The sequence below is a fragment of the Bos taurus genome, chromosome 14 (genome assembly GCF_002263795.3).
Source record: "Bos taurus isolate L1 Dominette 01449 registration number 42190680 breed Hereford chromosome 14, ARS-UCD2.0, whole genome shotgun sequence".
Taxonomy (NCBI): Eukaryota; Metazoa; Chordata; class Mammalia; order Artiodactyla; family Bovidae; genus Bos; species Bos taurus.
Window position 1 is genome coordinate 54,177,421 of NC_037341.1, and position 72,089 is coordinate 54,249,509.

The window sequence follows — 72,089 nt, forward strand, 5'->3', positions numbered from 1 at the left end:
TTTATAATTTTAGGTTTTACATTTAAGTGTGTTTATGTTTACATTTTAAAGAATGTAGTCTGTTTCCCCAACTTTGTTCTCCTATTTCAAATTTGTTTGGCTTTTCTATGTGCTTTGTATTTCAGATGAATTTTAAAATCTGTTTGACAATTTCAATAAAAAATTGGATAGGATTCTGGATGGCATTGTTTTGAATCTATATGTCAATTTTGGATGATTTGATATATTAAAAATATTGAAAATTTTGACCCATGAGCACAGTACATCTTTGTATTTATTTAGATCTTTAACTTCTTTCAGCAGTGTTGTTTTAGTTTTAATTGTTCAGTTCCAACACATCTTTTGTCAAATGTATTTCTAAATATTTTGTATTTTCAATGCTATTGTAAATGGTTACCATTTTTACAATACCAGTTTATGATTGTTCATTTATAATATATAAAAATAAACTTCAGTTATTTTATTTATCTTATATTCATCAACCTTCCTAAAATCATTTTTCAATTTCAATACCTTTTTTCAGGATTCAGTTAAAATTTTCACATAGGTAATCATGTATTTGTTGAATAAATAGATTTTTAACTTTTTCCCTTTTTCCTTTCCAACCAGAATGTCTTTAATTTTTTTTTTCTTTAATGCACAGATAAAGCCTCCCGTTAAACAGAAGTGATGAGAAAGGTCATCCTTGTCTTGTATCTGATCTTAGGAAGAAGCATTCATTCTTTTCTAATAATAGTCATTTTCATCAAATGAAAAATGTAACATTCATCAATAAGGTTGATAGTTCCAGGTTTTTAAAAGAGTACCTTCAACAGGTTAAAGATGTTCCCTTTTATTTTTCCTAGATGTTATCTTCTAGGACTTTTACAAGTTTGTGTTTTACATGTAGGTATGTGATCAACTTTGAGTTAATTTTTCTGGAGGTTGTTAAGTCTGTGTCTAGCGTTATTATTTTCATGTTGATGTCCAGTTGTTCCAACACCATTTATTTAAGTGACCATCTTTGCTCCCTTGTATCACCTTTGCATTTTTGATCAGTGGATCAGTGATCAGATCAGTGGACTATATTTGTGTGAGTCTATTTGCACACTCTCTATACTGCTCCATTGCCAATACCACTTGATTACTATAACCTTATAGTAAGTCTTAAAGTCAGATAATGTCAGTCTTCCAACTTGTTATTCTCCTTTAAATGGTGTCTGATTTTTCTGGGTCTTTTGCTCTTGTTATTCATTTTAGAGTCATTTTGTTTATATCCACAAAACAATTTGGAATTTTGATGGAGAATACATGGACTGTCTAGGTCAAGTTGAAAAGAACTGACATCTTGACAATATTAAGTCTTCTTGTACATAAACATAGACTATCTATTTATTTAGTTCTCCTTTGATCTTATTCATCAGAGTTTTGTGTTGTTCTTGTTTAGTTTCTAAGTCATGTCCAAGTCTTTTGAGACCCCACGGACTGTAGCCACACCAGGCTTCTCTGTCCATGAGATTTCCCAGGCAGAATACCATAGTAGGTTGCCATTTCCTTCTCCAGAGAATCTACACCCCCGACCCAGGGATCGAACCCTTGTCACCTGCATTGGGAGGAAGATTCTTTACTATTGAGTCACCTGGAAGCCCCAAAGTTTTGTAGCTTTCCTCATATAACTATTGTGCATAATGTGTTTGATTTATATCTATTTTATTTCTGTGGATACTAATGTAAATAGTACCATGTTTATAACTTTTAATTCCACTTATTCATTGGTAGTATATAGGAAAACAATTGACTTTCACGGGTTAAGGCTTATATTCTCCAGCTTTGCTTATTAGTTTTAGGATTCTCTTATTGATTTCTTTGCATTTTCTACATAGATAATCATATCATCTATGAACAAAGACAGCTTTACATATTTTTTTTCAATGTCTTATCCTTTTATTTCCCTTTTGATTTTGTCTTATTGTGCTACCCAGAGATTCCAGTATATGATGTTAAAAAGGAGGGATGAAAGAGGACTTTCTTGCTTTATACCTAATCTTAGTGGGAAAGTCTCAGGCTTCTCACTAGTAAGTATTATATTAGGTGAAGGCTTTCACTTTTTTTCCTTATAGACAACCTTTATCAAATTGAGGATGTTTCCCTCTATAACAGGTAAATTTGTCCTTGGAGTACAGAATGAAGCAGGGCAAAGGCTAATAGAGTTTTGCCAAGAGAACACACTGGTCATAGCAAACACCCTCTTCCAACAACACAAGAGAAGACTCTACATATGGACATCACCAGATGGTCAACATCGAAATCATATTGATTATATTCTTTGCAGCCAAAGACGGAAAAGCTCTATACAGTCCACAAAAACAAGACCGGGAGCTAACTGTGGTTCAGATCATGAACTCTTTATTGCCAAATTCAGACTTAAATTGAAGAAAGTAGGGAAAACCACAGAGAAGGCAGTGGCACCCCACTCCAGTACTCTTGCCTAGAAAATCCCATGGACGGAGGAGCCTGGAAGGCTGCAGTCCATGGGGTCACTGACGGTTGGACACGACTGAGCAACTTCACTTTCACTTTTCACTTTCATGCATTGGAGAAGGAAATGGCAACCCACTCCAGTGTTCTTGTCTGGAGAATGCCAGGGACGGGAGAGCCTGGTGGGCTGCTGTCTATGGGGTCGCACAGAGTCGGACACGACTGAAGGGACTTAGCAGCAACAGTAGCAAGGAAAACCACTAGACCATTCAGCTATGACCTAAATCAAAACCCTTATGGTTATACAGTGGAAGTGAGAAATAGATTTAAGAGACTAGATCTGATAGACAGAGTGCCTGATGGACGGAGGTTTCTGGCATTGTACAGGAGACAGGCATCAAGACCATCCCCATGGAAAAGAAATGCAAAAGAGCAAAATAGCTGTCTGAGGAGGCCTTACAAATAGCTGTGAAAAGAAGAGAAGTGAAAAGCAAAGGAGAAAAGGAAAGATATTCCCATTTGAATGCAGAGTTCCAAAGAATAGCAAGGAGAGATAAGAAAGCCTTCCTCAGTGATCAATGCAAAGAAATAGAGGAAAACAACAGAATGGGAAAGACTAGAGGTCTATTCAAGAAAATTAGAGATACCAAGGAAACATTTCATGCAAAGATGGGCTTGATAAAGGGCAGAAATGGTATGGACCTAACAGAAGCAAAAGATATTAAGAAGAGGTGGCAAGAATACACAGAACTGTACAAAAAAGATCTTCACGACCAAGATAATCATGATGTTGTGATCACTGACCTAGAACCAGACATCCTGGAATGTGAAGTCAAGTGGGCCTTAGAAAGCATCACTACGAACAAAGCTAGTGGAGGTGATGGAATTCCAGTTGAGCTATTTCAAATCCTGAAAGATGATGCTGTGAAAGTACTGCACTCAATATGCCAGCAAATTTGGAAAACTCAGCAGTGGCCACAGGACTGGAAAAGGTCAGTTTTCATTCCAATCCCAAAGAAAGGCAATACCAAAGAACGCTCAAACTACCGCACAATCGCACTCATCTCACCCGCTAGTAAACTAATGCTCAAAATTCTCCAAGCCAGGCTTCAGCAATACATGAACCATGAACTTCCTGATGTTCAAGCTGGATTTAGATAAGGCAGAGGAACCAGAGATCAAATTGCCAACATCCACTGGATCATCGAAAAAGCAAGAGAGTTCCATAAAAACATCTATTTCTACTTTATTGACTATGCCAAAGCCTTTGACTGTGTGGATCACAATAAACTGTGGGAAATTCTGACAGTGATGAGAATACCAGACCACCTGACCTGCCTCTTGAGAAACCTGTATGCAGGTCAGGAAGCAACAGTTAGAACTGGACATGGAACAACAGACTGGTTCCAAATAGGAAAAGGAGTACGTCAAGGTTGTATATTGTCACCCTGCTTATTTAACTTATATGCAGAGTACATCATGAGAAACTTATATGCAGAGTACATCATGTGCTTCTTCGCTGGGCAAAGAAGCACAAGCTGGACTCAAGATTGCTGGGAGAAATATCAATAACAGATATCTAATAATATCACATATGCAGATGACACCACCCTTATGGCAGAAAGTGAAGATGAACTAAAGAGCCTCTTTATGAAAGTGAAAGAGGAGAGTGAAAAAGTTGGCTTAAAGCTCAGCATTCAGAAAACTAAGATCATGGCATCTGGTCCCATCTCTTCATGGCAAATAGATGGAGAAACTGTAAACAGTGAGACTTTATTTTTTGGGCTCCAAAATCAATTCAGGTGGTGATTGCAGCCATGAAATTAAAAGACGCTTACTCCTTGGAAGGAAAGTTACGACCAACCTAGATAGCATATTCAAAAGCAGAGACATTACTTTGCCAACAAAGGTCCTTCTAGTCAAGGCTATGGTTTTTCCAGTGGTCATGCATGGATGTGAGAGTTGGACTGTGAAGAACGCCAAGCACCGAAGAATTGATGCTTTTGAACTGTGGTGTTGGAGAGACTCTTGGGAGTCCCTTGGACTGCAAGGAGATCCAACCAGTCCATCCTAAAGCAGATCAGTCCTGGGTGTTCATTGGAAGGACTGATGCTAAAGCTGAAACTCCAATACTTTGGCCACCTCATGCAAAGAGTTGACTTATTAAAAAAGACCCTGATGCTGGGAGGGATTGGGGGCAGGAGGAGAAGAAGACGACAAAGAATGAGATGGCTGGATGGCATCACCGACTCATTGCACATGAGTTTGAGTGAACTCTGGGAGTTGGTGATGGACAGGGAGGCCTGGCATGCTGCTATTCATGGGGTCACAAAGAGTCTGACATGCCTATGTGACTGAACTGAACTAAAATGAATGAGTGTTGGATTTTTCAGGTAATTTTTCTAATATGATCATGTAATTTTGCTTTATCGGCCTGCTGCTATAATGAATTACATTAATTGCTTTTGTTTGTTGAACCTGCCTTGCACCCCTGGAATAAATCCCTCTTGGCCATGGTGTATAAATCTTCTTGCACATTGTTGAATCTAATTTACTATTATTTTATTGAGGAATTTTATCCTTATGTTCATAAGAGAGATTGGAGTGCAGTTGTCTTTTTGTATAAGACCTTCCTCTGATTTTGGTATTTAGAGTAATGCTGGCCTAATAGGATGAGATGGAGAAGGAAATGGCACCCCACTCCAGTACTCTTGCCTGGAAAATCCCATGGATGGAGGAGCCTGGTGGGCTGCAGTCCATGGGGTCGCTAAGAGTCAGACACAACTGAGCGTTGTGTCACTTTCATGTCACTTTCATGCATTGGAGAAGGAAATGGCAACCCACTCCAGTATTCTTGCCTGGAGAATCCTAGGGGCAGGAGAGCCTGGTGGGCCGACATCTATGGGGTCACACAGAGTTGGACATGACTGAAGTGACTTAGCAGCAGCAATAGGATGAGTTTGGAAGTACTCCCTTTGCTTCTATCTTCTGAAAGAGATTATAGAGAATTGGTATACTCCGTTCCTTAATATTTGATAGGATTCACAAATGAGGCCACCTGGAACTTTTTTCCTTAATGGTCATTAACATGACTTGGATCTCCTAAACAGATAAGCCTATTCAGATTATCTATCTCTTCTGTGAGTTCTCGCAGACTGTGTCTTTCAAACAATTGATCCATTTCATCTAGGTTATCAAATTTGTGTGCATAGAGTTATTCATTTTATTTCTTTATTATTATTTTAATTTCCATGGGATCTATAGTGATGACTCACTTTTATTTTTGATATAAATAATTTGTGTCCTGTCTCTTGATTCTGTAGTTAGTCCAAAAATATTTATTGATTTTATTGATCTTTTCAAAGAAGTTTCTTTTGATTTTATTGATTCTGTTGATTCCTATTTTCAATTTTATTGCTATTATAATTCTTATTATTTATTTTCTTCTCTTTATTCTGATTTAATTGTTCTTTTTCTAGTATTTTAAGGAGGAAATTTAGGTCATTGATTTTACGCGAAGAGTTGGTTCAGTTGCTCAGTTGCTCAGTCGTGTCCGACTCTTTGCGACCCCATGAATAGCAGCATGCCAGGCCTCCCTGTTCATCACCAGCTCCCCGAGTTCACCCAAACTCATGTGCATCGAGTCGGTGATGCCATCCAACCATCTCACCCTCTGTCATCCCCTTCTCCTCCTTTCTTCTTTTCTAATATATGCAGTCAATGCTATAAATTTTCCTCTCTTACTTTTGCTGCACCTGAGAAATTTTGATAAATTGTGCTTTCATTTTCTTTTAGTTCAGAATATTTTTAAATTTCACATTATATTTCTTCTTTGACTTATGTGATTTTCTTTTAGAAATGTGTTGTTTAATATCCACGTATTTGAGAGTTTTACAGTTTTCTTTCTGTATTGATTTCTAGTTTAATTCTATTGTGATCTTGGAGCAGACATTGTATGATTTTTATTCCCTTCAATTTTTAAGGACTAAATAAAATATATTTTATACTTGGAAGGTTTTTTTTTTTAATATCTGCATACTCTGAAGGTATTAAATATAAAACTATAAAATCTTTACCATTCATGGGCAACTGAAATAAACTTTTTTCTGGGAAACTAGAGTTTCTATAATCATGTTGAGCTTTCTTTATTCAAGTTGTACTTTTTCATATACACATTGCATATGTGTGTGAATATATAGATTCATTTTAGACTCTACCCTAGAGATCCTCTGAGTACAGAGGCCGAGCCAAGTATCTTGACTGTCATAGAACGTTTGAAGAAACAGTTATTCATTAACCATTGTTTTTGACCCCAACCCCAGGTCTTCCCTGTGGCTCAGATGGTAAAGCATCTGCCTTGCAATGCAGAAGACCCAGGTTCAATCCCTGAGTCAGGAAGAGCCCCTGGAGAAGGAAATGGCAACCCACTTCAGTACTCTTGCCTGGAGAATTCCATGAACTGTGGAGCCTGGTGGGCTACAGTCCATGGAGTCGCAAAAAGTCAGATACGGCTGAGCAACTTCACTTTCCAGGCCTTCTCTATAAAAGATGTTTATGCAATAGCCTAGGAGGGAAAGAGGTATCTAGAAAACTGAAGAATTGCTTCTCTAGAAATGTCAACCTCTCTGCTGGAGACCCTAATTTTTCCTTCCCCTACTTCTAAATAAAATATGCTTCTCCTCTTGCTAGGAGGTAGAATAAGCAATACCAATCATAGGAGGGAACAGCAAGTAAACTAGGGAAGGAAGTAGTAAAGGGATTAAAGTTTACCTAAGTATCAAAAACTAAAACAAATCAGTGGTCCCATTTTGGAGCCTCACCAAAAACAATGGCTACGTCAGTAAAAAAACTCAGAGATGCAGTGAATTTTCCTCCATCAGGCTCATAAATTTACTAGGTGTAAGGAATATCCAGGGCTTTCCAGGTGGCACTAATGGTAAAGAACTCAGCTGCAAATGCAGGTGACTTAAGAGACAAGGGTTTGATCCTGGGTGGGGAAGATCCTCTGGAGGAGGGCATGGCAGCCAAATCCAGTATTCTTGCTTAAAGAGTCTCGTGGACAGAAGAGCCTAGCAGGCTGCAGTCCATAGCGTTGCAAAGAGTCAGATAGGACTGAGCAACTGAGCATATACACACGTGGTTATCATCACTTTCACAGAATTTTTTTTTTAATCTGTGTTATTTAGGTGATCTACTTTCCAATTGTATTGTCCAATTGATTGGACAATTTATTTTCTCTTCCCTATAGATACTTCTTTTCTATTTAGAGAAGTCTTTTCAATATTTCTTTTAGATTAGGCTTAGTATTGCTGTATTCTTTTAGTTTTTTCTTATCTGAGAAATTCTTTATTTTAAATGATAATCTTGCTGGGTAGAGTATCCTAGGGTGCAGATTGTTCCCTTTCAGAATTTGATATATCTTGCCACTCCCTTCTGGCCTGCAATGCTTCTTAGAGAAAGCTGCTGATAGCCTTATCAGAGTTCAAAAATTTGGTAGGAGTATTGGGGGCTGGAATTTGGGTGTGGGGGTGAGAATGTGCCCATAGGAAGGTAATACAAGTTATGTGAGAGGAATTTGAGCCAACCAAAATAATTTGGAGACTTGCTGCCCCAAGTCCACCCCACATAAAGTTTCCTGCATTGAAGATAAGTGATAATTAGAAATATTGACACAAAACTGATATATAGATGCTATAAAAGAAACAACATGCAAGACAGAGAGGTAAAAAAGAAAAATGTGAAAAACACCTTGAGCATCAAAATCATTTTGTCATCAGATCTCTGTATGCAAATTTTTAATTTTAAAATCTTTCTTTTAATTTGCTTTACAATTTATAAGGCATTCTGATTTTTCTAAATACATATTACTTTAAGATACAAGAAGACATTTCTCAGGAATAGAGAGTGAATTTTAGCTTAGTTCTTAATATGAAGTCCAAGGGAAGAGACTAAATGCCAATCAGATTTCTAATTTCACAGATTTAACTATTTATCAAACAGGTTTCTCTGATATACAGTAACATTTTTCTGAACCACAGTCTCTTACTTTTCTTCTTCTTTTTTTGCTTTGTCTTATGCTCTCTACTTGACTCCACATTTACAGTAAGTATCTCAAGTCATAGGATATTTTATTGAAGATAGTGCCAGTTCTTTTAGGGTTCTTTCTGTACCAGGATAAAATATGCTCCATTAATGTCAGTGTCAGGAAAATAAGTTTTCTTGTTAGGCACCACTGGACTGTAGTGAGGCTTTTTTCTATGTTTTCATCTCTTCTGGATTGCGAAATCCAAAGACTGACACAATTTAATACACACACGGAGAGACACAACAATATGTCACTAGATTTAGTGCAGGATGTAGATATTTTCCAATAAATATAGAATCTGATTTCTTTCAAGTTAGCGTGTAAATATAACTGACAGCATCACTCTGATAGCTCCACATTTATTTCATACTACTCAAGCTGTATCCAAGAATACAGTAACACTTTTCAGGGCAAGGATCCTATCTTACTCATTTTTAAACTTCTGTGCTTTGCAAATTGAAGGACATAAAATAGGTGCTTGTCTTAGTCATCTCAGGTTGCCATAACAAAACATCATATACTGAGTGATTTAAACAGTAGACATTCATTTTTTCATCGTTCTGGAGGCTGGAAAGTATGACATCAGGGTGCCAGCACACTTGGATTCTGCTGGGGAACGTCTTCTTGGCTTTCAGAAAACTGCTTGCTACATCCTCATATGGAGGAGAGAGAGAGCGCTGGTGTCTCTTCTTCCCAGGATGGGGCCTCCACGCTCATAGCCTCATCTGAACTGAATCATCTCTCAAAGGCCCTACCTCCTAACACCATCACATACAAAGTGAAACCTTCAAGATGAATCTGGGGGAAAACACATGTAGCCCTTACAGTACTTAAATGTATTTGTCAAAGAAAAAGGAATTAAAGTATCAATGGCAGGAGTGATGAAACAGCATGTGCATATAGATAAGGCCAAGCAAATTGGTCAAATATGGGATCTCATTTGACTCAGCTTCATACTAGTGCAATTTATATATTGATCTCAAATCTAGTAATGTTATGTGTGAATCTTTTAATTCCCATATAAAGATGTTGACACTTTATTGTGCATATAATTTTAATGGAAGCTTTCATTAAAGATTTCATAAAGTATCTCCCACAAATATTCCAAGGATCTTCTCTCCATTTTTTTCACTTCATTTTTCTGTATGTTCTTAATCTTGCTAGAAATCTACAACTAAATATTTTTCATGGAGGAGAGACAATGCTTATTGAGTTTTAATTCTCAAATCTATTCATACTGTTTTCTTCCAAATACTGTATGAAGTGGACTTTGCAATCCTGTTTTATGGTTGACTATTCTAATTGTTCCAAAATATAAAAATGTCTTGCAACTCTTTAAATTCCCACTATATAGATGTTGGTACTAAATTGTGGATAGAATTTTAGTGGAAGGCAGAATTTATTCCTTACAGTTCACAAAATGGGGAGTTCCCAAATTACAATCTTTATTCTCTTCTTCACTTTTACTTTAAGACTCCTAACTTTCTCCAGTGATTTTTGCCATCTGATAATTTCATAACCACTTTGTTTCCCTTTCTGAGAAATTTTGAGAAGTGGACAATGATATATCGTAAAGTTGGAGAAGCAGTAGAATTTGGGTGTAATTATAGACTCTGATTGGCTTCCCTGGTGGCTCAGATGGTAAAGCGTCTGCCTGCAATGCGGGAGACCCGGGTTCAATTCCTGGGTCGGGAAGATGCCCTGGCGAAGGAAATGGCAATCCACTCCAGCACTCTTGCCTGGATAATCCCATGGATAGAGGAGCCTGATAGGCTACAGTCCATGGGGTCGCAAAGAGTAGGACACGACTGAGCGACTTCACTTTCATAGACTCTGATGCTGGGAGGGATTGGGGGCAGGAGGAGAAGGGGATGACAGAGGATGAGATGGCTGGATGGCATCACCGACTCGATGGACGTGAGTTTGAGTGAACTCTGGGAGTTGGTGATGGACAGGGAGGCCTGGCATGCTGCAAAGAGTCGGACATGACTGAGCGACTGAACTGAACTGAACTGAAGCAAGCCCTTGCAAATTTTTGCCAAATACCAAACTTGGACTCAGTAAAATCAAATAAAATAACTTATTCTTCCTCCTCTTTCTTCATCCAAAATACTTTCTTTATCCAAAATACTTTATCCAATACTTTGGCCACATAATGTGAAGAGCTAACTCATTGGAAAAGACCCTTATTCTGGGAAAACTTGAGGGCAGGAGGAGAAGGGGGCAACAAAGGATGAGATGGTTGAATGGCATCACTGACTCAGTTGACATGAGTTTGAGCAAGCTCTGGGACACAGTGACAGGGAGCCTGGTGTGCTGCATGCGGTCCATGAGGTTGCAGAGTCAGACACGACTTAGTGACTGAATTAACAACAGTTCTTTCTCCTCTTTCTTTATCCAACATATGATTTCCCTTTCAAGTTTACACAACTAGTAACATAGGTAGGCTACAGAATTTCTAATATACAGAATTTGTGGGAATTTATATACCCAATCAACAATTAGATACTTTTTTGGCTATAAGGAATATGTTCTAATATTGAAACAATCAGTGTTCAAATAACCTTTTAGAGGAGATAAAATACAAAGTCTGCTGGGAATGGAGTCTGAATTTATGGTAAGGAATAAATATAGCTATTTCCATGTCCTTTGCTCCCTGTTACACAAACAATAGAAAAAGCAGTAATTTATATATGCCTGCTTCCCTGGAAAGGCTATGGTGCAAGCTCAACATCTCCTAATATACAGATTAAAAAATGGTTTAGTCTGTAAAGCAGTTAGTAATGGTTGGACAGATCAAAAAGCAAACACAGATTTATTTGTTATTCACCAGATAAACTATCATCATGTCAGAAAATTTTCAGTAACTGTCTATGCACATAATGCTGACATTGTTCTAATGGAAAGTAAGGTGTAAATTGTGAAGGAAGTTTGTAGAAAATCTTAGGGTCACCTCTGTTTCCTTTCGAAATAATTGCAGGAATTCTGCACAGAAATACAATTGTCTGACTGCAGATATTTCTAACATTTTTTTTTTCATTTAGCAACCCTGCCCTAGTTTCTTTTAATAAAGAATAGCAAGTCCATATTATTTAAGGTGTCATATATTAATTGGTTATGAAAAATGCTCAGAGACTTCTTTGAGACTTGACAGTTGCCTAGCATAGCAAACACAGCCCTGTTTTACTTGCTGCAGTCAATTAAAATCTGGGTCTCCTGAGCAGTTTCTAGGTAGAGACCCAATCTGATAATCATTAGTTCATATTCTAATGACACAAAACATTCCTGGAGACATTTAATTTTTAGCACCAGGGGTTTTCTTGATGAAACATTTTTTTAAAAATATATAAAAAGTCTTATTTTAAAAATCAGAAATGGCATCACTGACTGGTAAAATAAAGGAACAACCACTGAAAGGATGAGAAAAATAATGGCCGTTGACATCACTTAACAATGTATTTTAAGTGCTGCTTGGAACAATAAGAATGTCTTCTACATTCAAGAAGGGAATAATATGGTGGGGCTAAAATTATTAGGCCAAATTATGCTTAGATTTTCAGCTTGTTTTAGAGGTGTGTCTGCATGTTTATTAAATAAAAGGGGTAACATCCTTTACCAAGACTTATTCCCAGATATATTAATTCAGAAAAAGCAAATGTTTTTACCATTCTTTAAAGAAAAAATTTAAAATATCTCTCATCATGAAAACAATGGCTCAAGGAAAAAGACCCATCCTTTAAATTTAGAAATCCTTTGAAAATAGTCCTAATTCCAAGCTGTTCTCATGTAATCTACCAGTGACTAAATTTCAACTCTGTACTTTATGTACCACGGAGCACTTCAGCTTTTGTCTGTCTTGTTCTACCATGAAATTAATGGGCTAAGAAATAATACTATTACCCACCCCTAAAACAATATGTCATTTTATCAATGAACTAAATTTTATCTTCTAATGAAAGTTGCTTAAATTCATTCACTCTGTAAATTCATGAGAAAATATAATTGGAAACATTTACAAATTTCTTTCCTGGCATCCCTAGATCCTGGCATCAGTACTACTTCTCTCTGTCCCTTGACAGCCAAGTTTTCTTTTAAAAATTATCTTGTGCTACCTCTATTTTTTTAAGCCATACATGCCTTCTTTCTTCAGTCTAACATTTGTTCCTTTACCTACTAAAACTACTCTCATTTATGTCACCAATTGCCTCCAGATAGCTAGATCCAAAGGACATTTTTATATCTTTATATTATGATATGCTATGGGTTTTGATAATGTTTACAACCTGCCCTTAAATTTTCTTTTCCCTTAGCTAATGTGACAAGATTAATTATCATATTGGAGGTCTGTGTCTAAATGTCACTTCAGAGGCTAACCACCCTATTTAAAATAATCTCTTGTCTAGATTCAAATCTGTTTTATTTTCTTCACATTACATCTCAATAACTGAAATCATGTTGTGTATTCATTTGTCTCCTTGATTATTGTATATTTCCTTCCTAGGTTCTAAGATTCACGAGAGCAAAGACTGTTCTCTTCACCTCCTGGACTGTAACCTTCAAACCTGTAACAGTGCCTTACACACAAAAAAAGGAAGCTAAATAAACAATGATTGATGAGTGTGCAGGAATGAATATTGAGTTTCAGACCTTAAATTAACTGGGAATTTTCACTTAGATATTTCACAAGTACCTCAAAGTCAAGATTTGGGAACTTAATTCTCTCCTCCCTATTATGATCTTTTAATGCTTCGAGTAAATCTGAATTCCTTCATTTCATCACCCTTTGCATCTAAAAAGGTATACATGGACATAGAGGTAATCATTCTGTAATTTCCTTGAATTTATTTTCTCTTATTTATTTCTGTTTCCTCTGCCTTGTTGAAACGCTCTTACTACTAAAATAGGTTTCTAATTGGTCTATTGTCCCCAGTCTTGATTCCATTTGATCTATTTTTCTTATGTCTAGCAATTATTAGCTTTTGTGCAAAAAGAAATGTGGAAGGATTATAAAAATATCTTCTTATTATGACAAAATATCATTGTAAATTTTAACCTGGAAGTAGAATTAGCCCTAAACATCGCTTTTACAAGCCCCATTTAGATATGATTTAACTGAACCATGAAAGTGTATCCATAAAAATTATCCCATCATCTATTTCATATTTATCTATTTCCTCACCACACACAAAAAATTGCCAATTCAGTTATCAGATACAAACCCAACTCTTTAATCAAATAGGGAATAGTTCCAGACCAACTTCACAACTTAACAAATAAGTCAGAAAAACTTAACAAGGAAAGGCCTTAATGAACATAGGTTGCTCTTGCAATTAAATAGAAAAAGTCAATCATCTATTATTAATGAAATAGAGAAAGATACATGGTAACAGTGATGTGTGTGTCTGTGTGTGTGTGTATGAGAGAGAGAACGTGTGACATGTAAGTATACACACACATGTGGAAATTCATAAAAATAGAAAATGTGGTAGACATCTTTTTTTACTTAGCTTCCCAAAACCATTTCACCATTTTTCTGTCAATAGTTCCCCCAATTTTGAAGAATTACACTTTTCAGTCAAGCCATGAGGGTTTCCCATTTTCTATACATAGCCCTGAATATGTGGCCCATGCTGAGCCAATAAAAGTCTCTCTTTCTCCAAACACAGTGCTCAGCTGAGAGTTTAGGAAATCGATATAGCGCCTTAAATATCTTTCCTGTAATTTTATGATTGAAGATTAGAGACTCACTATAGTATCCTGCTAAAATTATGCTAGATGCTTATGGAAATATTCTCTGATGATACATTTCTCTGTATATATGCATACAAAAATATAAGCTTTTTTAAAACTAAATAAGATAATGATATAACTATAGTTATCCAATTTCCATGTAAAAATGTATACTTTTTATTTGTAATTACATTCTGAGCTACCTTTAATAGTACCTTTTCATATGAGTACTCATTTCATATGAGTATTGTGTTGTATTTTATATGCACACACAAATTGTCCTTCTAAAGTAGTATAGCATGTTTCTCTCATATTTACATTTATAGCTGTATCCAATGAACTTTTTTTTGTGTGCCAGGCAATTTTTGTATATATTAGCTTGTTACTCCCCTGTCCCCAAAATTCCGGTCAGGTAGTTACTTATTATTGTTATTTTTATTTCTTTCCACATGAGAGAACAGAGGTTAAGAGGGATCAGGTAACTGGTCCCTGATTACATAGTAAGCAACACTACTGAGATTTGAACCCAGGCAGTCTAGCTTTAGGGGCCTAGCTTTTAACCACTGTTTTATCTCATTTATGTGTATACCTATTTCCTATGCTCTTATCATCATGCATGTCATCAGTCCTTCAAATTAATAATTTTCAAAAATCTCGTCAATTCATTTGATAAATAGTGAGTTTGAACATTTTTGTGGCAGACTATGGGCCATTTGCTTTTTTTTTTCCCCTTATGATTAATCATTCATATGTCTTTTCTATTTTCGGCTAGACTATATCTTTTCCTTACCAGTTTAAAGGATCACAGTCTGTTATGTGTTGCTAAATGTTTTCCTTTATACTGTAATTTGTTTTTTAATTGATTTATGATGTTTTTGTCTATAAAGACCTTTCAGACATTTTGTGTAGTCTAAAATGCCAATCATTCATTTATGATTTCTAGATTTTGCAACTGGATGAAAATGAACTACTGCAAGACAATACAAACATCTTTGCTTCTAGTGGTTTTTTTGTATTATAATGTTAAAATCTTTACAATTTTCAATGAAGGGGCCTTAATTTATGTTTACTAAAATTGGTAATCAATTGCCCATATCTCTCAAAAAACAAATATTTTCAACTGATTTGAAATGCTACATGTACCATTCAAAAATTTCCACATCCTTGGTCCTATCCTGAACTTATTATTTTGTTCCATTGATTTATATCTTTTTCTAAATCAGAATCTAATTTCTTTTATCTTTAGATATTTATAATGATTTTGACACCATTTAAAGCAGGTCCCATCTAATTGTATCTTGTTTTCAAAATCTTTTAGCTACACTAACAATTCTTCCATATGAACATTTTGGTTAGTGTGCTTAACATTCTTACAGTACTACTTTCTACTCAGAAAGTGTTCTTTCACACTGTACAGGGTTTTTACTTTTAAAACCCACGTTACATGTTTCTTCCTCATATACGACCTAAATAATGGTTTTCTTTCTGTTTTGATGCTTCTCTATGTGAGTGGTCTCTTTTTCCCAACTATATTTTCTTACTAGTTTACATCATCATTTTGCATGGAGGTCAGCCATCCTGCTAGACTATCATCTTAATTACAATAATTTGTAACTGAATCAATTGGGTTTTCCTGATATACAACCCTATTAACTATTAATAAAGATATTTGCTCTCCTTTCCAAATCATTGGTTCTTTATCTTATTTCTTTATCTCATCTAAAATAATTAACATAAATATTCAGAAAAGGAGTTGAATAATCTATATCCACTGCAATAATATCACACTGGGTTGCATGTGAAAGTGAAAGTGTGAGTTATTCAGTTGTGTCTGACTCTTTGCAACCTCATGCACTGTAGCCAGCCAGGCTCCTCTGTCCATGGGATTCTCCAGGTAAGAGTACTGGAGTGGGTAGTCATTCCCTCCTCCAGGGGATCTTCCTGACCTAGGGACTGAACCCAGGTCTCCTGCATTGCAGACAGATTCTTTACTCTCTGAACCACCAAGGAGGCCCCTGGTTGGAGGGTGTCCACATAAATTTGAGTCCTTCCCAGAACCTCAGAATGTGACTTCATTTGGAAATAGATTGCAGAGATAATTAGTTAAGATGAGGTCATACAGGAGTAGGATAGGGCCTTAATTCACATCACTGGTGTCTTTATAAGAAGAAGAGAAGGAGACACAAAGATAGAGGCTAAGGGGGAAATCCCTTGTGAAAACAGAGGCAGAGATTGAAGTTTTACAAGTCAGGGGATGACAGACAGTGTCAAATCTCCAGAAACTAGAAGAAAATCATGAAGCATTCTCCCTCAGAGGTTCCTGTAGAATCCAACCCTACTGACACCTTTATTTTAGACTTCTAGTTCCAGAACTGTGAGGAAATAAATTTTTGCTCTTTCAAGCCACCTAACTTGTGGTACTTTGTTGAGCTAAACCTAGGAAATTAATACAAATATTGACTACACCTTTTGCTAACCAAAAATGACACCTTTAGGTTTCTAAAGATTTTCTATATCAAGTTCAGGAGATGTCCTTCTTTTTCTCTTTTACATAAAATTTGTATCTTATTTCTTGAATATAATGATCTTGTAGCAGTTATAATTGATATGATTCTAGTTATGTTTCTCCTTTATTGTGTCAATATTTAACATTGTGTTAGTTGCTTAGTCGTGCCTGACTCTTTACGATCCCGTGGACTGTAGCCCGCCAGGCTCCTCTGTCTGTGGAATTCTCCAGAGGAGAATACTAGAGTGGGTTGCCATTTCACTAAACAAGTCTCCACCTCTCCCTGCATATACAGCTCTTTACAACATGCTTTTGAAGCTCCTGCCAGTAAGAAGATGAGTCAATTTCGCTCTACTTTGAATTTCTGCTGTATATATGCCTTACCTTGTCCAACAGAACAGAGAAAAGATAATATTTTTCAATTCTGAGCCTATGCCTCAAAAGAATTTGCCTTCTTCCATTCTTCCTCTTGAAACTTGGCCACCACAGTCTGAGCACATCTTGGCTAGGCTGGTGAATAATGGATTTTGTCTGAGCCAAAAAAAGCCAACTACCCATTGGGTAATGCCATTATCATCTGCTAGCTAACCACAGGGGTGTGAGTGAGTCTAATCAGAGTTAGGCAAGCCTGGCTCAGAGCTAGAGCAATGATCAGGTGACTCAAGGACTCAGGAGGAATAGTCAGGGGTTGTCGTTTGGGGCAACTAAGATTTGGAGTGATTTGTTATGCAGCAATGATATAAATAAAAATAAATACATATACTAAGCATATATATTAAATATATATCTATATAAACCATATTAGCAATATATAACAAATGATACAAATATAAAGTTTATCAATAGATTTTATAAAATTAAACCTCCTTGATTTCTTATTAAAGAAATAGTCATACGATAGAAGTGTAATTAAACAGTGCTAGATTCAGTTCAGTTAAGTTCAGTCACTCAGTTGTGTCTGACTCTTTGTGACCCCATGAACCACAGCACACCAGGCCTCCCTGTCCATCACCAACTCCTGGAGTTTACCCAAACTCATGTCCATTGAGTTGGTGATGCCATCTAACCATCTCATCCGCTGTCGTCCCCTTCTCCTCCTGCCTTCAATCTTTCCCAACATCACGGTCTTTTCAAATGAGTCAGCTCTTCATATCAGGTGGCCAAAGTATTGGAATTTCAGCTTCAACATCAGTCCTTCCAATGAATACCCAGGACTGATTTCCTTTAGGATGGACTGGTTGGATCTCCTTGCAGTCCAAGGGACTCTCAAGAGTCTTCTCCAACACCACAGTTCAAAAGCATCAATTCTTCTGCGCTCAACTTTCTTTATAGTCCAACTCTCACATCCATACATGACCACTGGAAAAACCATAGCCTTGACTAGATGGACCTTTGTTGACAAAGTCATGTCTCTGCTTTTCAATATGCTGTTTAGGTTGGTCATAACTTTCCTTCCAAGGAGTAAAAGTCTTTTAATTTCATGGTTGCAGTCACCATCTGCAGTGATTTTGGAGCCCAAAAAAATAAAGTCTGACACTGTTTCCTTTGTTTCCCCATCTATTTGCCAAGAAGTGATGGGACCAGATGCCATGATCTTAGTTTTCTGAATGTTGAGCTTTAAGCCAACTTTTTCACCCTCCTCTTTTACTTTCATCAAGAGGCTCTTTAGTTCTTCTTTACTTTCTGCCATAAGGGTGGTGTCCTCTGCATATCTGAGGTTATTGATATTTCTCCTGGTAATCTTGGTTCCAGCTTGTGCTTCTTCCAGTCCAGCGTTTCTCATGATGTACCCTGCATATAAGTTAAACAAGCAGGGTGACAATATACAGCCTTGACGTACTCCTTTTCCTATTTGGAACCAATCTGTTGTTCCATGTCCAGTTCTAACTGTTGCTTCCTGACCTGCATATAGGTTTCTCGAGAGGCAGGTCAGGTGGTCTGGTATTCCCATCTCTTTCAGAATTTTCCACAGTTTACTGTGATCCACACCGTCAAAGGCTTTGGCATAGTCAATTACTAATATTTTATTTAAAATTTTAAATTTCTGTTCCACAACAGAAGACCTTTTATTTCCAGTCATTAAAATATTTTATGATATTAAAACTCAAATAATACTTAAAGTGATAAATGCATCCCTTATAAATCAGTAAATGGTATTGTTACAACTGCCAAATATAACTTTTACTTTACCATTGCTGAATCCTTATTACATGAAAGGGACCTTATGTCATTTTTCCATTCTATAAAGACCAAAGCCCAAATAAATTAAGTAGATTGTTGAAGGTCAAGCTATTAGTAAATGTTGCAGCTGGGTTTAAACTCTTATGTGAGTAATCTCAACACTTTATCTCTGGACCACTTTGAGGAGGTCTGGAGAACAAAGGAAGATCAGAGAAGTAAAGTTGGATGGCTTTACATCCACATCATAATTTACTCTGAAAATCAAAAGCCTCCCTCTATATTTTCACTATTCTAGGGGTAAAATACCTGATTTTCTCTAACATGGGATCCATAATTACTTTTTTATAAACATGCTTAATATTTACTCTATTACTTAATTTAACTGGATTGTCACTGTTAGCAGAAAAATCTGGACTCATAAAAATGTACTGAATTTGTAAAACACAGTAGCCTTTTCTAAACCCATGTCTATGGTTTGAATAACACCCCATATAAAAATAAAGTTGGCGAGCAAAAGCTTTCTACTGAAGTCAGTAAATATCAGAATATTAACACTTGATGCCAATAAGGCCACGAATAATTAAGCCTTACTGGGATACAGTATATAAAATGATAAGATAATAAAAAAAAACTAAGCTATTGTTATGATTGATTAGTAAAAGTTATAATTGATCGATGCATGCAGAATTATCTGTTCTAGAAAAAGTCACAATATAGTTGACATCATGCAATCTTTAAGTTGAAGCCATGAGCAACCATATCAATAGCATATGTTAGTGCCAAGGAAGGGATTCACATTGTAAATCCTATGTGAAAAGGCAGTCATTATTCTGGACTAGGATAGATGGAATGGTGGGATAATTATAGAAGAGGTAGGATTTGAGCTGAGTCTCTGAAAAAGTTAGAACTTAGAGAAAGCCATGTAAGAATGTCTTATTAGGGGGAATGACACATGTCAGAAATGACAAATATCTCTGAGAGTCTGTGGCACTCCAGAGTCCATGGCACACATTACTGATCTGTGGCTGTTTCATCTTCCTGAATTAAGAGGCAATCTCACAACGCCCATCAATAGAGAGCTGTGAATCAGACAGGGCACACAGAGAAAACTTTCTGTCAGTCCATGGTGGGTAAAAAATTATGTGTGGAGTAAAATAGAGAAACAAAAGTATATTTGTTTGACTGAAATACAAAGAGTATGGGGAATCCTAATTGGAAAGTTTATAAGCACTAATTGGGGATGCTTGGAGTTTGTGTTTTTCTCATGTACAATGGAAAATGATTCAAAACTTCAACAAAAAAGTAAATTAGGGAGCAAATGAGGACAGGGAAATCAGAGGAGGACTGTCACATTAATCCTGTAATGAGAAAGTGAAGGAAAAAGGCATTAATGAAAAAAAAAATACAATGATAAAATGCATAGTAAAAAAGAATTGTCAGGGAAGTCTCTCAGTCATGTCCAACTTTTTGCGACCCCATGGACCATAACCTACCAGGCTCCCCTGTCCATGGGATTTTCCAGGCAGGAGTACTGGAGTGGGTGCCATTTCCTTCTCCAGGGGATTTTCCAGATCCAGCGATCGAACCCGGGTCTCCCACATTGCAGGCAGATGCTTTACCGTCTGAGCCACCAGGAAAGCCCAAGATTAATTTATATGAACAAAATAATATAAGGATCAGTTAAGATTTATTGAATTCTGACTATGTCCAGGATTCAAAATAAATAAATGTGTTATCTCATTTGACCCTTGTGATAACCAATGAGATAAGGTAAGTATCTTTCATATCTCCATTTCACAAATGGAGAAACAAAGGCTGTATACTAAGAATCTGACATATTTTGAAAACTAAATAATACACTGAATCTATGTAACTAGCTTTGGTTATAGAATAGCCTTTTATTTGACTTTAGTTCTCAGTTTAACCTTACACATAGCTCTGATCTCTCTGTCAGCATCTATAGACTCCTACTTTGTGAATGTTTACAACAGTTTCCTCTGAGAAAAGAATGTGGAATTTGTTCAATTTTAGATTTGATTTTCAACAGAAAGTCTATTACATTTTAAGTTTAAAAATACAACATATAGCTACAGCTGGGTATACTTATATTTTTGTCATCTACATTTTTTGATTCATTATATCTTTTTTGAAAGTGTTTTGTTTTTCCTTATTGGCTACAAACTTAAACAGTACCAAAATATTTTGTGTGCCTACTAAGTGCCAGGCATTGGGCTAAGCACTTGGCATATATAATCTCTCTGAAGCCTCAAAAACTTTAATTAAGTGAGCAGAGATACTTACTGCAATTACACAGATAAAGAACCTGAAGCCTAGAGTGTTTAAATAACTTACCTGATGTGAAATACCGAAGCCAGGGGTTGAATTTAGATTTCTATGGCTCTAAAGCACAAAGCCTATTTCAGGGAACTAAATTCTATCTTCTCAAAATTATACTGTGCCAAATACACATTTAGAGCACACTGAGTGCTTAATTCATTTTGACAAATTTACCTCTTCTTAGAACCAGAGGCACTAAGTAAATACCAAGAAATTCAGCTTTTAGTGGGTAATTGTTATACATTCTTGGCTCTGTGATAAGCACTTGAGGCATGTGATAACATTCATCCTTTCTTTTATTCCACATTATGCATTGAGCATTGTTCTGAGAGCTAGGAAAGCAACAGAGAATAAAACAGATGAAGTCCACCCTCTCTTATGGATATAAGGAAATAGGTGTACACATATACAACAGTCCTTGTTTCTCACTGATGTTGTTCAGTTGCCAAGTTGTGTCCAACTCTTTGCTACTCCATGGACTGCAGTAGGCCAGGCTTTCCTGTCCTTAGTATACATTAATTTTCAAAAGGCAAGGTTTACCTAAATAATACTGGTCTCACAATAAAGTGATTCAAATTTCAGGTGCCAAGGACAAGGTTAGGGTAGGGACACAGTGAGTAAATGCATAAAATAAAAACTTCATTGCTAACTCTTCAATAAACAAATTTCTATATGAATAAGAGTTGCACAATTGAGTGATAGATCACATTAGTTTTTCAGTATTTGTTGGTGATTGATCACAGTACATTTTACTTTAATTTCACATATTGGTAGCAAAACTTTGTTATTTACTGGTATTTGATAGGAAAGGTCTTGTTTCCTAGTGAGAGATTCAGGTAACATTGTACAACTATGGATAATCAAAAGAAAGAATTGGCCAACAATGCTGAAAGGGCAGCAAAGAAATATAAGTGTGGCTGGTCAGGAATCTCTATAAGGGTCATACAGTTACCCTTTGAGTTAAGTTACAAACCTCCTGCCCCATTTTATACATGTTTAAGACCAAGAAACAAGGAAGTACTAGGCATGGTCACACAGATGTCAAGTGCCAGGGCTTGAAATCAAGCTTCTGTTTATCTAAAATTGTAGTCCATATTCTTTTCAATATATTGAATATGACTCACACAGGATTTCTAAGTGTGTGGAGGTTGAATATGTACTTAATATGACATGTATCTTAAATGACTTCAGTTGATAGACTATAGTACAGCTACAGTCTTTACTTAATATAATCTGTATTTAGTACAGCTACCTGGTAGCTGAGTGTGAAGAATCTGCCTGCCAATGCAGGAGACACGGGTTCGACCCCTGGGTTAGGAAGATCCCCTGAAGAAGAAAATGAAGGAAACCCACTCCAGTATTCTTGCTTGGGAAATCCCATGGTCAGAGGAGCCTGGTGGGCTACAGTTGATGGGGTTGCAAAAGAGTCAGACACAACTTATCGACTAAACAACAACAACAAAATAATTCATATCTAATCTTTGCTGATTGAGAAAGCCACACTGCACAATAAACTTTTCTAGTCTCAGTAAACAAGTCTTCTGGAAGCTCACTGCTGACACTATTTCAGATTTTCCATAGTGTATTTTATTGGCCAAATATTGGCATGCTACCATAGGACAAGAAAGAGTATATACTTAAGCTAACACATGTCCCCAAGTTTTCCATTTAGAAAGAAAGGAAAATCATACAGCCACACATCTTCACAAAGGAGAGTGACTGTAGATAGTAGTATAAGAACCTCAAGAGATATAGATGGAGATGCATTGTGATTTCAGAATATTCCTTTGTCCAGATGGGAAAATCAAAATCTGGTAAAGATCTCTAACTTTAGAGAACAAAAATTGGTCTTTTATTTCTTTGCTTTTAATGGTCTTTAATTTCCTTGCATTTAAAAATCATTAGTAATCATGCAATCATCAGAACACTTCAGCAACTTCCTAACTGGGAAATGTAACACCTACTTTTGCTACTTTAGCTTCAGTAGTTCAAAGAAAGCAAAGTCAATAGCAATTAGAAAAGAAAACCTTTGAGAAAGGGAAAGATAGCTATAAAACACCTAATTGTTTCTCTTAATATCTACTCCCTCTGTACCTCCAAAAGCTAATGAAATGTCATTTCCGCATGACAAGTAGCCCACGGGTCTTTCTGTTCTTGGAGAGGAAAAAAAGGCATACTGTGACAACATATGTAATACCCTTCATTATTGAAACTTGCATTATTCTAATGTTTCTGGCTTACAATTAATGTGTAAGTGATTCTAGAAGCTTAACTTCTATCCCCTATTTGTTGCTTAGCAACAATCAAGCTAAGTGAAACACTGCTAGGGTACAGACTATGGGTCATGTTGGGGAAAGCTGCTTGGAAATTATTGTTGGGATTGCTCTCTCTGGAGTCCTTTAAGCCTTTGTCTCTATGTATAATTTAGTTGAAATGAACTTGCTTTGCTAATGGGAAATCCTGGATAAATAAATCTGGGCCCATGTGAAAATAACTCTTCTGTAGCCTCTTACTGTAATAAATATGACAATTATTTTTCAAGAGCACATTTAATTCCACTCTCTCTAAGGGTTTCTTGCTTAAAAATAAAAATCAGTCTTAATTGATCTCTTTGGTGCAAAGATTTTGTTCTTTCTTCAAGTCTCAGCAGAATCTACAGGTATAACTCTCTGGGCATTCTGTATGGTCACAGGAGCCTTCCTGTGTCTAGTCCACACATTCAAAGTGAAGTAAGGGATTCCTGTAAACAGTCTTCTGTTTCTTGAAAATTATCAACCTAAATTAATCTTCATGCCAAAGATAGACATTTTGAGGCAGCAAAATGTGCTTCTATACATGTCTTTACAATAGAGACCCCAGAGCACTTGCTTGTTCCTTCTGCTATGTGAAAAAATAGCAAAAAGGCTGTCATCTATGAACCAGAAACTGAACTCTTGCTAGACTCTAAATGTGTCAGCATCTAAATGTGCCAGCCTCTAGAATTATGAGAAATAAACTGCTTTTGTTTATAAGCCACCCAGTCTATGGGATTTTGTTATAGCTGTCCAAACTGACTAATACAGGGAGAAAGCAGTTATTCAAAAGAATTCAGGCCCAAATCTCTTCCAATAAATCACAAAGAAGATAAAGACAAATGTATGCGGTTTTGCTGTGCTAAAATTGTCCAAATAATTATATAAATGTGCACACTGACTTCATGACTATTTGAGACCTGACCAGCTCAAATACTGCCTTTGACAGCCTAAAGGCTAGAGAGAGAACTTGGACCTGAATGGAGACTAAAGTCAAATACCTGTAAGGTTACATGAATCTTTCTACCTTTCACTCCTGAGCTACCACTTTATATGGTAAATTGGTATTTATCATATATACTAGTTTACATGATCAAAATTGAAATATGCAAATACAAGTGATATTCTCAAGGCAAGGAGTCTGGACATGTGGATTCCCACTCTACATGGAACTATAAAAACAGAAATAGGGTATTCAACTGAGTTGACTCTGTTAAGACTTCATTTAAATATTTAAGTATGGTAAACAAGTTATTTTTTCATCTCTTTTATATTTGGAGTGTAATTTTTTAAATTCTATTTAAACAAAAATTATTTCCTTCATTATCTTGTTTATGATTTTTACTAATATTATTAATAATTATGTTAGTAAATTAAATGTTATGAATGTTAGATAATGCATAGCAAGTAGTTACCCAAATTTATAGTACCTTAAGTGTTCTCTTAGATATAAAACTGTAACATCAAAATGATTTTGATCCTTATCCAACATTGGAAAAAGCAATGTTTTATCTAAATTGTATCTAGAGTATTGCTAAAATTCAGTGATAAAGATGTTCTTTATTCTGGTATTAATATCATCTGATAGTATATCATCCTCTTAATTGTGAGTTTCCATATAGAAATAGCCTACAATAGAAGAGATTTTAAATACATACTATGAAAAGACTGTGTATATGAAAATCCAGTCATGCAATTACAACTAATTCCACACTTAAATTTATCTTGTTAATTAAAGATTTGAAGGAAATCTAGAGTAGGTGTAACTTAAAAGAAAGAACTGTCTATGTTTCTAATACTGTCTACTGAAGCATAACTGTTTGCCTTGGACATTTGAATTTACTATGGCAAGTGCAGTCATCCAAAGGAGGAGATACCAAGCTCTCATAACTAATCAGATTAACCATATGCTATCATTAGCTTTCTCTATCCTAATTATTTACTCATGCCAAACAACCTTTCCATTACAATTTGGCTTCACATGTAAATGTATCCAGAAGAGAGAGCATGCTAGATAACTGACATGATATTGTATTATTTATCATTTGAAAAATTATATCAGTATATATATGTATATTATATTTATATATATGTATGGGGCTTTTGTATTGATTCTACACCTAAATTACCTATTAAGCTTGATTATTTTATTTTAGAATATGAACATTTGTTTAATATAAGCTCAACTAAAGTCATAGAGCTGCCAAATACAATTGTATCTCAATCTTGGTGACCATCAGTTTCACCATGGGAATTTTACAAAGTAGACATTCAGTGGAATCCCCTCCAGGGATTCTGATTAATGAGGTCTAAAATGATGCATCTCTACTTTAACTAGATTTATTTCTGGCATAATGGAGTGAGTAAAGCAACATGCTCTCTCTCCAAAAATCCAGCTAAATCCAGAGCATGCAGAAATAATGAAATAATAAAACTTACAGGGGAGATAAATGAACCAGAATACATAAAACAAAAGAAAAAATAATGAATTAAAATTAAAAGTCTTTTCTTTGAAAATATCAACAAAATTGACAGACCGTCAAGAAAATAAAGGATACAAATTTTCAAAATCAGCAGTAAAGAATAAAATATTACTATTTAACTATAGATATTAAAATAATATTAAAAATATATTTTTTATTAACCCAGTTAACCTCTTAGATAGTCTAATAAAAAGTTTAGCATACTCTGTATTTGAAGATATACTATAGTGATTTCTTTACTGTCCAGCACTTTTGCACATAGTTTTATTTTTTAATGGTAAAAATAATAACTGCCAGATCTCTTTCCTCAAAGAAACTCAAGTGTTTTGCGGTTCATAGCTTCAAACCATGGATTCCAATACAGTTCGTCTATAACATATCTTGTTCTAATAAGATTAGCATCATTTTGGCCACTGGAAAGTGTATTAGTAAATAGTCTTATATTAATAACTTACAGGTAGGTTTTTTACATTTAGAAATATGGCAAATGAAAATTTTAATAGTATTTTACAGGCTTTTCCCCCTGTGTTCGACTTTCTTATTTTTCTCTAATTTCTTTTCTGAAAATTTATATTTGGATTTCAATTTGATGTTTTCTCTCTGATTTATTCTTTTGTTACAAACCTTGAAGGTGATTAACTTTCTTTGCCTGGCTGCATGTTTGGCCTCCAATACCAGCACTGGGAAACATCAGGAGAGCAATTTTTTGTGACTATTTTTTCAACTTACTCAGTTTTCTCCTTCCTGATGATTGCAGTCAAGAATTGCCACTCATTTCTGCGAGATTGCTCTCCTCGTCTTTTCAAGCTCCAGCTCACTTGCCAAGATAGTAATTCTATTTCCCTCCAGGGTAAATTCCTTATTAGAAGAAATTGTATGTAGCTCTGACATTACCAGTGGTTTTTAAAAACTTTCTAGCTGTTTATAGGCTAGCTTTTAATCAGTCGATAATGGGTCAGAGTGTTCACACTTCACAATTGGTGACATCAGGTGTCCAAGGCCAAGAGAGTTAAAAAAGAGAATGAACGCTTTTTGGTGAGGAATTGCAGATACCAAGCGTCCAATTCTGCTTAATCCATGTTATTTGAAGTTGGTTTAAAAGCAAAATTCTCTTCCACCCAGAATAGATAATTTAAAATCAGAGGGATCAGTTTTTCAGAATACAGATAGGACTGCCCTACAAAAGTCAGGAAGTATTGCTTCATTAAAAGACTTGTGACTCTGGTAATTACCTGAGTGGTAATATAAGCTGATGATGTGATGCGTTGTGTCTACATCACTAGGATTATTTTGACAGCACTTGAAGTACTTTAAGTAGGAATCAATACTTTAAAGAGTTTTATTTAAAATTTCAGATATCATTATGGAAATATACACCAAGATATTTCACCAAGGAAGTCAAAGTTTGGGGGGAAAGTGAAGTTGTTTCCACCCGGTTTCGAACCGGGGACCTTTCGCGTGTTAGGCGAACGTGATAACCTCTGTTAGTTAGCTGCTGCTGCTGCTGCTAAGTCACTTCAGTAGTGTCCGACTCTGTGCGACCCCATAGAGGGCAGCATAGAAGGCTGCCCCGTCCCTGGGATTCTCCAGGCAAGAACAGTGGAGTGGGTTGCCATTTCCTTCTAGCAAGAGGATATTAAAGCAACATTTTTATTGATGAAATAGTAATATTCCGAGAAAATTATTTGATTTGGATATATGTATAGGTCTCATTTTAAGATTAGGTAGAAGAAATTATACAAATGAACTTTTTTACAAAACAGAAACAGACTCACAAACATAGGGAACAAACTTATGGTTGCCAGGGGGGGAAAATGGAGGGAAGGTATATATAGGGAGCTTGGGATCAACACAAGGCTATATTTTAAATGGATTACCAAGAAGGTCCTACTGCATAGCACAGGGAACTCTACTTAGTTTTATGCAGCAGCCTGGATGGGATGGAAGTTTGGAGAAGAATGGATACATGTATATATGTGTGCATTGTGTCCAACTCTTTGCGACCCCATAGACTGTAAGCCCACGAGGCTTCTCTGTCCATGGGATTCTCCAGGCAAGAATACTGGACTAGGTTGCCATTTCCTCCTTCAGGGAATCTTCCCAACCCAGAGATTGAACCCATGTCCCCTGAATCTCTTTGCATTGGCAGGAGGATTCTTTACCACTGAGCTCTTTTGCTATCCTCCTGAAACTATCATAATATTGTTAATCAGCTATCAGATCAGATCAGTAGCTCAGTCGTGTCCGACTCTTTGTGACCCCATGAATCGCAGCACGCCAGGCCTCTCTGTCCATCACCAACTCCCGGAGTTCACTCAGACTCAGGTCCATCGAGTCAGTGATGCCATCCAGCCATCTCATCCTCTGTCGTCCCCTTCTCCTCCTGACCCCAATCCCTCCCAGCATCAGAGTCTTTTCCAATGAGTCAACTCTTCGCATGAGGTGGCCAAAGTACTGGAGTTTCAGCTTTAGCATCATTCCTTCCAAAGAAATCTCAGGGCTGATCTCCTTCAGAATGGACTGGTTGGATCTCCTTGCAGTCCAAGGGCCTCTCAAGAGTCTTCTCCAACACCACACTTCAAAAGCATCAATTCTTCAGTGCTCAGCTTTCTTCACAGTCCAACTCTCACATCCATACATGACCACTGGAAAAACCATAGCCTTGACTAGATGAACCTTTGTTGGCAAAGTAATGTCTCTGCTTTTGAATATGCTATCTAGGTTGGTCATAACTTTCTTCCCAAGGACCAAGCGTCTTTTAATTTCATGGTTGCAGTCACCATCTGCAGTGATTTTGGAGCCCAGAAAAATAAAGTCTGAGACTGTTTCCACCGTTTCCCCATCTATTTCCCATGAAGTGATGGGACCGGATGCCATGATCTTAGTTTTCTGAATGTTGAGCTTTAAGCCAACTTGTTCACTCTCCACTTTCACTTTCATCAAGAGGCTTTTTAGTTCCTCTACTCCAATATAAAATAAAAAGTTAAAAGACTAGGTAGAAGAATTTTTCAAGTGGGGTGTGCATCTCAAGTTCTTTAACTTTGTTAGTCCTTGTGCTAAATTGTTTTGATGGCCCCAATTTTTCATGTTTTCTTACATCCACATGTGGATATACATGGCACAGGACTTGCTTTAGCTTATAGCATGTTACTGCGAGCTATATAACTAAAGGTTTAAAAAGCACTTGTGCAGTTAATCTTGCCCTCTTCTGCCTCTGTTGTTCCATAACACGAGCTTCCCTCAGGTGGACACTTCATTTGCTTGGGCCCTAGATCAAGTCATATCCCAGCTAAGATCTACGCCCAGCAGAAGATAGCTTCAAGCAGGCACACCCACCCGAGCCCAGTATAGATCAGCCAAACCCCTCACCGCAACCTGCCAACAGAAACTTGAGCTAAACAGATATTTCTTTGCATCAGAATTGCCATTTTAAGTCGTGTCTATCATGTAGAGTTTTTGTAGTGATGCAAAATAATACAGTCCTACATCCAAATTCCCAGAGAATGTACTTGACGTCACTGTAAAGTTGGCCCGTTTTGTCCTCAAAGAGTCCGTGAGTCCACTTTGGTGTCAACTTTTCATGCAAATTGCCAGTGAAAAAGCCTAAGACCATGAGAGATATTGTCCAAAATACTGAATAGGTCATAAGACTGTTTTGAGCATTCTTGCTCTTAATATTTGTACATTAAACAATGTTTGTCTTCTTTGATACCTACCACCTGGTACTAAGGATACAAAGGAAAGGAAACATAGTTCCCCCTTCCCTCTAAACCCCAGAGACTATGAATATTTATCAGACGATCCCTGACATTTGCTGAATGGGAAAAAGGACTTAGGTCAGTTTGCAACTGTGAAAAAGAACCAAAATGTTCACTTTTAAAAACTATAAGCCTTTTATCAGAGAAAATGTCATCTCCGCATCATTTGGAAGACGTCCCACCATAATACAGCTATAATCTTCCTTCCCTCATGTACACAAGGACCCTACCTATATGGAAGGCTGTCTTTGTTGTTGTTATCCTCTTTCTCAAGTAAAAGAAATTTGCGGAATGTGTGGCCAACAGTCCTAAGAGTTTGAATTATACAGTAGTTTTAGTGTAAGCTATAGCCAGAATTGTTTGAACATTTATACTATCTTAATACTGTCCTAATTTATGATTTCTGAATTTCTATGATTTATGACAAGTTTTCTCAATGTCTTTTATATATAATGTTTTTCTCAACTCTGTAATATATTTGGCATTTGTTTATGTTCTTCCCTCCTCCATTTTTCACATATTGAATTTACATCAGCTGCTGCTTTTCAAACATCAGAACCATAATTCAAGTTAGAAATTACTACCTAGAGATGTCTTCAGTCATTCAATCCATTTTCTAAATCCTATAATTTCCAAAACATAATTTTAATTCATTTGAATACTAAGATAAATGTCATACAGCTTTTTTAAAAAGGAAAAGAAGATTTCTTTAAAAAGAGTCCCACACCTGAAAAAGACTAATAAGTACAAATATACCTTAAATATTTATTATAAATAAATATATTTGTGAAATGGAAGAAATGTTTACTGGCATTAACTTGGGTGTCATTTGATATAAGAGATAGTAAGAGAAACAAAGTTTAAAGTTATTTTCACATATCCTAAAATTAAAAGGAATCCTCATAAGAAGATCAAAGGGCTCCATAATCTGATTTAGGAAAGAGGAATATATATGTGTGAGGCAAAAATAAGTATCTTTCTATTACATGCACATTTCTTAAAATACATTGAATGTGTTAGAAACCCCTAATATTTGAAGCCATGAAATTAAAAGATGCTTACTCCTTGGAAGAAAAATTATGACCAAGCTAGACAGCATATTAAAAAGCAGAGACATTATTTTGCCAACAAAGGTCCATCTAGTCAGGGCTATGGTTTTCCCAGTAGTCCTGTATGGATGTGAGAGTTAGACTATAAAGAAAGCTGAGCACCAAAGAATTGATGCTTTTGGACTGTGGTGTTGGAGAAGATTCTTGAGAGTCCCTTGGACTGCAACAAGATCCAACAGTCCATCATCCTAAAGGAAATCAGTCCTGAGTATTCATTGGAAGAACTGATATTGAAGCTGAAACTCCAATACTTTGGTCACCTGATGCAAAGAACTGATTCATTTGAAAAGACCCTGATGCTGGGAAACACTGAAGGCAGGAGGAGAAGGGGATGACAGAGAATGAGGCAGTTGGATGGCATCACCAACTCATTGGACACGAATTTGAGTAAAGACTGGGAATTGGTGATGGACGGGGAGGCCTGGAATGCTGCAGTCCATGGAGTCACAAAGAGCCAGACACAACTGAGTGACTGAACAACTGAACTGAATATTTGAAGACCAATCTGCCATATGAATTTATCAGAAAAATTAATACTCTTCCATTTTACATTGAATTACATAAAATGAAGACTAGAGTAAAACTACTATCACAAAGTTCACTTTATGACTTTAGAACTAACTGATCATTCACTGATCCAACTTAAGTATCAGAATTAGATATTTTGTCTTATATCTAATCAATTTATCTTGCTGTTCAGTCGTCGCTAACTCGTCCAACCCTTTGCTACCCCATGGACTGCAGTATGCCAGGCTCCTCTGTTCTCCACTATCTCCCAGACTTTGCTCAGATTCTTGTCCACTGAGTCGGTGATACTATCTAACCATTTCATTCTCTCACCCCCTTCTCCATTTGCCTTCAATCTTTCCCAGCATCAGGGTCTTTGTAAATGAGTCAGCTCTTTGCACCAGCCTCATCAAGAGGCTCTTTAGTTCCTCTTCACTTTCTGCATATCTGAAGTTGTTGATATTTCTCCTGGAATTCTTGATTATAGCTTGTGATTCATCCAGCCTATCATTGCACACAATGTACTCTGCATATAAGCTCCAAAGTATTGGAGTTTCAGCTTCAGCATCAGGCCTTCCAGTGATTCAGGATTGATTTCCTTTAGGATTGACTGGTTTGATCTCCTTGCTATCCAAGGGACTCTCAGGAATCTTCTCTAGTACCACAATTCAAAAACCTCAATTCTTCAGCACTCAGCCTTCTTTATGGTCCAACTCACATTGGTACATGACTACTGGGGGAAAATAATAGCTTTGATGTTGGTAGCAAAGTGATGTCTCTGCTTTTTAAGTCGCTGTCTAGTTTCATCATAGTTTTTCTTCCAAGGAGCAAGAGTCTTTTAATTTCATAGCTACAGTCACCATCCCCCATGACTTTAGAGCCCAGGAAAATTGAAACTTTCACTGCATCCATTTTTTCCCTATTTGCCATGAAGTGATGGTACTGGCAGAAAGTGAAGAGAAACTAATAAGCCTTTTGATGAAAGTGAGATGGAGAGTGAAAAGGTTGGCTTAAAGCTCAACATTCAGAAAACTAAGATCATGGCATCTGGTCCCATCACTTCATGGGAAATAGATGGGGAAACAGTGGAAACAGTGTCAGACTTTATTTTTTTGGGCTCCAAAATCACTGCAGATGGTGACTGCAACCATGAAATTAAAAGACGCTTACTCCTGGGAAGGAAAGTTATGACCAACCTAGACAGCATATTAAAAAACAGAGACATTACTTTGCCAACAAAGGTTCGTCTAGTCAAGGCTATGGTTTTTTCAGTGGTCATGTATGGATGTGAGAGTTGGACTGTGAAGAAGGCTGAGCACCGAAGAATTGATGCTTTTGAACTGTGGTGTTGGAGAAGACTCTTGAGAGTCCCTTGGACTGCAAGGAGATCCAAGCAGTCCATTCTGAAGGAGATCAGCCCTGGGATTCCTTTGGAAGGAATGATGCTAAAGCTGAAACTCTAGTACTTTGGCCACCTCATGTGAAGAGTTGACTCATTGGAAAAGTCTCTGATGCTGGGAAGGATTGGGGGCAAGAGGAGAAGGGGACGACAGAGGATGAGATGGCTGGATGGCATCACTGACTCGATGGACCTGAGTCTGAGTGAACCCCAGGAGTTGGTGATGGACAGGGAGGCCTGGCGTGCTGCGATTCATGGGGTCACAAAGAGTCGGACATGCCTGAGTGACTGAACTGAACTGAACTGAACTGAACTGAACTGATGGTACTGGATCCCATGATCTTAGTTTTTTGAATGTTCAATTTTCAGCCAGCTTTTTAACTCTCCTCTTTCACCTTCATCAAGAGGCTCTTTAGATCCTCTTCACTTTCTGCATATCTGAAGTTGTTGATATTTCTCCCAGAATTCTTGATTACAGCTTGTGATTCATTCACTTAGCATTGCACATGATGTACTCTGCATATAAGTTAAATAAGCAGAGTGACAATACACACCCTTGACGTCCTCCTTTCCCAATTTTGAACCAGTCAGTTGTTCCATGTAAAGTTCTAATTGTTGCTTCTTGACCCACAGACAGGTTTCTCAGGAGATAAATAAGGTGGTCTGAAATTCCCATCTCTTTAAGAATTTTCCACAGTTTGGGGTGCTCCACACAGTCAGAGGCTTTAGTGTAGTCAATGAAGCAGAGGTAGATGTTTTTCTGGAATTCACTTGCTTTCTCCATGATCCAGTGAATGTTGGCAAATTAATCTCTGGTTCCTCTGCCTTTTCTAAACCCAGCTTGTACATTTGGAAGTTCTCACTTCAAGTTCTTCTAAAACCTTGCTTAAAGGATTTTGAGCATAACCTTGCTAGCATGTGAAATGAGCATAATTGCACATTCTTTGGCACTGCTCTTCTTTGGGATTGGAATGAAAACTGAACTTTCCCAGTCCTGTGGCCTCTGCTGAGTTTTCCAAATTTGCTGACATATGGAGGGCAGCACTTTAACAACATCTCTTAGAATTTTGAAATAGCTCAGCTGGAATTCCATCACCTCCACTAGTCTTCTTTGTAGTAATGCTTCCTAAGACCCACTTGGCTTCAGACTCTAGGATGTCAGGCCCTAGGTGAGTGACCACACCATTGTGGTTATCTGGGTCATTAAGATTTTTTGTATAGTTCTTCTGTGTATTCTTGCCACCTCTTAATCTCTTCAACTTCTGTTAGGTCCTTACCATTGCTGTCCTTTATCATACCCATCCTTGCTAGTAATGTTCCCTCGATAGTTCCAGTTTTATTGAAGAGATCTCTAGTCTTTCCCATACTATTGTTTTCCTTTACTTCTTTGCACTGTTTATTTAAGAAGGCCTTCTTATCTTTCCTTGCTGTTCTCTGAAACTCTACATTCAGTTAGGTATATCTTTCCCTTTTTCCCTTGCTTTTTTTTACTTCCCTTAGCTATGTGTGAAGCCTCCTCAGACAAACACTTTGCCTTCTTACATTTCTTTTTCTTTGGGTGGTTTTGGTCACTGACTCTGTGCAGTGCTATGAACCGCTGTCCATAGTTCTATGGGAGCTCTGTCTACCAGATCTAATCCCTTGAATCTATTTGTCACTTCCACTGTATAATCATAAGGGATTTCATTTAGATCATCCTGAATGGCCTAGTGGGTTTCCCTGTTTTCTTCAGTTTAAGACTGAATTTAATAAGGAAGTCATGATCTGAGCCACAGCCAGCTCCCGGTCTTGTTTTTACTGACTGTATAGAGCTTCTCCATCTTCAATTGCAAAGAATATAATCAATCTGACTTCAGTATTGACCATCTGGTGATGTCCATGTGTAGAGTCATCTCTTGTGTTGTTGGAAAAGAGTGTTTGTTATGACCAGTGTGTTCTCTTGACAAAATTGTTAGCCTTTGCCCTGCTTCATTTTGTACTCCAACCCAAACTTGCCTGTTATTCTGGATATCTCTTGACTTCCTACTTTTGCATTCCAGTCCCCTATAATGAAAAGAACTTTTTTTTTTTTTTCTTTTTTTGGTGTTAGTTCTAGAAGGTCCTGTAGGCCTTCATAGAACTGTCCAACTTCTTCAGCATCAGTGGTTGGGACATAGACTTGGGTTACTGTGATGTTGAGTTGTTCTCCTTGGAAATGAACTGAGATCATCCTATCACTTTTGAGACTGTACCCAAGTACTTCATTTTGGACTCTTTTGTTGATTCGGAGGTCTGCTTCATTTCTTCTAAAAGATTCTTGCCCACAATAGTGGCTATAGTGGTCATCTGAATTAAGTTTGCCCTTTCTTGTCCATTTTAGTTCAATGATTCCTACAAGATGTCAATGTTCACTCTTTCCATCTCCTGCTTGACCACATCTAATTTACCTTGATTCATGGATCTAATATGCTGGGTTCCTATGCCATAATGTTCTTTACAGCTCCAGACTTTACTTTCACCACACGAGACATCCACAACTGAGTGTCGTTTCTGCTTTGGCCCAGCCTCTTCATTCTTTCTTGAGCTGTTAGTAACTGCCCTTTGCTCTTCCCCTGTGGCTTATTGGACACCTTCCAGTTTGAGGGGCTCATCTTCTGGTGTCATATTTTTTGTCTTATCATACTGTTCATGAGGTTCTCACAGAAAGAATACTGGAGTTTTTTGCCATTCCGTCTTCCAAGGGGCCATGTTTTGTCAGAACTCTTCACTATGACCCGTCCATCTTGGGTGACCCTGCACAGTAGGGCTCATAGCTTCATTGAGTTACACAAACTCCTTTGCCACAACAAGGCTGTGACCCATGAACGGGCAATTTATTTACAGATGCCTTTTTTTTTTTTTTTTTTTTACTCTTTTGTGGATAACTACCTTCATCTTCTCACATGTGTGTTCAAAAAACTACAAAGTTAGCATGAGCAAACCTAGAGGTAACAATATGTTGAAATTTAAAAAGAGTAATTTAGAGGTGTAGACGTCACCAGAAGAAAGCCAGCTGACCAGCTTTTGGGAAAATCCCTGTGTAACCTTGCTTAGGTAAATTCACCATAATCTGAAGACTAACGTTAGTTGTGAGGGTCAAGATACACAAGTTTGTTCAGTCAAGGAATGATTGGACTATAGTGAATGGACTTTGACAACTATTTGTACAAATAAGCAGTCCTTTATCAAGAAAATCAATGGCAGAAATGAAAATATTTAGGACACCAAATTGCTAATGTGCAGTTTGGATAATGGCCCAAAAGTAAACTGAGATAAATAATTATGGAATATTATCTTCCACTTCCCAAAGAGGAAGAAGCACTTTCTCAGGAACCCTTATCTTAACTGTTAAATTGAGTATCGCTTTCCCCTAGAAAATCCAGACAGTATCTAGTTCTCTGCATTTTCCCCCTAAGGTGACCATACCTCTATCTATACTTTCCAGATATGATATCATACAATTAATACTAAATTTCAATCATATCATGTATATGAAATAATAGTCACTATTTTGAGGAGTTAATGGCAATCCTTAGGTTCATCAGTAACATAGTATATGAAAGTTGATTTTGTATCTGCTAAAGACATACCAGGAATATCCATTCTATCAGGTAAATATTCATATGAGGCTTTCTTGTTTAACTTTAAATGATTTTTTTCTTTCTTTCTAAGTTTTAAAAGTTCACCCTATTATCACTTACTTTGAGCATATACTCTATCAGTAACTCTTGACAGATGTTTAGGAAATAAATGTTTAGTGAATTGCTAATTGCTGAAGTTCCAAGCCTGAAAAGGATGAAACATGATTTACACAAAGTTTAAAACATTAAAAGATGGAATGTAAAGATGGGAGGGAGAGGGTGAAGTTATTTTCTTCCTTTCCCTTGCCTTTTGTATCTTTTGAATTTAAAGCCAGGTCATATGCTTTTAGTTTAGTGCTCTTTCAACAGTATATCATTATGAAAATATTTAAGTCTCACTTTTTCACTTATGTTAAGTTTGCTATTATAAGACCATAATTTGAAATAAGTAAGATTTGCATCTATTTACTAGGTTAGACAGTGTTTCTCACAACTAATATAATTTAGCTGTGTGTTTTTTCTAACATGTGAGTATTAAGCTATCATTTTGCAAGTGCTTTACATTATTAGAGTGATCTCCTTTCCTAATCTCCCTAAGCAGAGAAAAAGTTCTTTTTTATGATTTTGACTTTTATTACTTTTACATTATATTAAAACAAGATTATAAGCAAATTAGAAATGTGAAGTGAGCAAACAAAAAATAAACAGAAACAATCACCTTTAAAACCTCAGAGATGATCTACCATTAGCATTTTATTATATAACCTCCTAGATGTTTTCCCTTTCCTTTCTTTTAATTTTTAATGGACTTATATCTCAATTACTCTGGGAAAAAAGAAAACCACCTAGAATATCGACAGTGACTTAAATTTATTGCCAATATTCTAGATCTTGCATAGGGTGGCATTTGCTTATTAGACTACTAAATAAAAAATGGTCAGTGATGAAAATTTAGGATTATATTCTGACCAAAAAGGCTAATGTGGAAGTGTTGAAAAGAGCTCTTGAGAACACTTTTAAAAGATAAATACCCTTAACTATCTTAATCCTATCTTCAACTTTGCTACCTGAAAGCCAGTGTATCATGAAAATAGAACTCATGCAAGTAATCAGTGAGTGCAACAATAAGGAATGCTTCCTGAGTCTGGAATATTCATGCCTGGCCAGGACTGTTTGCCTCTGAACTTAAATAGAAGATAATTAAGTTCTGTTTTATTTAAATCACAGATGTTTTGGGTTCTATTTTTCATTCAGCTCATTCTTAATCCTAACTGATACATACCCTAAGAATCAAATAATATGTATTTATTTGAATAGTTTTGGTTTGATCCTTATTTTGAAATCACCAGTGGAAACCAATGTTTACAATTTAGGCACCTCCATTTAAGGAACCAAATTCCATGAAAAGTCACCCAGAAATAACTAATGAGAAAATATGACTCTTTTCCTCAGCTGGGACAGGTCATCTACTACAGAGCACAGATGTGGTCACCAAAGCAACACATCGTCATTGGTAGCAATAGCTTATGATACAACTCACATATATTCAAGGCTCTTTCTTGTCACTTGCTCCTGTTTCTCTGTGATCTATGACAAAACTTGCTGATTTATTTATAGCCCTTGATTTATAGAGATAGCACCCAGACACACACACAATTGAACTTCTCTGCACTCAAGCAAACTCACATCCAGTTCACGTGTACCCTCTCACAAAGACAACAGTTTACAGTTACTGCAAATTTGCCAGGTGATTGTAAAATAGTATTGCATGAAAGATTAAAGGCATAAAAGTTTACTAGGGGGCTAGTTTCCCACAATTAGAGCAATTTATGATTGAAAGTTTAGATAGAATATGGATGAGTAGAAAGGAAAGAAAGTGATAATCATTTAAAATATTATTAAAAAACAAATTGACTAGAGAGAGTAAAATTTTTAGGAATTTCGAGAAACTACTTTCTTTCCTCAACTTTAGAAGGTACAGCAGAACATAAGGTGATTTCTAAGGGAAAAAGAGCATTGCAGAAGTATCTTGGGTCAATTCTCCTCTTTTTTTCTTGGACCCATCTTTTCATGCTTGAAGAGAAAGGGTCTGCATATGGAGCTATTTTGAAGGGCAAATTTGTGTTACCTGAGCAATCACACTACATGATAATCCCAATGCCTGGTACTGCTAATTGAATGGCACTCTTGTTCACTAGCATATGGTCTGTATCAGCATCCTTCCCAATACAGCATTCCAAATAGCCTCTCTTAATCCATCAGAATTGGTACTCAAGATGAAGCATATATTTTTTGATCCCTTCTAAGAATAGAGTAACAAAAAGTCTCCTAAATATCATCCATGATTAAATTTAGCTTACCAGGGAAAGAAGAGTATGTATGAATTTGGGGCCTTCATCCTAACAACAGAATTTTTTTTTTCCTACAATTTTGGGGAAATACTGGGTTAAATTAAGCAGCCATGGCAGTCGTCTTAGAGTTTTGCATATGCTAATCTGCACTGCTCATCTTCAACAGATGACAGAAGTCTATAGCTTGAATTAATCAGATTTATTTTGATTATAAGTGAGGGAACTCCAGCTGGAATAATTTTCAGAAGGGAAAGACAATTTATGGATACCAGACCACAGAAATGCATGGCAAAGATAATGACCAGTTCAAAACAGGCATAGAACTAAGGAGAGGGATACTGTACAGATTTTTTCCCCAATCTTATTTCTGTTCCTCTCTGTCAGGTTCACTCTTTACTTTTTTTAATCCGGATTTTTCTCAATGACATGGAACATTCCACTAACATTTCCAAATTAGTATCTCAGGGTTTTGCCAATAGAGAAATATTATCTTAAAAAAAAAATGTTTTTCCAATTAAAAGAATGAAAGTTAAGAAGCATATAACGAGCTTGGCTTGGGACATGCCCTGAGAGTGCGATATTGTAATTGGTTAACCCCTGGATCAATATGGTTAAAGCTTAGAAATGAAGAACTCAAAACAGAAAAACAGAGTGATCTGAAAAGAGGAAATGTTATTGGACATTCAAAGCATTTGTTGCTCTTCCTAACACTTCCACATTGGTCTTTCTGCTCAGAATGTAATCCCACATTTTCACCATTGATTATTTTTTATTTAATAGTCTGATAAACATATGCCACCCTATGCAAGATCCAGAATATTGACAATAAATTTACTGTCAATATTCCAAGTTTTTTTTTTCCAGATTAATTGAGATATAAGTCCATTAGAAAATAAAAGAAAGGGAAAACATCTAGGAGTTTATACACTAAAATGCTAATGGTAGATTATCTCTGATTGACGTAATGATCACTCCAGGTTTATTTGATCACTGAGTCCTTTCATTGTACAGGAAACCTCAAAAGGACCTCCAGTCACCTAAATATTCTTTAGAAATGCTGGTTTATTTTAAACATAGATCTGAGAATATTTAAAAGGTAGCATATGGCTTCTAGATAAATCAGATATTCAGAATTCTGGCCATATTCATACAGCTATCATCAACCAACAGTAGTTTCTGCCTAAACTATACTCATGACTTTTTCTCTTCAAATATGAAAAGATGGATCTAAGAAAAAGGAGGAGAATTGCAAGATTCTTTTGCAATGCTCTTTTATCTTAGAAATCATCTTAAGTTCTGCTGTACCTTCTAATGGTGAGGAACTCTCTTATGCTGAGACAAGCTCAAATTTCTTGTGTGTTACCAACAGAACAGAATCCACAAGAGATGGAAAGAAAGCTGAGGAAAAAGAGCTCCCAGATGGCACCAAACAAAAAGCAACACTATTTAACAATCTGTTTTTTTATTCTTATAAAAATGTATATTGTACTATCTCTTTGATTTATATAAGCTCTTCTTTACTGAGGACATTCAGTGATGTGTACTCTAATCCACTGCAAGGGCAAGTCTAAACCAAAGGACAAGGAAGCTTAGGTTCTGCAATTTAAAGGTCAGCCACTAGCACATAGAGAAGGTATTAGGAGTGTGGACCTGGAGGAGTAAATAGAATATATTCAGTGCAGAGGCTAAAGGCAGTAGTGGAGTCAGAAATGTGAAACAATAGAAAAAAGAATTATTAACACCTTTTTCTCTGAGCCAATGAAGTGGAACCAATTTAAAGGTTTTAGGCATAAAGTTAGAACTCCTCCTCTTTATAAATGTTAAGAGTTGACATGACCAGTTCTCAGAAATACTGCAGTAAGCAAAGCATCACTGTTAAAAGAAGATGGGTTTGAATCAGGAACAGTGGAATTGGAAAATGGATTGGAAATGAAGGAAAATACATTATAACGAGAACTGAGTATAGTTTGGGCAGCAGTTTACCTAATTCTAAAGAGATGTAGACAGACACAATGAAGGTGTTTCCTTTGTTCTGTCCTGTTGTTCATGTTACATTAATAAGCACAATTACAAATGGCAAGCACAGTTAACTTCCTGATTTATGTAACCTTATTACATAAAAGCTTTGCTGCTTTTTAGGACAGAGACAAATTCAGTGCAACAATAGTTCCTGTGCTTAGGAAAAAGGACAAGCAGTTTTCACTGACAGGCTGCCTGACTAAGAAAACTCCTATTCTGCCTAATAAGGAAGACAGACAAGCACAGGCAGGACACAAGTCCTATCTCACAAACGTGGCTGCAAAGACAGTGAGATGTTAACTCTTCCTTTAACAATCTCCACGTGGATGACAAAGGACTCAAGCAGGCTGTGTTTTCCTTAAATTGTTATTACCTTCCCATCTCTCATGACCTCTGCCAACCTCTGTCTTTCTCCAGAACAAAAATTGAGTTTACCAAAGAAGTCAGAATAGCCATGTTTCATTGGGCCCTTTAGAGTTAATTATGGGCTGACTCCACAGGTCCATACAGGTCTGCTTCTCCACAGTTCTACTTCAGTGTCTGTTTCAGAGGCAATCTCTAGAACAAATCCTCCATCCATTTTTTTTCATATTATTTCTATCAACTGGACTATCCTCTCTTCCTATCCCCTTTATGTCAAAATTGTATTTTTGAGGGCCACCAAATGTTCTGTGTGTTTCATGAAGACTATTTTTCCTCATCATACTGTTAGTTAGAATAGGAAAAATGAGTCCAAAATGGTGGTGGCTAAAAGACAAATGGAAAAGTTGGCAAAAATGGAACAAAAGGAATTCCACAGACTGGAGTGAGAACCTCAGGGGAAACAAATGTGCCCCCTTCTTGACTAGCCCAATTTGCATAGGGCAGGCTCAGAGGGGAGGAGACAAAACATATAAAAAGAGGAAACCAAGACGGATTGAGCTCTCCCCTTTCAGGTCGGCCCACCCTCATCCCGCTAGGATGTACTATCCTTTGCTTGCCGAATAAAACTGAGGTGTAACACTGGTCCACCATTTCAAATCTTTGCTGCAGAGAGACAGAACCGAGGAAATTACAAACTCCCCCAACAATACTCAGCCACAAATAATATACTATTGAGATGGTTCTCAAAGGTGGTTCCTCAGACCAATCCATTATAATCACATAGAGGGTTGATTAAGGCTGTGACTTCTAGGTCCATCCTAGAAAGGGCAGAACATGAATTGCATAATTACCAAGGTCCCAGAGATTATAATACTCACTAAAGTTAAAAAACACTATTCTCAATAATACAGATCTTTTTTTTCCCCTTTCATGTGACATTCATTAACTTATGCCATAGCTTATAATTATTCTGTATCTATTATTAACTTGTAAGGACTTCACAACCATAGACCATGCCTTCATGTTTGTATCCTTAATGATATTTGACATATTGCTGTGTATTGGATGGGTGTTTAATAAGCATTTATTTTATTTTCATGATTTTTTTGTGAAGAAAGAAATAGCTTTATTATTCTAATCAACAATTTTCAAAGAATTATTTCTTTTTATTTAAAGATAGAGTGCATAGATAAATACAGATAGACATAAAAATACAATATATTGTACCTGTTTGTAATTCTTACCTATTAGAATTAATGATGAAGTGTGGGGCCTGAAATATCTGATATACTATTCAGATATTTATACAACTCTTTTCAGCAAGCTCAGGAAAGTAGTAAAATATAAAAATAAAAGATTCAAAAAGAGTCGAAGGTATCCCTGGAGCTAAACACAGATCCTGCCTCAATGACAGGAAAAACGCCAAGGGATACACTTCCGATATTTATCCATGCTTCTCCTCTGATCATTTAAAGAAGAACCCAACTAGGTTGTCTGCCTCCTTTTAAAATTATACCTGCTTCAGGCAAAGCTGGCCTCAAAGGGACCAATTACAGGGAAACGGGGTGGTTATTTCCTCTTAAATCCCTTGGCTCAGTAAAGTTAGCCAGCCTTTCTTGGGCTTTCTGGAGGTCCTTCTTAGGACAGTAAATCTCACTGGGCAGGACTGCTTTCCTCCTTCTAATTCCCTGTGGTATCTCATTCAGAGATTCCTGTATCATAGCCAGGGCCTTTCATAAATTGTGTCAACGAAGCTGATGATAAAATAATCATTTCTTTATTAATACTCAATAGTGTTCAGTTCATTTAATGGAAATTTAGCTTTATGTAAGCAACATACTCCAAGCAGGGAGGATTTAACTCTGAATTTTCTGAAAGGTTAATATCTGTCTAGTTATTTAGAAAGTTTCACATAAAGATCAATTAGCCCGTTTTTTTTTTTTTTTCCTTTCAAAGTGAGCTTTCCTGTCTTTGGGGAGGTTGAGTCTCTTGAAAGTCATAAAGGTTTTTTATTAAATAGCTCTACAGTCTAGCAACTTTCTCTTGAAAGTTGAAGACCATAGGCAGACATATTACTACAGAGGAGACCTCAGGCAATTAAATCAAAGAAACCCAGAGCACACGCCCAGGCTCCATGTTTCAACAGTTCTCTTTGTGACAGGTACAGCACCAATGAAACTCTCTTTTGTAATTCTTCTCAAATTTGACATGGCTCTGTGAAGTCTGTCACAGAGCAATTAAAAAGAGAATCCAATCATACAATTCAACTGTATCATAAGGTTGCAGCTTGTTCAGCTAAGACAAGTGCAACTTTTAAATAAGAAAAGAGGCTCATACAGTGCTCTTTCTATACCATTTTTATGTACTATGAATTTCTGTACACCATAGAATAACATTTCAGTTCAGTTCAGTTCAGTCGCTCAGTCATGTCCGATGATTTGCGACCCCATGAATTGCAACACGCCAGGCCTCCCTGTCCATCACCAACTCCCGGAGTTCACTCAGACTCACGTCCATTGAGTCAGTGATGCCATGCAGCCATCTCATCCTCTGTCATCCCCTTCTCCTCCTGCCCCCAATCCCTCCCAGCATCACAGTCTTTTCCAATGAGTCAACTCTTTGCATGAGGTGGCCAAAGTACTGGAGTTTCAGCTTTATCATTCCTTCCAAAGAAATCTCAGGGCTGATCTCCTTCAGAATGGACTGGTTGGATCTCCTTGCAGTCCAAGGGCCTCTCAAGAGTCTTCTCCAACACCACAGTTCAAAAGCATCAATTCTTCGGTGCTCAGCCTTCTTCACAGTCCAACTCTCACATCCATACATGACCACAGGAAAAACCATAGCCTTGATTAGACAGACCTTTGTTGGCAAAGTAATGTACCTGTAATAACATATTACAGTTTTTACTATAATCTTATTGCTATAAGTTCAGTGTTTCAAATCTTACATACAACATTAAAGAAAACTGAAATAGATACATATATTAATATTTCTTTTTAATCATTTTTAAACTTCTGTACAATACTTAAAGCTTGCTTTCCACTTACAGTTCTTACAAAATATTAGCTACATTCCCTGTGTTGTACAGTACATCCTTGAGCCTATCTTGCACCCTCTCCCCCACCCTTATATTATACCTCCTTCCCCTTCCCCCTATATATAGAAATATATTTCTAAATTATAGATATTCTTAAGGAACACAAAATTTGATTGGTTCTCATTCCAGTTAGTCTAAGTGCCGAAGAAGACCTGGGACAAATTCTATGTTAATAAGTAAAAACATTCAACCTTTAATTTCTTTGGAGGCTTTGTTGTTGTTGTTCAATCACTAAGTTGCTTTTGACTCTTTGCAATATCATGGACTGCAGCACGCAAGGCTCCCTTGTCTTTCACTGTCTCCTGGAATTTGCCCAAATTCATGTCCAAAGGGCTTTGGTTTAAATTGAGTCTAGTGAAGACAGGGGAGCAGGGCTATATGGGGACTGGAACAGTGACTTCCATGTAGGGACAGCTGTTAGAAAGGTTGCATTTTCAGCAAAAAGAACGAGTAGGAGAAAGGAGAAAGAAAGAAATCTTTCTAAATAGGAAAAAGTATAGGAATTCAGAGTCTTCCCCCATGGCTCAGTGGGTAAAGAATCCACCTGCCACATAGGAGACATGGGAGAAAAACTGATCAAATTTCAAAAAAAATGTTGTTTCATCATCATTATCATTAGAATTTTAGTTAGAAATAAATACCCAAAAGATAAAAAAGAAGAAAATAGATAAAATTTTAAAAGTAATTTTTCTGAAGATGTGTGAAGGAATGATAATAGAGATCAGAAAATATTCAGCACTAAATGTAAAACTCTAAAGCAACAATACATGAAAGTACTATAATTATACCCTTGAAACACTAGTGGAAAATAAGTTGTATAAACATAAAAATAAATAGCTATATAAGTGTAAAGCAAGAAGTCAATAAAATAATAAAAAATGTAATACAAAATATTCTCAAATAGTAGCTTTTTGAAAAGAAAAACTAATGAATTAGAGAAACCACTGACAAGACTGATCAAAAAAACCAAATAAATTAAAATAAGAAATATTAAGAATTAAAAAGGAAAATACAGTAGTGATTTTCATAATATACATAAAAAGAATGTATTATGAATAACAGTTTAAGCTTGAAAGTTTAGAGAAAATAGATAATATACTAGAAAAATATATTTTACCAAATTTAACTCAATAAGAAATAGAAAACATTAACTAATTGTAAACATTAACAGTATTGAATCATATAGTTAAAATTTTAATCCCAGAGAAGAAGGAAGGAAAGAAGAAAGGGGGAATTAGAGAGTTAGGGGAAAAAAGAAAGAAGGAAAGAAAAAGAAGAAAGGAGTCAAAGTAAATAAAGCTCCAGGAATTGATGGGGAAATAAATAATACTTACATATAAATTGTTCTAGGGATCTGAATTAGAGCAAATGCTTTCAAATCAACGTGTGGACCAGTACAACACTGTGTTGTAGTAATATAGTCCATAAAGATTCTATGGACTGGTGATTATATTAATAATTGTAGTAATGTAGCCCATAAAGATTCTATGGACTGGTGATTATAGTAATAATTGTAGTAATGTAGTCCATAAAGATTCTATGCACTGGTGATTATAGTAATAATTGTAGTAATGTAGTCCATAAAGATTCTATGGACTGGTGATTATAGTAATAATTGTAGTAATGTAGTCCATAAAGATTCTATGGACTGGTGATTATAGTAATAATTGTAGTAATGTAGTCCATAAAGATGCTATGGACTGGTGATTATAGTAATAATTGTAGTAATGTAGTCCATAAAGATGCTATGGACTGGTGATTATAGTAATAATTGTAGTAATGTAGTCCATAAAGATGCTATGGACTGGTGATTATAGTAATAATTGTAGCAGTATAGTCCATAAGGTTTTTACTGAGAGTTTCCCTGGTGGCTCAGATGGTAAAGCGTCTGCCTGCAATGCAGGAGACCTGGGTTCGATCCCTGGGTCAAGAAGATCCCCTGCAGAAGGAAATGGCAACCCACTCCAGTATTCTTGCCTGGAAAACTGCACAGACAGAGGAGCCTGGTAGGCTACAGTCCATGGGGTTGCAAAGAGTCAGACATGACTGAGCAACATCACTTTCATTTTCACTTTCATGGCTAATCAGTAAGAGACTATATTTCATATTATCCCTTAAAGTGAGATATGACCATAAAAAGTAACAAAAATTGCTATCTCACTAGGTTCAGGGAAAATACATGACTGAAATTACACAGTCAAAATTAAGAAAATACATAAACAACTTCTCAGCAATAGAGGAACAGAATGAATTACGTTAATGTGGAAAAGTCCGTCTACCAAAACACACATGGAAACAGTGGATATTAAAGTGTGAAAAATGTTAGCTTAAAGATTATGAATAACACAAGATTCTGATATCATACTATGTATTAAATATGATACCAAAGGGTTCAATCATTGCATCAAGACAAGAAAAACAAGTAATGGTATAAGGATTGGAATAGAAAATATCCTTAATCATTGGCAACATAATTATTTACTTAGAAATAAAAACAGAAGCTACATATTTTAAAAAATAAATAAGACAAGTAAGGATTTTAGATAGAAGACCAATGGTATAAAACATTTCAAATGTTATAGAAAAATCAATGTAGAAAAATAGTAATAAAGTTAGAAAACATACTATAAAAATAAACGGTCTCAATGTTATGCTTGTGTATATAAATATAAAATAATTCCTATCATAATTCTTAAGATTTTCAGTGTGTGCAGGATAGGGACACAAGCTTATTCCAAAATTTACATAAAAGAGTAAAAGGCCAAGAATAATTAAAACATTCTTTAAGGAAAAAAACTAAGGAGGGGTAGGGGAAGAGAAAATGAACTTATCCTAACAGATATCAAATACTATGATGAAATTATAATAATTAGGACAGTACAATATTAATGTAGAGATAAATCAACAAACAAATGGAAGAGAAGAGAGCCACAGTAAAAGATACAGTTATTTAGGAAAATGTCATTATGGTGAGAGATGTAATCAAATGTCAGTGGCACTAATTTTCAAGGCAATGCTAGAGTGATATATTAAAGAATATAAATAGATTCGATCTCACACCATACATAAAAGTACACTGTTGTTGTTCAGTTGCTTAGTCATGTCCAACTCTTTGCTACCCCATAGACTCAGCAGACACCAGGCTTCCCTCTCCTTCACTATCACCAGGAGTTTGCTCAAACTCACATATACAGAGTCTGTGATGCCATCCAACCATCTCATCCTCTGTCGCCCCCTTCTCCTGCCTTCAGTCTTTCCCAACATCAGGGTATTTTCCAATGAGTTTGCTCTTCACATCAGGTGGCCAAAGTATTGAAGGTTCAGTTTCAGCATCAGTCCTTCCAATGAATATGCAGGATTGATTTGCTTTAGAATTGACTGATTTGATCTCCTTGCTGTGCAAGGGACTCTCCAAGAGTCTTCTCCAGCACCACAGTTTGAAGGCATCAATTCTTCAGTGTTCAGCCTTTTTTATAGTCCAACTCTCACATTCCATACATGACTACTGAAAAAACCATAGCTATGACTATATGGACCTTTATTGGCAAAGCGATGTCTCTGCTTTTTTAATACACTGTTTGTCATAGATTTCTTCCAAGGAGAAAGTGTCTTTAAATTTTATGGCTAAAGTCACCATCCGCTTCCCTGGTGGCTCAGAGGCTAAAGCGTCTGCCTCCAATGCAGGAGACCTGGGTTCGATCCCTGGGTCAGGAAGATCCCCTGGAGAAGGAAATGGTAACCCACTCCAGTATTCTTGCCTGGAGAATCCCATGGACAGAGGAGCCTGGCAGGCTATAGTCCACGGGGTCGCAAAGAGTCGGACACGACTGAGAGACTTCACTTCAAAATTAAGTCTGCCACTGTTTCCATTGTTCCCCCATCTGTTTTCTTTGAAGAGATGGGACTGGATGCTGTGATCTTACTTTTCTTAACATTGAGGTTTTTGGGGTTTTTTTTAAGTTCTTAATTTTTTTTTTATTTTGTATTGGGGTAAAGCAACACAGTTAGAACCGGACATGTAACAACAGACTGGTTCCAAATAGGAAAAGGAGTACGTCAAGGCTGTATATTATCACCCTGCTTATTTAACTTATATGCAGAATACATCATGAGAAACACTGGGCTGGAGGAAGCACAAGCTGGAATCAGGATTGCTGGGAGAAATATCAATCACCTCAGATATGCAGATGACACCACCCTTATGGCAGAAAGTGAAGAGGAACTAAAAAGCCTCTTGATGAAAGTGAAAAAGGAGAGTGAAAAAGTCGGCTTGAAGCTCAACATTTACAAAATGAAGATCATGGTATCTGGTCCCATCACTTCATGGGAAATAGGTGGGGAAACAGTGGAAACAATGTCAAACTTTATTTTGGGGGGCTCCAAAATCACTGCCGATGGTGACTGCAACCATGAAATTAAAAGACACTTACTCCTTGGAAGGAAAGTTATGACCAACCTAGATAGCATATTCAAAAGCAGAGACATTACTTTGCCAACAAAGGTCCATCTAGTCAAGGCTACGGTTTTTCCAGTGGTCATGTATGGATGAGAGAGTTGGACTGTGAAGAAAGCTGAGTGCCAAAGAATTGATGCTTTTGAACTGTGGTGTTGGATAAGACTCTTGGAGAGTCCTTGGACTGCAAGGAGATCCAACCAGTCCATTCTGAAGGAGATCAGCCCTGGGATTTCTTTGGAAGGAATGATGCTGAAGCTGAAACTCCAGTACTTGGGCCACCTCATGCGAAGAGTTGACTCATTGGAAAAGACTATGATGCTGGGAGGGATTGGGGACAGGAAGAGAAGGGGATGACAGAGGATGAGATGGCTGGATGGCATCACCAACTCAATGGACATGGGTTTGGGTGAACTCCGGGAGTTGGCTATGGACAGGGAGACCTGGCATGCTGCAATTCATGGGGTCGCAAAGAGTCAGACACGACTGAGCGACTGAATTGAACTGAACTGATAGCTGATTCACAATGTTGTGATAGTATCAGGTGAACAGTGAACAGTGAAAGTATCAGGTGAACTCAGCCATACATATACATGTACCCATTCTCCTCCAACCCCTCTTCCCATCCAGGCTGGCACATAACATTGAGCAGAGTTCCACATGCTGTACAGTAGGTACTTGTTAGGTGTCCATTTTAAATATAGCAGAGCGTACATGTCCATCCCAAACTCCAAAACTATGTCTTCCCTTCACCCTCCCCCCACCCTCTCCAACCATAAGTTTCTTTTCTAACTCTGTGAGTCTTACTGTTTGTGTCATTTCTTTTTAGATTCCACATATCAGGGATATCATGTGATATTGCTTCTCTGACTTAACTTCACTCCGTATGACAATCTATAGGTCCACCCATGTTGCTGCAAATGGAATTATTTCAATCTTTCCAGTGCCTGAGTAATATTCCATTGCATATATGTGCCACACCTTCTATATCCAGGCCTCTGTCCATTGCTCCCGTGTCTTGGCTATTGTAAGCACTGCTGCAGTGAACATTGGGGTCCATGTATTTTTTCAGATCATGTTTTTCTCCAAAAAATATGCCCAGGAGTAGGATTGCAGAATCACATGGTAGCTTCCTTTTCACTTTTTTAAACCAAATGTTATATGTAGAGCATGATAATCTGATTTACATACATCAAGAAATGAGTACCACAACAGGTTTAGTGAACAGCTGTTATCTCATATAGATACAACAGTAAAGAAATAGGGAAAAAAAAGTATTTTTCCTCATGATGAGAAGTCATAAGATTTACTGTTTATATAACATTTGTATATAATGTACAACAGTTTTAACTAGCTTGTTGAACAGTACATCCATAGTACCTGCTTATTTTATAACTGTAAGTTTGTGCATTTTGACTACCTTCATGTGCGTATATGTTTAAATGTATTTACATATATTGTATGTGGAGGGGGCTTTCATTTGTTTTTTTTTCAGTTCGTTAAAAGAGCATACTGGTATACCTTTAGGGAAGGGATGCATAATGTAACAACACATTTCAGTTCAGTTCAGCACTCAGTCATGTCCGACTCTTTGTGACCCCATGGACTGCAGCACACCAGGCCTTCTTGTCAATCACCAACTCCCTGAGCTTGTTCAAACTCATGTCTATTGAGTCAGTGGTGCCATCCAGCCATCTCATCCTCTGTCGTCCCCTTCTCCTCCTGCTGTCAATCTTTCCCAGCATCACGGCTTCTCAAATGAGTCAGTTCTTTGCATCAAGTGACCAAAGTATTGGACTTTCAGCTTCGGCATCAGTCCTCTCAATGAATATTCAGGACTAACTTCCTTTAGGATGGACTGGCTGGATCTCCCTGCTGTCCAAGGGACTCTCAAGAGTCTTCTTCAACAACACAGTTCAAAAACATCAATTCTTCAGCTCTCAGCTTTCTTTATAGTCCACCTCTCACATCCATACATGACTACTGGAAAAACCATAGCTTTGACTAGACAGACCTTTGTTGGAAAAATAATGTCTCTGCTTTTTAATAAGCTTTCTAGGTTGGTCATAGCTTTTTTCCAAGGAGCAAGTATCTTTTAATTTCATGGCTGCAGTCACCTATTTACCATGAAGTGATGGGGCCGGATGCCATGATCTTAGTTTTCTGAATGCTGAGTTTTAAGTAAACTTTTTCACTCTCCTCTTTCTTTCACTTTCATCAAGAGGCTCTTTAGTTCTTCTTTGCTTTCTGCCCATAAGGGTGGTGTCATCTGCGTATCTGAGGTTATTGATATTTCTCTTGGCAATCTTGATTCCAGCTTGTGCTTCATCCAGTCCAGCATTTCTCGTGATGTAGTCTCTCTTCGAAGACAATGGGCTGCCTTTCTGGGTACCTGATGTCTTCTGCCAGCATTCAGTTGTTTTGTGGAATTTGCTCAGCGTTCAAATGTTCTTTCAATGAATTTGTGGGGGAGAAAGTAGTCTCCCTGTCCTATTTCTCTGCCATCCATCTTAGGACTAACCCTCACGCTGAGTTTTAAGTCAACTTTTTCACTCTCTTCTTTGACCCTCATAAAGAAGTTCTTTAGTTCCTCTTCACTTTCTGCCATTAAAGTGGTGTCATCTGCATATCTGAGGTTGTTGATATTTCTCCCAGGAGTCTTGATTCCAGCCTGTGCTTCATCCAGACCAGCATTTTGCTTGATGTACTCTGTGCATAAGTTAAATAAACAGGATGACAATATACATTCTCATTTCCTAATTTTGAACTGGTCTATTGTTCCATGTCTGGTTCTAACTATTACATCTTGATCTGCATACAGGTTTCTCAAGTATATTACCAGGAAAAATAAAAACTTTTAACGTTTAGAAAAATATATAGAGTATCTTTTTAACTAATGAAAAGGGATGATTTCTTAAAAAGCATAAAGAGGTTTATATAAAAAATCTATTTTTGATTTTATAGTTTTAGCTGTAATTTAGACAAAAATTTATGTGCTTCAAAAGAGAGCAAAAAACAGTAAGAAAAAGTAATCACAGACTTGGGCAGTGAATTGTAAAATGTGTTACCAAGGTAATTGAGTATCAGTAGCATATGACAAATATCCATCATTCAGAAGAGAAAATGGAATCGCCAATACATGTAAAAAATGCTCAATCTCATGATTAATTGTGGAAATATTTTTCAAAAGCCATAAATGAAATTCAATTTCAGATAGAACAGACTGGCAGAAAAAAAATTTTTTAACTTGATTAGAATGTGAACAAGCTAAAAGTCTTAGTCACTGCTAGTGAGAGTGCAGATTAGCACAGTCTCATTTGTAAATCAAATTGGTGAGTACCTATTAAAATTCGAGAGTTGCATATACTTCAAACAAGCTGTTCTATTAATACTTTAATTTTGTTGCCTCAAGAAACACTTGAATATTTTCTCTTAAAGACATGTACAAGAATGCTCAAAGCAACAGTATTTGAATTATCAAGAATTTAGAAATAACTCTCTATTGGCAAAATAATAGATTATAAATTCTAGTACTTGCACATCCTAGGGCATTTTACACCTCTGGAAGTGTAGTACAGAGCTACACAAATCATATCATAATGTTATACTTTTATAAATATTAAAACATGAAAAATAATACCATGCATTGCTTTAATTTAATTTGTATGCATTAATAGTAAAGTATAAATGAAAAAAATGAAATTTGGAAATGCTAATTAAAATACAAAATGATGCTTAACTCTGGTTGGGGTGATGGAGAATATGATCCAGGAGGATTAGGAAAATACTCCCAGATGGAAATATTTTATATCTTAAACTGGCTTATGGGTATATTGCCATTCAGTATATATAATTCTCTCTCTCTCGTCCCCTCTATCCCTTCCTCCCTTCTCACACTCTTTATCTATCTCTGTTTGAATTCATTACAAAATAAATATGTTAAGATAATTTTTTTAATGTATATGGCTACTTCTAAGTATAAAAGTAGAGGAATGTTCGAAATGGGTACAGAATTTGATTTTATAAGATAATTAGTTTAAAACAAAAAACACTGAAGTTGCAGCATTTTACATGAGTTGGCAATAGCAAATACACCAGTGAGAGTAGAACCTAGCCCAGTGAAGTCATTCCTTTGAAGGATCTAATTTTTCCAGTTCTCAGTTAAATTTTCTCAGAAGCATGTAAATAATAACACTATAAAGGTACTTGAAGGCACAAAGAACATGTCAGCATGCTGGGAATTCATTGGCTTTTCTGATTAATATTAGATGTGAGCAATTTCAGATTACTGATTAGATTTATCAATAATTAATGCAATGTTATTGTGGATGATTAAAGTTTTTTCTTTTAATGGGAATCTCAAATCACTTTTAACACCCTGCTATAAATTCTTCATGACCTATAGCCCAGCATACACTTTTGCAAGCCTGCCAGACAAGCTTTATAAAACTGATTCAACCAATCTCAGGGCACCAGTGAGGGAAAATTTGGTTTAGCCTTATTTAACAAGTGTTCATAATAAAACCTCTAAGAGTAGCTTAGACTCTTAGACTGCTTTCTATGTCTAGTGTTTGCAACTTTCCTTAATTTCTTTGGGACTTATTTTATTTCAAATTCAGGTATATCTATTCTGTAATTTTACTCACATATGAGAAAAGAAAATGAAAATAGCTTCATAGTCAGGTTGGTATGTCATTATTGCAATATGTTAACTTCTATGAGGTTCTTTTTGTATTTGGAGAAATAGAATACAATTTTTATAAATATACAATGTTTATTTTCATAAGAAAAACAAACCATATCGGAGTGTGATTTCTTTCCTTCCATAATGTTCCCTGGTGTCCCTGAATAGTCATTTAAGAAAATTAATATGTATTTATACTCAAAGTCTATCCTGAGAATGTGAGTTGAGATAGTGAGACAAGTTACTGATAAGTCTTAAGACAAAAAACACTGCTATTGAATAAAAAGAGTAACAGCTACAATTTCAGAGGATATACAAAACAGTTGTTCACAAGCTCTGTGCATAGCATCTATGCTGCTGCTGCTGCTGCTAAGTCTCTTCAGTCGTGTCCAACTCTGTGCAGCCCGATAGACAGCAGCCCACCAGGCTCCTCTGTCCTTGGGATTCTCCAGGCAAGAATACTGGAGTGGGTCGCCATTTCCTTCTCCAATGCATGCATGCATGCTAAGTTGGTTCTGTCATATCTGACTGTGTGACCCCATGGACAGCAGCCCACCAGGCTCCTCCGTCCACGGGATTCTCCAGGCAAGAATACTGGAGTGGGTTGCTGTTTCCTTCTCCAGAATAGCATCTATGAGTTTTATTTTTTTAATTGAGCTATTATGGACAGGTAGCATTATGTAGGTTTAAGGTATACAGCATGTTGATTTCACACATTTTTATATTGTATTGTCATTGCCATCATAGTTTAGCTAACATCTTTATCACAACACATTACTATTTCATTTTTGTGATGAGAACCATTAAATAAGTTTTTTTAATACATTCCTTAAAAATGTAACTCCATCCCATCTAAAAATGTTTCAAACTGTTCAAAGCACTTAAAATACATAATGTTATACTGGTTAAATACTTTATCATAAAGCTATGCATTTCATTTATTCTAAAACAGAAAGAAAAATAAAGCCCCTATGTAGCAATTGGATTAGACATGTGAAAGAAAGAAAGTTGCTCAGTCATCTCCGGCTCTTTGCGACCCCATGCACTGTACAGTCCGTGGCATTATCCAGGCCAGAATACTGGAGTGGGTAGCCTTTCCCTTTTCCAGGGGATCTTCCCAACCCAGGGATCAAATCCTGGTTTCCTGCACTGCTGATGGATTCTTTACCAGTTGAGACACAAGACATGTGAAAAACCAATACAAAAAGCTGGCAGACTTTTACTTGGGTTATAAAACATTCTAAGTAAATGAAGAGACACAATTTATTGCTGGATGAGAAAAACAATGTTTTAAAAATATTAATTGCCCTTAAATTATTTTATATGCTTTGTATCCCTGCTGTTACTTCAGTTGTGTCAGACTCTATGTGACCCCATAAATGGCAGCCCACCAGGCTCCCCCATCCCTGGGGTTCTCCAGGCAAGAACACTGGAGTGGATTGCCATTTCCTTCTCCAATGCATGAAAGTGAAAAGTCAAAGTGAAGTCACTCAGTCGTGTCCGACTCTTTGCAACCCCATAGATTACAGCCTACCAGGCTCCTCCGTCCGTGGGATTTGCCAGGCAAGAGTACTGGAGTGGGGTACCATCGCCTTCTCCATATGCTTTGTATAAATACTACTGGAATTTTTTTGGAATTTTGATTTTGGGGGGACAAAATAATATTTCTTGCTCAAGACACACCCTATGAGGTATAGTTGAGGAAATTGATGCTAAAGCAACTTAAGTTATTGTTGCTATTTTTTTTACAATATTACCCAGCAATCATTTAGTGCTGATTTTTAAATTCTGGTTTCTCTGCCACCAATGTACTATCCTGGTTCACAAAAAAACAGGAAAAGAAAGGAAAAAAAATAATGAGGATATTCTGCTACTGAATCAGAAACAGATCAATAAATTGACGGAATCGAAGAAGCCCCTATACAAAAATGAACTCAAGATGGATTAAAAACAAATGAAAGATCTGAAAATGGAACTTCTAGAAGAAAACTGAGGCAGTAGCATGTTTGACATTAGTCTTAGCAAAAATTTTTGGATATGTCTCCTTGGACAAGCGCAATAAAAGCAAAAATAAACAAATGAGACTGCATCATACTAAAAAGCTTTTGCACAGCAAAGGAAACTGCCAATACAATGAAAAGGTATCCTACTAAATGGGAGAGGATATTTGCAAACAATGTATCTGATCAGAGATTGATATCCAAATTATATACAACTCACACAATTCAACAACCAAAAAAAACAAACATCCACCATTAAAAAATGGGAATAGGACTTGAATAAACATATTTCCAAAGAAGATATATAGATGAACAGCAGGCACATGCAAAGGTGCTCAGCATCACGAGTCATCAGGGAAACACAAATCAAAACCACAGTGAGATATACTTCACAGCCGTCAGACTAAACTAAGCTAAGCTAAGCTAAGTCGCTTCAGTCGTGTCTGACTCTGTGCGACCCCATAGACAGCAGCCCACGAGGCTCCCCGGTCCCGGGGGTTCTCCAGGCAAGAACACTGGAGTGGGTCGCCATTTCCTTCTCCAATGCATGAAAGTGAAAAGTGAAAGTGAAGTCACTCAGTCGTGTCTGACCCTTAGCGACCCCATGGACTGCGGCCCACCAGGCTCCTCCGTCCATGGGATTTCCAGGCAAGAGTGCTGGAGTGGGGTGCCATTGCCTTCTCTGCCAATCAGACTGGCTAATAGCAAAAAGACAAGAAATAAGTTTTGGGAGTATGTGGAAAGAAAGGAACACTTGTGCGTTGTTGGTGTAAGTGCAAATTGGTGCAGTCTCTATGGAAAATAGTACAAAAGTTCTTTAAAAAACTAAAACTAGAACTACCATATAATCTACCAACTCCACCTCTGGGTATTTATCTGAAGAAAACAAAAACATCAGTTAGATATGTGCACACCTATGTTCATTGCAGCATTATTTATAATAGACAAGATAAGGATGAAAACAACAGATAAAGAAGTTTAAATATATGTGCTAAGTGAAATAAGTCAGAGAAAACCAAATACCATATGATTTCAATATATGTGAAATCTAAAAATCAAAACTAATAAACATAACAAAACAGAAATGGACTCATAGGTACAGAGAACAAACTGGTCACTGCCAGAGGGGAGGGGACTGAGGAGATCAATAAGATAGGTGAAAGGGATTGAAAGGTACAAAATTTCAGCTATAAAATAAACAAGTCATAGGGATGTAATATACACATAGGGAATATAGCCAATAATATTGTAACAAGTTTTTATGGTGATGGATGGTAATTGGACTTGATGTTAATTATTGCTTAATGTATAAAAACATCAAATCACTGTTACACCTCTGAAACTAGTATGATATAGTATGTCTGTTATAACTCAAGTTTTAAGATAAATAAAAGATATTTGACAGAAATAAACAAACTCACAATAATAAAACAAATAAGTTCTAAATATTCATTCTACAGGATGGTAACTATAACAAATTTGTATTGTGTACTTTAAATTTGCTAAAAGAGTTAGTTCACAACATAAAAATGGTAATTATGTGAGGTGATGGAAGTGTTAACTAACCCTATCGCAGTAATAATTTTGAAATCTATATATGTATTAAATCATCACGTACACCTTAAACTTACACAGTGGTATATGTCAATTATAACTCAATAAGGCTGGGAACAAAAATAAATAAATAAAACCCATTTTTAATGAAAAACATAATATCTTTGTTTGGGGCTTCCCTGGTGGCTCAGACAGTAAAGAATCTGCCTACAATGCAGGAGACCTAGGTTGATCCCTAGGTTGGGGAGATCCCCTGGAGAAGGGAATGGCTACCCACTCCAGTATTCTTGTTTGGGAAATCCCATGGGTGAAAGAGCCTGGTACTACAGTTCAAGGGGTCACAAAGAGTGGGGCCTGACTGAGCAACTGTCACTTTACTTATAGTATCTTTAGTAGCACTTTTTTTGTTGTTTCTAAATTTACTTGTTTTTAATTGAAGAGTAATTATTTTACAGCATTGCATTGCTTTCTACCAAACATCAACATGAATCAGCCATAGATTTACCTATGTCCCCTCCCACTGGAACATCCCTTTCACCTCCCTCCCCATCCCACCTCTCTAGATAATTACCTAGCTCCGGTTTGAACTCTCTGAGTCATACAGCAAATTCCCATTGGCTATCCATTTTAAACACTTTAAACTCCACAACTTTGGTCTTTATAGGAATCACTCCATTTATGTTCAATTGGATATTGGTAATTTTAGCTTTCCCAACACTTCAAAACTAATTTGCACCCTGCCAGCACCAACACCAAAAAATTATCTCTGCAAGGGGCTTCACCCTCTCAGTGGCCTCCAGTCAGTCATTCAGTTGCTCAGTCGTGTCTGACTCTTTGAGACCCCATGGACTGTCGCATGCCAGGCTTCCCTGTCCATCACCAACTTCAGGAACTTACTCAAACTCATGTCCACCAAGTCAGTGAAGCCATCCAACCATCTCATCCTCTGTCGATCCCCTCTCCTCCCGCCTTCAATCTTTCTCGGCATCGGAGTCTTTTCCAATGAGTCAGTTCTTTGCATCAAGTGGCCAAAGTATTGGAGTTTCAGCTTCAGCATCAGTCCCTCCATTGAATATTCAGGACTGGTTTCCTTTAGGATTGACTAGTTGTATTTCCTTGCAGTCCAAGGGACTTTCAAGAGTCTTCTCCAACACCATGGTTCAATGGCCCCCAAATTCCAGAAATTCCAGATTCTTTTTTTTTTATTTTTTTTTATTGAAGGGCAATTGCTTTAAAAATTAGTTGTTTTCTGTCAAACTTCAACAGGACTCAGCCATAGGGATACATATATCCCCTCTTGTTTGAACCTCACTCCCATTACCCACCACATCCCCCCTCTCTAAATTGATACAGAGCCCCTCTTTGAGTTTCCTGAGCCATATAGAAAATTCCCATTGGCTATCTATTTTACATATGGTAATGTAAGTCTCCATGTTACTCTTTCCATACATCTCACCCTCTCCTCCCCTCTCCCCATGTCCATAAGTCTGTTCTCTATGTCTGTTTCTCCTTTGCTGTCCTGTAAGTAAATTCTTTGGTACCATTTTTCTAGAGTCCATATATATGCATTAGAATACAATATTTGTCTTTCTCTTTCTGACTCACTTCACTCTGTATAACAGGTTCTAGGTTCATCCACCTCATCAGAATTGACTCAAATGCATTTCTTTTTATGGATGAGTAATATTTCATTGTGTATATGTACCACAACTTCTTTATCCATTCATCTGTCCATGGACATCTAGGTTGCTTCCATGATCTAGCTATTGTAAATAGTGCTGCAATGAACACTGGGATACATGTGTCTTTTTCAATTTTTGTCTCCTCAGGGTATATGCCTAGGAGTTGGATTGCTGGGTCATATGATGGTTTTATTTCTAGTTTTTTAAGAAATCTCCATACCATCTTCCATAGTGGCTGTATCAATTTACATTCCCATCAACACTGCAAGAGCATTCCCTTTTCTCCACACCCTCTCCAGCATTTATTGTTTGTAGACATTTTGATGATAGCCATTCTGACTGGTGTGAGGTGATATCTCACTGTAGTTTTGATTTGCATTTCTCTAATAATGAGTGATGTTGAGCATCTTTTCATGTCTTAGCCATCTGTATGTCTTCTTTGAAGAAATATCTGTTTATTTATGTCTTTTTTCCCACTTTTTGATTAGGTTGTTTTTCTGGCATTGAGTTGTATGAGCTGCTTGTATATTTTGGAAGTTATCCTCCGTCAGTTGTTTCATTTGCTATTATTTTTCCCATTCTGAGGGTTGACTTTTCACCTTTCTTATAGTTTCCTTTGCTGTGCAAAAGCTTTTCAGTTTAATCAGGTCCCACTTGCTTACTTTTGTTTTTGTTTTGTTACTCTAGGAGATGGGTCATAGAGGATCTTGCTTTGATTTATGTCATTGAGTATTCTATGTTTTCCTCTAAGAGTTTTATAGTTTCTGGTCTTACATTTAGATCTTTAATCCACTTAGAGTTTATCTTTGTGTATGGTGTTAGGAAGTGTTCTAATTTCATTCTTTTACATGTAGTTGTCCAGTTTTCCCAGCACCATTTATTGAAGAGGCTGTCTTTATCCCATTGTATATTCTTGCCTCCTTTGTCAAAAATAAGGTACCCATAGATACATGGGTTTATTTCTGGGCTTTCTATCTTGGCCCATTGGTCTATATTTCTGTTTTTGTGCCAGTACCATACTGTCTTGATGACAGTAGCTTTGTAGTATAATCCAAAATCAGGAAGGTTGATTCCTCCAGCTCCATTCTTCTTTCTCATGACTGCTTTGGCTATTTGGGGTCTTTTCTGTTTCCATATGAATTGTGAAATTTTTTGTTCTAGCTCTGTGAAAAATGCCATTGGTAATTTGATAGGGATTGCACTGAATCTGTACATTGCGTTTGGTACTATAGTCATTTTCACAATATTTATTCTTCCTACCCAGGAACATGGAATATCTCTCCATCCGTTTATGTCATCTTTGATTTCTTTCATTAGGGTCTTATAATTTTCTGTGTACAGTTCTTTTGTCTTCTTAGGTAAGTTTATTCCTAAATATTTGATTTTTTTTGTTGCAATGGTGAATGGGATTGATTCCTTAATTTCTTTTTCTGATTTTTCATTGTTAGTAATTATAAATGCAAGTGATTTCTATGTATTGATTTTGTATCCTGCAACATTGCTAAATTCACTGATTAGCTCTAGTAATTTTCTGTTACTATCTTTAGGGTTTTCTATGTACAGTATCATGTCATCTGAAAACAGTGAGAGCTTTACTACTTCTTTTCTGATCTGGATTCCTTTCTTTTTCTTCTCTGATTGCTATAGCTAGGACTTCCAGAACTATGTTGAATAATAGTGGTGAAAGTGGACACCCTTGTCTTGTTCCAGATTCTTTTGGAGCATTTCTTGAAGTTACTTCTTTCCCTCCAAACTCTGGATTTCCCTTCCCCCCTAGTGAAGGAAGCTTAATTGACTTAGAAATTTATACTTTTAGTTACAAAATTTCCCTAATAACCCATCTTTAAACTTTTAAAAATGTTTATTTATTTATTTGGCTCTACGAGGTCTTCATTGCGTCATGTGGGGTTTAGCTCCCTGACCAGGGACGAAATCTGAGCCCCCTGCATTGAGAGCATGGAGTCTCAGCCACTGGCCCACCAAGGAATTCCAGACAACTTCTCTTTAAAAGGAATTCAGACCTGTAGGTCATGAAGTCTTTGTAGTTCTTTGTAGATCTAGTGGGTAAAGACAAAAAGCACCTCTCATTTTTTTGTTGATCACTTGGAGAAGAAAATAAGATAAATAAATTTAAAAATTGTTGATTGAAACATAATAGATGAATATGTTGGTAAATATTTGGAAAACCGATAAGATACTTGAAAATATATACCTAATAAATAAAGATAATTGTAAAATCACTCAAAAAATTTATCTCTGAAAAATAGTATTTTAAGTGCTTACCTGTAAGTTTCATTTTTGTTTAGCTTGAAATTTGCATTAAAAAATCCTTTTAAAATATAGCTTGTAACTTAGTAAATGGCCAGTTTTTAAAAAGAAGGTTGTTTTAAACAATGGTCCAGTCTTTAAATGGATGAGCTAAATGATGGGCTTAAATGATGGGGTATTTATGCCCAGTTTGACTATGAGAAAAGTAATATAGTTCAGTAGTTGTGAGCACATTTCCTGTAATCAGATTATTTGGCTGCAGATTTCAGCTATACCTTTTGAAAGCTTCTCAATTTATCTGTGGCTCAGCTTCCTCATATTTAAAATTCAGGTAATTTAACATCCTTATCATAGGATGGTTATGAAGATTATGCTAGTTAATAATTGTAAGAGTCTTAGAATAGTGCTTGGCATGTAGTCAGCCATATGTAAGTAAATAAATTATAGAGTATCCAAAAACATCATGGCCTCTTCTTTACACCAGCTGTAATAAATACAATAATTTGTTCAGAGGCCACTAAATATCTAGAAAATGGTTACTAAAAAGAAAGGAGAAAAATAATCAAAACCTGTTGACTTAATTACTAATAATGTCAAAAACTGAAAATAGTCAAAATGAGTCCTCTGGCGAGGAGTACGATGCTTAAAGATTTTACAGAACAAACTGAGAAACATCGAAGTTCAGTTTTACTTCCAGAATTGTTCACGGTCAAAATTCTCAGAAGCCATTGGCAAACAGAGGATGTGTTAATGATGGGACAATTTGCAAGACCTTAAGTCTAAAACTGCACTTAGCCATTAATTTTTTGATTTATGATTAGGAAGAGGGTAAGACCATTTGGAAGCTAAGAACTTGTTGGAGTCAGATGAAAATTTTCACTTCTTCAGCATCTTTCACAAGGAGGATAAGGGGAAAGAATTTCAAGAAAATGGAGATGTCAATAAGGGTTTACTTGGTAAATGAAATGCTTTCCCACCCTCAACATAGCCAGAGATAAATTCAGTTCAGTTCAGTTCAGTCGCTCAGTCGTGTCCAACTCCTTGCGACCCCATGAACCGCAGCACGCCAGGCCTCCCTGTCCATCACCAACTCCCAGAGTCCACCCAAACCCGTGTCCATCAAGTCTGTGATGCCATCCAACCATCGCATCCTCTGTTAGTCTAGCAGTAATGTATATTTAGATGGTTTATATTACACGCCTTGTGCAGTGAGTTTCTCTAATCACAAATTCACACTCCAGGGGTAACGAAGGTAGCAAGAGGAAGGCAGTTTTCCAACTGGACATTATTGCCAGAAGCTCTGCCATCCAAATAATGAATGTTAGTGATATGTTTTTGTGGATGAAATTAATGGACTTTTTATTTGGATAAAACGAAAAATGAGTTCTCATTGGTGATACAGTCAAGAAATGTGAGTTGAATAAAATATGACAGACATTCCTCACACTTGCATAAATGGGACATAAGAGCTAGTAAGACCAATAGCCTCCAAATTTAGGAAAAGTGATCCATGCTTAAACCGTGAAGGATTTTATGTCCTCTACCTGCTTAAAAGGATTCACGGTCTTCTGACTCAAGTAGATGTTCAGCTGAATCCTTAAACTCGAAAGCTGTTAAATTTTCTTCAGGTGAAAATTTTAGGCAGAGTGTTTGCCAAGATTCCCAAGGACCAGAAAAGAGAGAAAGAGATAAAAAGCCAAGGCCACATCAAGTTTAGAGAATAAGTTGTATGACAGATTTTTTTTTCTGCTTTGCAGTATATGCGTACTCAGTTGCTTAGTCGTGTCCGATGCTTTACAACCCCATGGACTGTAGCCTGCCAGGCTCCTTTGTCCATGGGATTCTCCAAGCAATAATACTGGAATTTGCAGTGTGTACATGCTATTTATTATGGCAGAATATATGGCAGAATTTGGTCCCTGACTCTTCCCATTACAAACTAGTTGTGGAGTAGCTAATTCTTTCCCACAACTACCATTACCAAACAAAACAAAACCAACTCACTGACAAAAACAGCTGTGGGTGACCAAACTGGCATAGATCGAATTTTTATTTTGAATTTCATATCGGTAATAAGAAAGTGTTGCTTCTCATGGTGAACTGTAGGTACCCATATGTATTTAAATTTCATGTCATACCATTCAAATCATGTATGCTACATGGCCATTTTAATATTGAACACATTAAATTCAGATCATGGGAAATGGAAATTTGTCTGGCAGAATATTTTGAGTCTAGGGGGAAAAAAACTAGTTGAAAAGCAACCTTAAGGGATTTAGATCAGGAAGAGAGTAAGATTCTGCATGGGTCAGTGGGTTCTAATACCAGCTTTCAGTAGCTGAAAAGTTATTGCTACTATTAACTGTCAATTGATTTATTTGACACTTATTAGAGAACACTGTGGACAGAACAGTAAGCAATACACTTTACAACAGACTTAAATTTTCAACCATCTGTGCAGTTTAGAAACAGATGGTGAAAATTCTGGCCTATTTCTTTTTTTTAAACCTGGTTTTAAGGAAGGCCTATATATATATATATTCTTATTTCACAAATTGGTGCATGTAGTTCTATTTAACCTATTTTAGTTTCTATAGGTTCTCAAATAACTGCTTTTATAAATCATTAGAGTATTTTAAAATAGAATCACTTGATTTAATTTGGATTTGCATTGTTTCTTAAATTAGATTTATATAATGGTGAGCAGTATATCTATAATATAAAAATAGACTAAAATAACTATATTAACGTGGTCATTATATTGTTAACATACTACTCCACTTATCTCCAAATTTGACTTATTTTTGTTAAGCAACTTCAACACCAGCAGAATAAGAAGAGTATTGAGAGTTTTTGCAGTTACAACTTTGCTTTTTATTTCAAGCAAGTTGCCTAATTGTCTGCTGGATGTTGGAGACTAAAATTCCCCAAAGTACAGACGGTAAAGAAATTCCCTCTGCACTGCTTATTGACATTCTTACTTGGCTTGAGAATTCCTTAGGATTCAGAGGAACAAAAGTGTACAGTAGCATCTCTCTAGAAATGGCTAGTGACTGATGCTTTGTGATAAATTTAAATTTCAACAAAATATGTTAAAGTGCTGGGAATGCTATATGGCACCAGTCTAGCTCAAAAGCTTGTCTGGGACCATATCCACCCACATTTTTTTTCATCCAGTGGGAAATGGAAACATTGTGAAGAGACAAGAATGATAGAAAAGGATTTCCATTTGAAAATATAGTAATCCCCATCATATGAACAATGCCTTGCCAAATTTGATGAATTACAGTACAACCTCAAATATTTGCCCCAAATCTGTTTATCCACACCAAAATTTGCAGTATATCTGCATAAATTTGAAGTCTGGCCTGAGACCAGAAATGAATATGGAGCCAACCATATTGGGCATAGAAGACTTAGTCTGGCATAAAGGCATGGAACAGCCAGAGCTTCCAGAAGAGTTAGGGCCAGCTGGATCCAAGGATGAACTGGCATGAAACAGTGGTGGGACCAGTTCCCAAAGCAGAGACGAGGCTAAGCAGAAGGGAGGAGAACAAATGGCCACATGGCTGAACAGAAAGCCAGGCTTTCAGGATTCCCCCTTATCCAAAGTCAGCCTCATTTCCCAATGATCCAGATATAGGAAGTTTTGTTTTGTTTCTACATAAAGACAGCATTTGGGATGAAGCCCAGATCCAACACAAGGATTTGCCAGCAACTATGACCTAATTCAGTCAAAACTTATAGGAAAAATATTATTCAAATAAAAATATAAGCATAATTACAGTCTGGCATTATATTACAGATACCTGATTTTGAAGTTAATACTATCATATTGCTGATTTGTTGACAATTCTAAATCATTAGGATGTGCAGAAAATTCAATGAAGGTCACATTAAATTATCCCAATGTATTCATTACAATATATTGTGAGGGTGAATTTTAAAATTCAATGAAGGAATGGCATTGCTTTTTAAGAAAACATTATACTCAATCTTGCCTCTTATGTAGTACTAGTAAGACATAACCCTTTGTTATCTGTGATCTGAATCTCATAGCCCTTCTGCCTTCTGCTTTTTGAAGAAATTTCCTCTTCTTTCCACCAGTTTTAACACCAATGATTAAGCATTTTTAAACATGTTCTTATATTATATTAAATCCAAACATCTTATACTTTATATTATATATATATATATATATATATATTAAAGTAAAACATCTTTCTCTGGGCCAAGATAACCAGGCTTTAATACTCCTACATATATGATTTGTTGGATGTTGGCCACTCTAGAAAGGTGTCCAAAGGCAATCCCTGAAGGTTTGACAGCTGAAGAATTTCTACAGAAAACTCTTCCAGCATCTCAATCAACAAGTTCTTCCTTGAGAGAGATTGGGTGACGGATTACAGTGTCCAGCACAGGTCATTCCTTTTGTTGCTTGGAGTCACCTCTTCAAACACATTTCTAGAAGCAATTGCTCCAGGATTCTGGTGACCTTTTTTCTTTAGGGAACAATAGGAGAATAAAATCATTGCTTCTATAGTCACAACTAGTCTCATCATCTCCTTTAACCACTATCCATTTCCTATCCTTAGCAAGCACCTCTGTCATCTTGGAGGTTTGACTCAGACTTTTATCTCTGAGAGTCCTGAGCCCCTGATCACCATGCTTTTTATAGGCCAGGGTTGATGAACTTGTCCATTTACCATCAAAAGAGCCACTTATTGAATTATCTGGCTGACAGACATATCCTTCCTTCTTTCTTCATTGTATAACAGCATTCTTGTCACTTTCTTATAAAGATTATTATCCCAGCATGGATAACAAGTCCTCTCTTTCCTTTCTGCTCCCTTGGACAACAGTTACAATTCAATGTCTCTTTAGACAGCACTAACAACACAAAATTCAATATCTCTGTCCTTGTAAGAAGGATACCTCATTTGAGAAGTAAAGTCTTAAACCAGCAGAGCCTACAATTACAAGGACTAAGTAAAAATTCTGCATATGGGGGTCATCTTTTTGTTATCTTTATTTGCAATGCAAAATATTAATAGAACTTAGCAATGGCTATTTGTTTTCTTTTTAGTTGCTAGTTCTTCATGATTCCTCACATATCTAATGTACCATACAGGCTAATACATCCCCTTCCACCAGTACACCATCCCTATTCATTACCTTGTGCCAGGGTCAACTGTTCCACCTGCAACCAATGATGAAATTCTCATCATTAGCTGAATAGCAAGTGATCCAGTTTCAAAACTTCATCTTTAGTACCTGCTTTCACAGACATGTTATATTTCTCTGGAAATATGTTTTAAGATGGAGCATAGCATTGTTGTTGCTGTTATTTAGTCACTAAATCATATCCGATTCTTTGTGACACCATAGACTGCAGCATGCCAGGCTCCTCTGGCCTTCACTATCTCCAGGAGTTTGCTCAAATTCATGTCCATTGGGTCAGTGATTCTACCTAACCAACTCATCCTCTGCCACCCGCTTCTCATTTTGCCTTCAATCTTTCCCCAAATCAGGGTCTTTCCAGTGAGTTGGGTCTTTGCATCAAGTGGTCAAAATATTGGAATTTCATCATCAGTCCTTCCAATGAATATTCAGGGTTGATTTCCTTTAGAATTGATTGGTTTGATCTCCTTGCAGTCCAAGGGACTCTCAAGAGTCTTCCCAGCACCACAAGTTGAAAGCATTAATTCTTTGACACTCAGCCTTCTTTATGGTCCAACTCTCACATCCCTACATGATTATGAAAAAAATCATAGCTTTGACTATCCAGAATTTTGTCAACAAAGTGTTGTTTCTCCTTTTTAATACACTGTCTAGGTTTGTCATAGCTTTCCTTCCAAGGAAATAAATATTTATCATGTTCTACCATGTTTGGAAATTTGTATATTTCACCAATTTAATGAATTTATTTTTGATTATCCAATGAAGTTATATATAATTGTCCACAATATTAATACAGTTTAGTCTCTATTCATATTGTAGTTAATTCTCTATTTCTTCATTTATTTTTGCTCTCTTTTCCAACTAAGTGAACGTAAAGTACCAGGGTTTGATATTTGAGTAACTAAATGCATACAGATGCTGTCAATATATATGGATTAAGTTCTCTACATGCCAGAATTCCCTGATGGGCCAGTGATTAGGACTCCACAGTCTTATTGCCAAGGGCCTGGGTTTGATCCCTGATCAGGGAACTGATACCCTGCCAGCCGCATGGCGTGGCCAAAAAAAAAAATTAATTAAGATGATGAAAATGGTAGTATCTACCTCATACTGCTGTTGTAAAAACAATTGAGGTAATACATAGAACACTTTGAATATAGCTTGACCTATAATAAGACCTTAATAAATGTTTAAAAATATGATTATTATAATTATCTTATTTTATCAATATCATAATTTACAGATAAATTATGAATATCATTTTAAGTTTTCTAGCAACCAATATGAAAAAGACAAACCCAATAAAGAGTTGATACTCTAAAAATAATAAAGATAAATTTGTTTGTAGCTAAGTAATACTAATTTATTTTCCCTTCTGTATTTTCTATGCCCAACTCCCTCCAACACACACATGCATGCAGATACACACACATGCACACACACATACATGCACGCACATGCTTTCAGAAAAGTAGGAGATTTGACTTCATTGTCTCAAAGTAAGGAAGACCTGGAGTCATAGACAAAGCAACCTGAAGGACTTCCTAATTTTATTTTCCAAAATATTAAATCTAGTAGAGAAGAATTGAGGAAAGAGGTACAGTGTTTGAAAAACAGAAGTGACCAAGTATTTTCTGCCAGACTTAAATGAGATTTTCCTGCTGGAGGTCAAGTTGGACAAGAAATTTGTGGGACTCATAAAAATGAGACTCAGTCTTGTCCTTCTCAGGGTCCTGGAGGGAGGCTAAGATCCTGGAAAGTAATGTCCACAAGGAGCTTATAGGGAGATGGAACCATGGGTTCCAATATGGCAGTCCTATTATCTGCGGGTCCAATTAAGACTTAAACTCCCAGAACAGCATCTAATTCTTTGAGTCACTACTGGCTGAAGCACTTGTAATCAGTCTAACCTGCAGCCAGTTCATTTCTCTGTTTTGGTTCCTAATTTGTAATATAATATCTACCTTATAGTATTATTTTCTCTATTAAATGAGGTCACAATTGAAAAAGACTCCTTGATCAAACTCTAGACAAGCCCTTCTGAGACCAACCAGGCCCAATCCTTGGGCAGGTCGTGAAGAGCCCAAATCCTGTTAAACCAGTCTAGTCAGAATCCCCCAACCTCAGTATCTAATCACTTTTCTCATCCCCCACTATCCCTGTGGTGATATCTGATCCCCCTAGCCTGCCTATTAAGAATCCTATTATGTCAGTTTAGAAAGAATCATCCTAATGTCTTAGTGATTTTCTATCCATCTACTTCTATCCTATTCCTTTGCTATAAGTCCCCACTTTTCCTTGTTTTAGAAGTTCTGCCCAATCATGCCTCCTGAAAAACACTACTGTACTTGTCCCTATACCTGTTGTGAAGTCCTGAATAAAGTCTGCCCTGCCATTTTAGTGAGGGTCAGATACTTTTTTTCTTTCACATAATGCATGTGAAGACTCAGAACAACACTGAATACAATTCAAAGAATATTAGATATTTTACCACTGTTATTAAGAATGTCATATTATTAAGATTGTTTTTATTGCTGCTTTACCCACTTAGGGGGAGCTGTGTAAAACTTTCCCAGTTTATGGTATGACTCTGGGAAAAGAAAGGTCCTGCCAATGACTGAGATAAAATTGACCACTATCCAATAGGAGGATGAGTTTGCAGTAAAAATAATTTGTTTTAAATGCAATAAAATTATTTTAATTTAATTTTTATTTAATATGTAGACTTAGGTTCAGACACAATACAAGTTATAATGAGCACCTAACTATTCAGATACCAAAGATATACAGATAATGAGATTAATCTCATAGAGAGACATCATCTAATGTAACATTGAAGTCTTCAAAACTTGTTACTTCTTAGTATATGTACTCAGTCACTCAGTTGGGTCTGACTCTTTTTGATCCCATGGACTGTAGCCCTCTAGGTTTCTCTGTCAATAGAATTTTTCAGGCAAGAATACTGGAGTGGGTTGCCATTTCCTTCTGCAAGGGATCTTCATGACCCAGGTATCAAACCCAGGTCTCCTGCATTGGCAGGCAGATTCTTTACCACTGCAGCCCCTGAGAAACTCTTAGTGTATACAATAATCAAATTATCATGTTTTGCACCTTAAACTAATGTGTCATGAACCAATTTTACCTCAGTAAAAAATAAAAAGATAAAGCTGCCACAAAAGTGGCCTCTCCAACTCCTTCCCCCCAAAAGTGTTGCTTCATATCATTCCCCTTCACAAAGGTTTCATCCTGTCAACTTGCAATCAATAAAAGCAATTTTTAGAGGAAGTAATAAACTAAGGTTTGACTCAAATACTAGGTCCCAATCTTGGAGAAATTGTTTAAATAAAACTTTCTAGGTACAACCTCAGAATATTGAAACAGGATTCCTCAGGCTATGTAGAGGTCAGAAAATTCATTGTATAACTGTTGAATCACATTTTAGAATAACTAAGAAATGATGGAGAAATTAATAGTGTAATGTCTCTCAAACATTTATTTTGTGTAATTATACTTGAATTCACACAGTCCTTGAAATGTTTTTCAGTTCTCTATCTAGGATCGTGCTAAACTTTGGGAATACAACAGATACAATTCATGCTTTACCATAGAGTATTGTCTGGTGAATGATAAAGAGGAGTAATATTTCATGAAACAGTATGGTAATCAACATGACAGTGCTGCTACAAAGATAATATGGGAGCACATAAAAGGAGGTATTTTCAGTAACTCTTGAGAAGCTTTGATAGATACTGGATATTCAGCAGTGAGCCCAAAATCATGCTACCTGGTGTTCCCAGGTAATACAGTGTTCCCAGTAGCATACTGGACACCTACTGACCTGGGGAGTTCATCTTCTAGTGTCATATCATTTTGTCTTTTTTATATTGTTAATGGAGTTCTCGAGGCAAGAATACTGAAGTGGTTTGCCATTCCCTTCTCCAGTAGAGCACGTTTAGTCAGAACTCTATACAACGACCTGTGTGTCTTGAGTGGCCCAGCATGGCATGGCTCATAGTTTCATTGAGTTACACAAGGCTGTGATCCATGTGGTATTGGAGAAGACTCTTGAGAGTCCCTTGGACTGCAAGGAGATCCAACCAGTCCATTCTAAAGGAGATCAGCCCTGGGTGTTCTTTGGAAGGAATGATGCTAAAGCTGAAACTCCAGTACTTTGGCCACCTCATGCAAAGAGTTGACTCATTGGAAAAGACTGTGATGCTGGGAGGGATTGGGGGCAGGAGGAAAAGGGGACGACAGAGGATGAGATGGCTGGATGGCATCACCGACTCAATGGGCATGAGTTTGAGTGAACTCCGGGAGATGGTGATGGACGGGGAGGCCTGGCATGCTGTGATTCATGGGGTCTCAAAGAGTCAGACACGACTGAGCAACTGAACTGAACTGAACTGTGATCCATGTGATCAATTTGGTTAGTTTTCTGTAATAGTGGTTTGCATCCTAGAGGCCATGGCATTGTAGTTCTTCCTTCTTCTGTCTGCCCTCTGACAGATGAGGATAAGAGGTTTATGCAAGCTTCCTGATGGGACAGACTCATGTACAGATTTGAGAATTGGACCATAAAGAAGACTGAGTACCGAAGAATTGATTTTTCAAACTGTGGTACTGAGAAGACTCTTGAGGGTCCCTTGGACAACAAGAAGATCAAACCAGTCAATCCTAAAGGAAATAAACCTGGAATATTCATTGGAAGGACTCATGCTAAAGCTAAAGCTCCAATAATTTGGGCACATGATTAGAAGAGCCAACTCTGGAAAAGATTCTGTTGCTGGGAAAGGTTGAGGGCAAGAGAAGAAGGGGGTGACAGAGGATGAGATGGTTGGATTACATCACCAACTCAATGGACATGAGCTTGAGCAAACTCTGGGAGATTGTGAAGGACTGGGAAGCCTGGTGTGCTTCAGTGCATGGGGTCACAAAGAGTCAGACACAACTTAGTGACTGAACAGCAATGCAGTATCCCCAGTATAATACTACATGTTTTTCAAAGTGATTAACTCCCAGTGATTTCTTCCAGTACATATTCTTATCATTATTTCTCATTAACTAATGTGATTAAGTCAGATAGATTTTCTCCCAACAATGTTAAGTTTTATAAAATCACTACCAAAATGGTGTGATTCTCTTTTTCCTTAGCACCACTTCTAGACAGCAGCTCATATCTAAGCTCACATATGAGAAACTTTTCATTGCCTAGCCCTTTCAAAATAAGTATTGAAAGTCCTCTCAAAGGAAGAACTTGCATTAAGAAATTAAGTGCATGTGGCATTTAATAAGGTAGCAATTTTAGTATCTTACTCAATTCCTATATTTAGTGCTAAGACTTAGAGTGCAAATCCATCAACCCTGCTCTGGGTACCCTTTCAAGTTTTCATAGTCCACAGTCCATTATACCTTATGAAATGTCTAAATGAAGATCTCTGGAAAATTTAAGTAATCCCAAATCTTTCTCTCTTATTTAGCAGTGGCACATATATCCAAGGGCTTCCCAGGTGGTGCCAGTGGTAGAGAACCCAACTGCGAACTCAAGAGACATAAGAGACATGGATTTGATCCCTGTGCCAAGTAGATCCCCTGGAGGAAGGCATGGCAACCGACTCCAGTATTCTTGCCTGAAGAATCCCATTGAAAAAGGAGCCTGGTGGGCTACACTCCATAGGGACACAAAGAGTCAGACACGACTGAAGAGATTTAGCACACATGCATGGATATATCCAAATCAAAACCCAGGAACATATACATTACTTCACTTGTGTAGTTAATAAGCTAAACTTTATAAAGATCTTGGATTATTTGTGTGATCATTAAAGAATGAATCCTAAATAAGATCAGCATTTCTGCTAATTTCAAAATGAAATGAAAAAAAAAAAAGGTACAAACCACTGGAAGATTATAGAACAGCTATAATATTGTAAAGCCTTAAAACTATTTTCAGAATGGAGAACAGAAAAGAGAAGAAAAGTATGTTTCCAAATAA